At 44.9% G+C, this 72,089-nt stretch overlaps 1 protein-coding gene across 1 annotated transcript; it reads right to left on the reverse strand.

The window, feature by feature from the left end:
- Positions 1–711: 711 nt before the first annotated feature.
- On the reverse strand, positions 712–48,043 carry RXRG (retinoid X receptor gamma). The gene is made up of 10 exons (XM_054980739.1): positions 47,968–48,043; positions 26,145–26,401; positions 23,054–23,198; positions 20,308–20,487; positions 15,248–15,414; positions 13,902–14,031; positions 7,343–7,475; positions 6,392–6,483; positions 5,684–5,789; positions 712–879 (listed from the first exon to the last, which is right to left on the reverse strand). The coding sequence occupies exons 1-10, from the start codon at positions 48,014–48,016 to the stop codon at positions 732–734; spliced, it is 1,407 nt and encodes a 468-aa protein (XP_054836714.1). The 5' UTR covers positions 48,017–48,043; the 3' UTR covers positions 712–731.
- Positions 48,044–72,089: the final 24,046 nt, after the last annotated feature.

Here is a 72,089-nt window from a genome sequence, read left to right on the forward strand (position 1 = left end):
TCTTGTCTTCTCATAATGTGGCCAAAGTACGATAGCCTTAGTCTTCTCATTTTAACTTCTAGGGAGAATTCAGGCTTGATCTGATCTAGTACCCACTTATTTGACTTTTTGGCTATCCATGGTATCCGCAAAACTCTCCTCCAGCACCACATATCAAATGAATCGATTTTCTTCCTGTTAGCTTTCTTCACTGTCCAACTTTCACATCCATAGAAAACGGAGGAGAAGAGAACAATATTGTAAGCCGCTTTGGGTCCCCTTAGGGGAGAAAGGAGGGGTATAAATGAAGTAAACTACATAAACAGTTTAGCTACGTGTAGCTGCATTCATGTGAACGATTTGCCACTCTTCTTTACCCTGCACTAGAAACATCTAAGAAGGAACTCCACAGCTACAACAGTAACTTCCACACCAACCATTTAGGTATTATTTTATTTGTTTTTATTGTAAGTGAAAAAATAATTTAAACTCCATTATTTGTCCTTGTGGCAAGGTTGACAAGCTAAAGGTTGCTGTGCCATGCCTAGCTGCCAGTTAAGAGGTAAACCAGGAAGTGTACAGCAGTTCAAAAATGCCACATCTACAAATTTGTAGAAGTTTCCCTATCCCGAAGGACAAGGGAACGGGCATGAATGGAGTGGGACCCCACCATCCTCCACAGAAATCACTGTCATCTTTTCCCCTCCTCCCCCCACTCAATCCTTCAATCCTTCGGGCCTGCTGGTAAGAATTCAAGTGATCTGCAGAGGTGTTTCCAGCATCTCCATGAGAAACGTGTCGATGGGGGTGTCCCCAATCAGCTTGAAGAAAAAGAGGTGCTCCAGGCACTTCAGCCCAATGGATCGCAGGGCAGGAAGCCTCAGGAGGAGCTTCGCAAATCTGAAGGAACAAGAGAGGCAGGGAAGCCTGCAGTTAATGGCTATGAGAAACATCCAGGTGTATATCATTAAGACCACAAAGACAGATCAAGATGGGGAGCTGTGTTAGAGGCAAGCTACAAGAGATGAATTACATGAGGAGGAGCACGTGAAGGGAGTCACAATGTTGGCCAGGAAGCTGAGTTTTAAAAGAGATCAGAAAGCTCTGTCAATTTCCCTTCTCTACCAAGCCAGGGAGATTACTGCTCAGAGGATTTGTTAATTTCTTCTTTGCCTTTGGAAGGCTCTGTCAGTTTCACCTCCCCTTCTAGGAGGCAAAGAGGAAATTAACAAACCCTCTGAGCAGCCTTCTTCCTGGATCTGTAAAGAGGGGAGATTGACAAAGCCCATCTGATCTCTTTTAAAACTCAGCTTCTCGGCTAACATTGCAACGCCCTTCATGTTCTCTTCCTTGTGTAATTCGTCTCTTGTAGCTTAGCTCTTAGTCTGCCTGTAGCAGGAGAAAAGAACAAGAGTCCAGCAGCACCTATAAGACTTAACAAAATTTGTGGTAGGGTATGAGCTTTTGTGAGCCACTGGTCACTTCTTCAGATACAGCTAGAATGTGAGTCCAACTGTCCTTATATCTTGGAGAGGGGAGTGATTACAGAGGCCAAATGATAATAGCCGGTGAATGACAAAGGCAAATGTGATTGAATAGGGTGGGTTATGCAGAGGGGTGGTGGATGATTTCTGATTTCTTCACACCCACCACCCCTTTGCATGCCACACCCTATCCAAACACGCCTGCTATTGTCATTCAGCATATGAAATCACTCCCCTCTCCAAGACAGAAGGACAGATGGATTCGCATTCTAGCTGCATCTGAAAGCTGTGGCTCACGAAAGCTCATACCCTACCACAAATTTTGTTAGTCTTATAGGTGCTACTGGACTCTTGCACTTTTCTAAGACCACAAAGAGAGACCACCAACAGTGGCTTTGGGCCAGGCTTCAGGTTGCCAACAGGCATGGAGAAAAACATCTTATCCCTTTGGGACCCTAAAGTAGCTTACACAGTTCTCTTCACCCGCATTTAATCCTCACAACAACCCTGTAAGGTAGGTATGCAGAGTATGTGTGACTGGTCCAAGGTCACCCAGCAAGCTTCCATAGCAGAGTGGGGATTCAAACCTGTCATTTCCCAGACCCTTATCTGTGTCTAATAACACCTTAAAGAGCAACTTGATATCCAAGGTATGAAGTTTCAAGAGTCAACGCTCCCTTCATCAGATACCTGGTATCTGACAAAGGAAGGTTTGACTCTCGAAAGCTCGTACTGTGGAAATCTAGTTGGCCTTAAAGGTGCTATTGGACACAGATCTTGCTGTTCAACTGCAGTCCCACACCCCACCCAGCGGAAACAGATCCTAGCCCAATATTCTGAGCTAAAAACCTTGCAGATAAAGAAAGCGGAAACTGAAAGTGAGTGTGTGATGGGGGTGAGTGGGGTTTGAGGTATATCTATGGAACTTTTTTTGTAATTTTTGTTCATGCAGTATTGTTTATTCTACACATTTCTGCCCTGCTTGCTGATTTAAAACCTTCCAAAGGATTCACAATGCATAAGAATAGTGTACTAAAAATGTTTTTAAAATACAATTGTCGTCAAATGCAGAATGTCAAATTATAGCCAGCATCAAGAGGAGGAAATTTTTAAAAATCATTCCATCAAATGCTTTCTAGAGGTCCTCAGCATTCTTTTTTTAAAAAGAACCCGGCAGCAAAGGTAACAAACTGCGAATGTTGGTACATTGCAGCATTTTAACTGTTCTGTGTCCTTTTTGTGTTTCTCTTCTTACATTTATTTCCTATGAAAATCTTTGAGACTTCACTCAGAAAGTTGTGGGGGGAGGGTGGCAGGTCTACAGCTGTATTTTGCGGGCATCTTTGGGCTGTATCTTATTCGAAAATCTATGTTAGAAACAGACATTTGGGATTTTTCTTTAAAAAAACCCAGTGCCTAAATCCACCAAAACAATGCTTCAAAAGCGGAAGGTGGTCAAAGTTATAAAGGAAGTACAACTTTTAAATAACTTTCTTAAAGGACAGAATGGCTTTTTTCACTTGTTGCATTTCTGCATATTGGCCAGCAGAGGGAAGCAGTGCACTACAATAGATACTGCAAGCAAGCTCTGCAGTTTTTTTCCAAAGTGAATTCTTCATTCTGTAGAACTTCCTTTCTTCAAGCTTCAATAGTGCTTTAAACCGAGAGGTAGGGATAAAAAGGAGAGCGCTCAACAGGATTCAAACTCACCACCTTTGACTAAACGATTATGGGACACAGAAGTCGCTCCTTTCAAATTATTCTTGGAGTGCGGATATTTCCGTTCCCTTCCAGTGCTCTCTCATAACAAAAAAAAGGCACTTCCACCATGCTGAGAAGTCATGGCAGAAGTTCACATTCCTAAGCAGCCTTATAACTGGCACATGTCCTCCTCCACCATGGATAAAACCAGGGCTTTTTTTCAGCTGGAACGCGGTGGAAGGGAGTTCTGGCACCTCTTGAAAATGGTCACATGGCCGGTGGCCCCGCCCCCTGATCTCCAGACAGAGGGGGGTTTAGATCGCCCTCCGTGCTGCTGGGGCGCAGAGGGCAATCTAAACTCCCCTCTGTCTGGAGATCAGGGGGCGGGGCCACCGGCCCATGTGACCATTTTCGCCGAAGGCAACTTAAACTCCCCCCTTGTTCCAGCTGACCGAAAGTGCCATCGTTGTGCAGTCCTGAGTTCCACCACTGAGTTCCACCACCTCTTTTCCCAGAAAAAAAAGCCCCGGATAAAACAAAACTAAATTCAAACCTGCCATGTGTTCAGGAGGAGGAAATGTGCAGTTCCCACCCTGGACACAGAATCTGTCATATGCTCCAGACATCCCACTGTGAGCCAGTCTAACACAGTGGGCAGAAGACCTTTCTTCCAACCTCGCTGGAGGACCTTGGGCCATTCCCACTCTTGCCTCCCTGACAGGGATGAACTGAGGACAAATGGAATGGGCTATTCCTCTCCTCCTACAAAGAGGCAGCAAACATCTGGATGCCAGTATCAGGAGGCAACCTCCGGGGAAGGCCTCAGCCTCTCCTCTATGCCCCATTTGCTTGCCCTCCTCACGGGCAACTCATTGGCCGGTATGAAACAGGATGCTGGCGAGAGGGACAACCAGTCTGATTCAGCAGGGCAGCTCTTAGGCTCTTATGTTAAACTAGGGTTCAAATGTTGTGTTTGGGATGGGGGGGGGAGTAGATCCTGGCTGTGATAGGAGAGAAAAGTTTGGTGACAGCTAGTTTGGTGTAGTGGTTAAGAGCGCGGGACTCTAATCTAGAGAGCCGGGTTTGATTCCCCACTCCTCCACATGAAGCCAGCTGGGTGGCCTTGGGGTAGTCACGGCTCTCTGGAGCTCTCTCAGCCCCACCCACCTCACAGGGTGTTTTGTTGTGGGGATAATAATGACATACTTTGTAAACTGCTCTGAGTGGGTGTTAAGTCATCCTGAAGGGAGGTATATAAATCGAAATTATTATTATTATTAAAACTGTTCGTCACCGTGATTATCCCCCCTTTTCACGACCTCAAGGCAAAAAGGCTTCCCACAGAGGCCCAGACCAGATTGCTTCAGTTACTACGGCCAATGGACTTTGGCTCATCGTTGCCTCTTCAGCTCTATGTATGCTTCTGCTCCGGCTAAGCCAAAAGGAATAACATACCACTACAGTGATCTGTATTTGGTGTAGTGGTTAAGAGCGGCCAGGTCCGGCACCACTGTTGAGCCATGAGGCGGGAGCCACGGGGCTGGAGGGGGTGCCGGAGGGGCCCCAGGGGGCAGAGGCGTGCGTCCCACGCCACCGCCGGCCAGCCCCGCACCACCACCACCCGCCGCTGCCTGCCCCCAGGCGGGTGCAGCAGACATGGGCCAGGAACGATAGGCAGCCGGGGCGGCATGCAGCCGGCCTCCTCGCTCCGCCCCAGCCACCCGCCAGTGGCACTGCGTGATGACGTCATCACATGATGATGTCATCACGCAGTCCGGGGCTGCGCATGCGCTCCAGCGCCAGAAACCCTGGCGCCGGGGCTGAGAGCGGCAGGACTCTAATATGGAGAATCGAATTTGATTCCCCACTCCTCCACTTGCAGCCAGTTGGGTGACCTTGGGCTAGTCACAGCTCTCTTAGAATTCTCTTAGCATCACCTGCCTCACAGGGTGATTATTTTTGTGGGGATAATAATGACGTACTTTGTAAACTGCTCTGAGTGGGTATTAAGGTGTCCTGAAGGGTAGTATATAAATCGAATGTTGTTATTATTTTCCAATACGTTACAGTGGTGCACAGTCTATCTTCCCTCCACACTTTCTGAAGTTTTTACTTTTATAAATGCATCTTTCTAATAGATGTACACTCCAATACATCTGATAAAGTGAGCTCTGGCTTACAGAAAGAAAGAGATCGGGCGTAGTGCAGTGGTTAGAGTGTTCTACCAGGATCAGTGAGACCCCGTTCAAATCCTTATCTTGTCATGGAAGCTTGCTATGTGATCTTGGGCTAGCCACCTACTCTCAGCCTAACCTACCTCACAGGGCTTTTGTGAGGATAAAAGGGAGAGGAAGAGAATGATATAAGGTGTTTTGGGTCCCTGCAGAGGGAAACGGCAGGGCATCAATGAAATAAATGCATAAAAATACAAGTTGTTAGACTCTGAAGTGCCACTTCTTGTTTAATTTTGCTGGTACAGACTGGCCCGGTTACACCCCTCATAGCCTGTTCCTGTTTACCTTCCAGGTTGTTCAGGATACTTCTGTTTGGTGTATGCCTCCAGAGCAGCATACACTTTCTCCCGTAGCAATTCTACTTCTGCTGGGCTGGACAGTCCTTTGGCATCTGGGGAGAGAAGAATAAAATTCTATGCTCATCTGCAGGCTGCAGAGTCAAGAGGGGGAAAGGGTTACAATCACCAAATCATGCAATCATATTTATAAGCACTAGAGGGCAGTATCACCCTAGACATTCATGCACATGAGGGGGATTACACCTGAAAACCAGTGAGACTGCGAAGAGGGCTGGCCTAGACCATGACACACCTCTGGCAGCCCTCACCTTTCCCTTCCAACAATATCCAGGTAAACCCTCACCCCACCACATTCAGCACCTTTGTCCTCCTGCCCCTCCTGATGTTGTTTGGCTCTCTCTCCTCCAGCGGTGAGCAAATCTCCCTCCCTTTTCACCCCAGCCTCTGTTCTTCCCTCCCTGTCGCTGCCTCCTGCTGTATCCTGGTTGTCCAAATGCCTCCCAGCAACCACCAGCAGCAACAGCCTGGCTCATGAACGAAGACAGCACCCAGAAACCAGTGGAAAACAGCCTTGACAGCAGAACCAGCAGCCAGGGGTCAGCCTGGAAGGCACTGTTCAGAGTCCCAGACAGTTCTTGCAGTGGGCCCAGGGCTGCTCAATGAAGAGGTTATTTTTTTCCTGGGCATCAGCTACCTGGATTGAACAGGACGATGGCTCGGAGGCAGCCCAGCTCAGATTTGTCCATCTGCATGTCTTTCATTTTGGACACAAGCTCAGTGAGAACTCTGAATGGATAGGAGAAAGAGAGAGGGAAAAAACTGAGACACAAAGGTTTTATAGCGTGTAATCCGCCTTGAGCCTCAGAGTCTCTCTACACAAGGTGCCTGGGCACATTTAATCAAGTGTCAGGAGACGTAATCTTAGCTGGGAAGCGTAATTTTGAAAGACAGAGCCAGCGTAGATCACTTTGGAGGGGACAGATTTTCTGACAGCCCACCATTGCCTCTGGTGTGCCAGACTGTCTCCCCTTCCAGAGCTTTTACTCTGTCACCATCCCTGCTTAAAACTTTGAATTAACTGAGACTCGGCAGGGCAAAGGCTCCGGAAGGGGAGATGCCAGAAGGCTATGAGGGAATCTGTCCCCTCCAAAGTGATCTCTGCCAGCTCTGTCTTTTGAAACTACACTTCCCGGCGAACATTGCGTCTCCTAACACATGAAGAACATGTGCCAGATATCTTGTGTAGAGAGACTCTCAATGAAAAAGGTGGGCTTTAAAAAGAGTAAATAAAATAAAATATAAGACCCAAGAGCTGCAGCAAACTGAGATCTTGAGTGTGAAAGGCAAGACCGAGGGCCTAAAGACATGCTATGTACGAACGCTTGCAAGACTTAGAGCAATTTTTAAAGTGCAAAGCTTTTTAAAATGGCATTTAGAGCAGAGAAACTGGAAAGAAGACATTTCACTTCCCGTCCATCAATTCACCCCAAATCACATTCCTTTCATACCCCCCACCCCAACATACAGGATTCCAAAAACTTGTTTGCCCAAGTTCAGGTTTTTATTCCACCCAATACAACCAGAATTAATTTAGGAGAGGAATTCATGAAGTTAAAGACAAGGATTTTTTTTAAAAAAATCATACCTGTCGAAAATGGAGCCCACCCCAGCACTGTGGGCGCTGCTCCGGTGTACGTGTAAACCCGTGGCCAACAGGATGCCATCCTGCACAGAGACCGAGCGATGGGAGAAAGAGGCAATCAGAAGTTCATTCCAACCTGAAAAGAGAAGATAGGAGGGATCAGGACTGCTGAGAGCCCCGGAAAAACGTTTTCTTTGGGGAATTTGTACATTTCAAGAAAGGCAAAATTTGGAAGGAGAGGAAGAACGACGGAAGGGTGAAGATAGTTTCAGGTGGGCCGCCATGTTGGTCTGCTGTAGGAGAGCAAGATTCAGATCCAGTAGCACCTTAAAGACCAACTAGATCTCCATGGACCTCAGTAGGATTTATTTCTCCTCCCTTTCAGAACGGCCGAACACAAGGATAATTCTCTCATCGTAACCCCCTTAGCTGGAAAAGCTAGCAAGTGTTCCTTCATTGCAGGGGACACTTGATATGAGTTCAGGTCAAGCAAATGGGGGCAATTAAGGATTTCTAGGGATGCATCTAGCTGTTGCTGGAGCCCACAGACTGAAGCTGCCAAATAGAACCCACAGGTATCGTGTTTGCTACTGCCTTACTTTCTCATGAGAGCAAACTGACTGCTTCCCAAAGGAATCCTAGCCTTGGAAGCAAAATATGAATTTCCTAGGGGGACATTCTAAAAGACCTTCCTTTTTAAAAAAAAAAAAAAAAAGATCAATTAACTTGAACTGGACCAAATTACACGTGTTGTAGTGTGTCAGCTTCTGAGTGACACAGAAATCTTTATCAGTTTGAATCAAAACTACTCTCTCCAAGCTAGCAGTATGAGTTCTTGCATTACAATTGTTCAGGAATGGGTGTTTTCAGGAACGGGTGGCTCCTCAGAGTGCATTTTAATTGGCAGAGATGGAAAGGGTGCCAAATGTGACAGGAAATATAAGTGCCGGTGATTTCAGTTACCCCAATTTGTAAGTTTTCATGAAAACAAGAGAGAAGGAGATGACGTGGGAAGGGAGGCAGACAGAGGCTCTTAGCTTCCTTGCGTCTGCTTCAAAGTGCGTGTTTCCCCCACAAGTGGGATAAAACGCCGTAACAGTTTGGTTGTATCGATCTAGGAAGTTTGATACGCAGAAAATTTAGCAAGTGACATTTTGTCCATCACATTGTTGTCTTTGCAAGAGCAACTTCGTTTGCTGAATTTTTACCAGTCATGCAACCGTTTGAGGTACATGAGCTCTGCCCGGGGTGTGAGGACCCTGCGGTGACTAGACACACTTAGAAGGGTGTGACAACATTTAGGATTGCGTTGTCAGGATGAGGCTAGGTTAATAATAACTACTGAACCTATCGAGACCACATTATAAGAAGTGCGGGCGTTGGAGCAACAGCTATTTCCCACTTGACTTAGGGCACGACGATCTCCTTCTCATTGTGGCTCCGAGATGCAGAAAAGAAATCAACTGTGTTCAAACCGTGACAGGTCCTTGCTGCTATACTGCCTCCGGAGCACAAGCCCCAGCCCAATCCCACCCCAACCAAATCTCAATTGTATCCGTTTCTCCCTAGCTGTTTCCTGAACGGACGGCAGATGGCACCAGTGCATGACTTTACATACAGCGCTGGAAGACGGACGCCACCTAGTGGCTGCTGTTTATCAGTGATTTCATCTCATGTCTGGCAGTAATCTTTAAAGGTCTGGCTTTGTATGGAGGGGTGTGTGCCTTCTCACCCATTCATTAACCAAGAGACGATTGCATGCAAAGGAAACAGTGCAATTGGCCCTGCCCATGTGATGCCAGATTGTCAAACACTATATCAGCAGCATGGCTTAGGGTTGCAGGTCAATTTCTATAGGCCTTGAAAGCTACTGTGCATTCTGCTTAAAGGGCAGGGGGTTGTGGGCAGGGCGGGGGGACCCAGCAGCATTGTAGGACGGAAAGGAGATCCCCTACTAGGTTTTATATTTCAGTTGGATGCTTCCATTTACATGCCTTCTTCGCAGAGGACCGGAGATGCAACCTGACCATGGGTTGGATCCAGCCAACCTCTTCATTCAATCACACCCAATTTCCCTGCTTGCTACAGCCCCTGCCCTGTATTGCTTTTGTTCATGCAGGTCCCATGACCCCCCAGGAGAGACTTCTGGATCCAATCCAATGGCTCTGCCAGTATCATTTTCTTTATGCTCACCTCCTTGAGCATACACATGCCATTTGCAAAAGATCTTAAGAATATAGCCTGAAAACTATCTTCCCCCTCTCCTTATTTGGTTTTTTTAAAAACATTTATTCTGACAGAGTTCTGGAGAACTCAAAAGTATGCATCCTGTTTTGTGCTGTTTGGGTTGGTTAAAAGAAAATGCACTGCAAGGGGGGTGGGGTTTGCTTTGGACAAGTGCAGCTATAAAAATAATACAGAAAACAGGGAGAATGGGCAGTTGTGCCTTTTCACACATTATTCAGTGTCCAACCTGGGTGTCCTATTGAAAGTACTTTTGACAGTCAATCCCAGCTCCCTAACAAATGAAAGTTCATGAGATGTGAATTTGCAAACACCAACTTGCTTCCCATCTGTTGTTCATGCATCCAAATTCCAGGTGTTAAACTTTTAAAAAACCCACAAAAGTCATGCAATACCTTTTTATAAAACAATATGCAAGCTTTCAAGTCCCACAGAATTCTTCAGCAGGGTAGATATTCAGTACAAAACAAAAAGGAAGGGTATGACCAATGTAACATAGGAGCCCCTAACTTGTAGAACTGTGAACTAGCATTGAATTGGCAAACTAGCAAAGCAATCCAGAACAGAGTTTCTCCAGTCAGAACCCATTAAAAGCTAGTGAGTTTAGACTGGAGTAACTCTGCAAAGGTTTGCACTGTTAAGTTGGATAACATCGTGTTGAGAGCAAAACAATTTTCAGGATCCAAACAAAGTCTCCTGGGTTTGATGATCTAACTAAATACATAAAATAAAATGGCCATACTCCTATTGAGAATTTAAAAACCAAATCCTAATTAAAAGATATTACATGACTCTTCTTTTTGGAATTCTTCTGTGGATCAACAACACAGCTAACTACATTTGTTACGATTAAAAGACAAATAGTGCAATCCTAAGAAGAGTTACTCCAGTCTAAGCCCTTTGAAATCAGTAGACTTAGATGAAAGTAACTCTGCTTAGGATTGCGCTGATGTGAATCAGCTCTCAGTGTAGCCCCAGATGATCAGAGCGCTCAGCATTAAATACAGCTGTCAAAGTGTACAGCAGAAGGATATTGTTTGGATGCCAATTTCAATTCTCCCACCTGAATTCTCTTGGATAAGGAAAAAGTCCCAGTATTGACAAAACTAGTATACCCGGGGGAAGAAAACTAGGCCAGTTTGGTGTGGTGGTTAAGAACACGGGACTCTAATCTGGAGAGCCGGGTTTGATCCCCCACTCCTCCGCTTGAAGCCAGCTGGGTGACCTTGGGCTAGTCACGGTTTTCTGGAGCTCTCTCAGCCCCACCCACCTCACTGTTTCCACACGGCTTACCTTATTCTGCAAAATAGCAAAATCTCGCATGAAATCTCGCAAGAAGACACTGTTATCGTGTCTTCTCGCGCGATAACAGCGTCTTCTCGTGAGATTTCGTGCAAGATTTCGCTATTTTGCAGAATAAGGTAAGCCATGTGGAAACGGCTAGGGTGTTTTGTTTTGTTGGGATAATAATGACATACTTGGTAAACTGCTCTAAGTGGGCATTAATTTGTCCTGAAGGGCAGTATATAAATTGAATGTTGTTGTTGTTAGGCCAAAATCCATCTTAAAGTGCTTTAAATCACTCTGGGAGTTCCCCCCATAAAATGAACACTGCAACCACTCACAAGTGAGGTTGTTCCTTTTTAAAATGCTGCCACATCCTTCTCCACCTAGCGCAAACACCCCTGATGCTCACCAGTAATGGCTTGCAATCAGACTCAGATATAACCCCTTAAATTTCAAATCTTCCTACAAGGAATGTAACATTACTTGTGGTCAATTATAAGACTGCTGCTTCATTTTCATTTTCACTTGTTTTGTAAATGGAACCTAATATTCTTCCAACATTTCCTGTGCGATAGGAAATGGAGTTAGTACTTTTCCTTTTTATTAACTTTTTTAAATGATTTATTTGAATGGAGGCTGTGCAGTTCCTTGCTCCAGGACTGGCCATCTGGACGTGAGGGCAGGAAACTCTGGTAAATTTCAGTGTTGCCTTTTAAGCAAGTTGAAGGTGTGCTCCCATTTTCTTCCTTCTGAAGGAAACAGAGGTCAGCTCAACTGGGTCTTTACCGAAGCTTCTCTTTCTTCCCCTCTGCCACTCAACCTTCCCTCCCTTGCTAGCCCTCCACTAGGGCCTAAGTACCATCTCCAAACCACAGACATGGGGGAGTTCTGTCTTCCAGCCATTTTAAAAACTTAATTGTCCGATATCTTGTCAGATATCGGAAGCTATAACAACCTAACAAGAATCGGAGGTGCTAATATGTATATATGAAATGAATATATTTAATAAAGTGCGAAGTGCCAAAAACAATTTCGTGTGTGACAATGTCATAAATACATAAATAACCTTATAAATATATCATAAATACAATTTATCTGTAACTATTTATACACAGATAACAGACCAAATAATTCATATCAAGTCCATATGCAGTCTAAGCACAATAAACCAACCGGTGCAGAGTCCAATAATACAAATTGCCAAGTGTGATATTGGATAGAATACGGGTCTAAGCCAGCAGTTTTTTCATTCCCCGTTTATTCCTCGAACTTCCTCATGGGCAATAAATTATGAATCGTTTTCAACCACACCTATTCACATCACTCAGTTGGTGCAAAATGACGGAGCAATGACGGAGCAATACTGTCATTTTGCACCAACTGAGTGTCCTGAAGGGTAGTATATAAATCGAATGTTGTTATTATTTTCCAATACGTTACAGTGGTGCACAGTCTATCTTCCCTCCACACTTTCTGAAGTTTTTACTTTTATAAATGCATCTTTCTAATAGATGTACACTCCAATACATCTGATAAAGTGAGCTCTGGCTTACAGAAAGAAAGAGATCGGGCGTAGTGCAGTGGTTAGAGTGTTCTACCAGGATCAGTGAGACCCCGTTCAAATCCTTATCTTGTCATGGAAGCTTGCTATGTGATCTTGGGCTAGCCACCTACTCTCAGCCTAACCTACCTCACAGGGCTTTTGTGAGGATAAAAGGGAGAGGAAGAGAATGATATAAGGTGTTTTGGGTCCCTGCAGGGGGAAACGGCAGGGCATCAATGAAATAAATGCATAAAAATACAAGTTGTTAGACTCTGAAGTGCCACTTCTTGTTTAATTTTGCTGGTACAGACTGGCCCGGTTACACCCCTCATAGCCTGTTCCTGTTTACCTTCCAGGTTGTTCAGGATACTTCTGTTTGGTGTATGCCTCCAGAGCAGCATACACTTTCTCCCGTAGCAATTCTACTTCTGCTGGGCAATGACGGAGCAATACTGTCATTTTGCACCAACTGAGTCACATCACTCAGTTGGTGCAAAATGACGGAGCAATGACGGAGCAATACTGTCATTTTGCACCAACTGAGTGATGTGAATAGGTGTGGTTGAAAACGATTCATAATTTATTGCCCATGAGGAAGTTCGAGGAACGAAACGGGGAATGAAAAAACTGCTGGCTTAGACCCGTATTCTATCCAATATCACACTTGGCAATTTGTATTATTGGACTCTGCACCGGTTGGTTTATTGTGCTTAGACTGCATATGGACTTGATATGAATTATTTGGTCTGTTCTCTGTGTATAGATTGTTACAGAGAAATTGTATTTATGATATATTTATAAGGTTATTTATGACATTGTCACACACGAATTGTTTTTGGCACTTTGCACTTTATTAAATATATTCATTTCATATATACATATTAGCACCTCCGATTCTTGTTAGGTTGTTACAGCGTGTATTTCGGAGGTTTCCCAGAGTTTTTGAGATATCGGAAGCTAAGCAGGGTCAGTACTTGGATGAGAGACCACCAGGGAATACTCTGCAGAGGAAGGCAATGGCAAACCACCTCTGCTTCTCACTTGCCTTGAAAGCCCCAGCGGAGGTCGCCGTAGATCAGTTGTGACTTGACGGCACTTTACACACACACGGGTTGAACTATATTAGCAATGTCTACCAATTTCCCCCTTCCTATTGCACCCCTCCTCATGTCATTCCTCAGGGTCCCCTATCCCCCAGGAGCAGCATTTTATGGAGATCAGTAGTGAGGAGGCAAAGAAGTTCAATTCCACTATCGAGGCAATCAGGTATCACAAAGCCAATCAGATCTGCCAACCTGATAACATCACAAAACCCAGTCACAGTGACTTGTTTCAGCTCAGCCTTAGTTTTTTTTTAAAAAAAAAAACCACGAGGCATCATTCAGACGGGCAATGCTTTGATGTGTCGTTTCTTCTCTTAAGGTGAACTGGTTCCGAGTCCTTGAGCGCATTCGTACAACATCAAAGCAGGAGAGACAAGGGCTGTACCTGCACGGAGAAGGATGACTTGGTCTTCCAGTGTCAGGTCGGAGAAGTGGGGGATCCGCTTGGCCCATTCCACCAAGGTGAATAGCTGCTTATCAGCAGCGTGGCATATATTAGTGACAGGATCGTTGGTCTGAGAAAGGAATGAGAAGTTCGTGTCAGTCCAACTAGTAATCGCTTCCTTCCCACACAGACTTGGTTCCCGGATATTACCATGCAACATCCCCATTAAAATAGCTGGAGATCTAAAGAAAGGAGTCGTAACTAGGGTTGCCAGCCTCCAGGTAGTGGCTGGAGATTTCCCAGAATTACAACTGTTCTCCAGGCCACAGAGATCAGTTCACCTGGAGAAAATGGCTACTTTGCGGGGGGGGGGGGGTGGATTCTATGGAATTATGCAATGCCAAGGTCCTTTCTCTCCCCAAACCCCACTTTCTGCAGGTTTCACACCCCAGATCTCCAGGAATTTCCCAACTTGGAGCTGGCAACCCTAGTCATAACACTTGCTTTTCCAGAAACACTTCTGACATCCAGCTTGTAGCATTTCACAGAACAGATAAAACAGAACTGTTCAGGAGGGCATTTTCATAGAGGGACTAGGGATGGAGCAAAGCAGAATTCTACGTGAGGGCATGTTATAAGCCTGGGCCTAGTGAGGCCTAGTGGTTCTGGGGAAGCCTGCACTAAAGTGACTGCAGAGCTTACATTTTCCAGGTCCCCTTTGGCCCCTGTGATTGGGTAAGAGGGGATTCTGAGAGGGAAATTGCACCAATAGGAAAATAAGGAGATGGTGCCTGAGAGAAGGGATAGTGTTAGGGTGTTACAGTTTTGTTTGTTCACCAACCTTTACTATTCTCTTTACTTCACAACTTGTACCAGAGTGGTGGCATCCTATAGAGAGCTTCCCTGGGCCTGAGCCCAGAGCAATTTCTAAGTTGGTAAATAAGGTTTCAATTTTAAGTGCCAAATTGTTCAGCACTAGCTGTATTTTTCTTCCCCTTTTTGCTGCATGGATTACTGGATGTTTTAGACAGTTCAGCATCTTCCAGTAGTGAATTCGAGTCTATGCGATACAGGATTATGTTTCTGTTTCATGCTTCTTTGACTTGTGTGACGTAGCTGATTCCATCAGTATGTCAACTGAGAGATGCTGCTTTAACCTTTGCCCTGAAACTCTAGGCAGCAGGTGCCTGTTCTACACTATATTTGAATTATTTCATCACCTTTGACCCTGCTGTTGACAACTTCGGGTATGTAAATGTGGGGGACAAGGTGGGTGCTAGCATCCTCCCCTCAAGTGGCAGGTGACCTCTATAAAGCACAAAGTCCCATCTCAAACTGCCACCTACTGAGTTGTCGACGCTCGTGTCGCTGTAAGGTTCGGTTTTGGGTTCCACGGCCATTTCAGCTTCCAAAATCCTCTCCACAGGCATGTCTTCACTGCCACCACCACTGCTGGTTGATTCTGCTTCATTCTCACTCCTCTCTCTGCTCCTCTGCCTCTCCTCTTGAACAGCTGGAGTAAGGAAAAAAATCACCATGTTTTATCCTAAACTTGACATTTCTGGTTCTGTATCTCTGAAAAAAACCCTTTTCCTTATTTTTTCTTCCTCATCTTGTTGAGACATATCCCTTACTCCAGGGATCACCAACATGGTGCCTGCTGATGTGTTTCTTGCTTATTCTAGAGTATACCTTGCCTCTGAGCAAAGAGCCAGTCCTGGCTTTCCTCCTCTTCATTGGAGCAGGAGCTGCTTCAGAAGAGCCCAGGAGGCATCATTTTTATGTCATGGATGTCATGTGGATGTCACATGACATCCATGGACGTCATATGATATCCATTTAGCAACAGCTGCTTCCATCATTGGAGGATCCTTGGCTTAGAACCTCCTACATTTTTCTGGAGTCTCCCAATGTTTCGTGAATGGACCAAAATCCTATGGCAGCCCATTTTGTTATAGCTCTCCCTTACCTCTTCTTAAAATTCCAAATATGTCCACAGATTTAACTGGAATGGGGCCACCTACTTTACTCCTTTCTTCCCCTCCCATGTTCCAGGCTTCCACCATGTCTGTAACAGACTCGTCAGGGATTTTTTACTGGGAAAAGAGGTGGCGGAACTCTCAAGAGGGAAATGAGGAAGAAACACATGGGATTCTTTGAAATCATATTATTTTCAAGCACTATTGCCGAGTATTTTCAAGAGGTGCTGGAACTACACACACGTTCCCCCTGAAAAAAAGCCCTGTGTCTGATCATCTGTCTGTAACAGACTCTTCCTTCTTGGTCTTCAAATAGTTCTTTTGCAAAGGTTTTCTTGGCTTACGGCAATCAGTACACTAAAATACTTCCCCCCCTAAAATTATGGAACTTGAACAAATTTGCACCCTTTGGCTGATTTTACACAAATGTATTATTATGGGTTATTTATGGAAGAGGATGAGAAACTATGCATGTCACTGAAGCCCCACTCCAACAACTAAGAATTCTGCAGCTCCCCGCCCTGCCCCTGAAATTGAAACACCCACCGCCCTCATGATTTTGAGCATAACCAAGAGGGCTAGAAACTTGCTTTTCTTCTTGAACAGAAAGTTAAGACTCTCACTCTGTGCTTTTCCTTTTTTCCTGCAGAGTAATGGCATATACACTGCTCCAAACAGAGGTGGATTTTCTATGATTTTTGGCTTGCTGTTAATGTCATCTGAACAGTCACATGTTTTTTTTTAAAAAAGAGGTTTCACCTGAATTTTCTATTTGCATTCTCATTGGGAGGGGGGCTGAACTATCATGGTCAGAGCTAACAGAAACTTTAATAGAGTGCTGGTTAAGAGCATAAGGTGGAAGCCCCCTCTTCAAAATGCAATTAAACCTATTCTCTTGCAATCCTTGACTCAGCATTGACCTGAGAAGACTTCTCAAACAAATAAGGAGACTCTACAAGAGCCAAGAAGCCCCTTGTGGTCTCAACTACATGTGCAGCTTCCTGAGCCCAAGGGAAGACCCTCTGCCTTCTCTACCGTAGCAGGCTCCCATTCACAAGCCAGTAGACACATCACTAACAATGAGGGTACATCCCAATCCCAGAATTATTCCTGCTGCCCTCTGCAGACCCTGTACCTTTCCTCCAGTTGTCCAGGTAGAGAATGGAATGCTTCATGTCTCTCACAGGAAGATAACAATATGGCCCACCTTATAAGAACTGATGTAAATCTCCGTAAGTATATGTAACTCTTTTTGAGCAGTCAGGGAAAATACTATGGAAATACTTAGTATATAGGAGATTGTCACTTCTTCAGAAATGTTTCTGCATCTCCATAACAGGGTTGCTATTGTTAATTCCACTTTAGTCAGTTTCTAATCAACTCCTTTTTAAACAAAGAGATATTTGAAGAAAGGAGGGCAGGAAGGGAGGTTCTGCAACATTTCAGAATTTCACTCTGTAGAAGCTCAGAGGCAGGCAATATCTTCCCAAGCCTTCCTGTCTTCCTGCTAAAGCACAACCCTGGGGTGTATTACATGAAACAGCTGCAAAGGCTGAAGTTACAAAAGGGCTCCTTGATTTTGCTTTGAAGAGAAATGAAAGAGAAATCCTGCTCTTAAAAGAGAAAAAGGAAACCGTTTTCTTTATCTAAAAAAGTGAATTTCAGAAAAAGAAATTCCCCACTCTGTAACAACCCCACTTGCCAATAATCAACAGCAAGCCACTTGGGCAAAGAGTTGCTTTGCAAAAAAACTTCCCAGGCTGGAACAACTTTTAGTAATGTGGGGTGGAGAGGTCCCCGTCTCTTTAGAACCATGCTAGAGATAATGTGACAACAGCAGCCCCAAGCGACTGAACACGGGGCCCGTCCATATCATGAAGAAAAGGGAAGAAGTCTTTTAAAAGCTAAAACATGAGAACAGAGAAATCTCTTGTTCAGGGTCAACCCCCCTCACAGCCCATCTTTCTAGGTGCTCTTCTAAACAGGACCCTAGTCCTAGAAGGGACTCTAGCTGAAGCACCGTGGTGGTGGGATGGAGGGCTCTCCTTGCTCGCTCATCACTTTCATTTTTCAGAACTGACAGCTAGACTCTCATTTTCTACAATTCCATGGATTTTTTATGTGAAAATTCCTGGCCTTGCTGCCGTCTAGCTTCACCCTTAAAGAAATGAAATTCCTCAGACGAAGAGGGAGATATCAAGTAAAGTAATCTCAGCCCTCTCTCAGTGGTACTTGAGAGCTTCCCCAATTTATGCCTGTGGTTTCAACTCAGATGCCAAACATTTCCATTGTTTCCAAAGGCCAAGCCAAGGATGATGTTGGAGATTGGTGAGCAGATCCCCCCCTCCAATGTCTAGCTTAGTCTTACAAGCAGCTACAGGGGGAGGGAGAGAAGAGGAAGCTGCACATAGTGGGAGTTAACTCCTTCCCTTGCACTATTTCTTTAGTTGAAACTGGCTCTTCTTAAGTGCTAATATGGCTGCAAGGGGAACTTTCTCTGTCTTTTTTCATTTTGGGATTAATAGCAATCAGGACAGTGAAATGCTGGATGAAAGAGTTAATAACTCCTTCATTAGTGTTGTGGCCCTAATCCCCTCCCTCCTTCCCCCTGCCCCTTGTTATTGTTAAGGCTTAACATGAGGGTGTCTGCAGTACAAACTTACATACAGTAACTCCAATATAAGCCTGTTGCTTTCAGTGGCCTAACCTGGAGAAACTCTGTACAGAATGGTATCTTACTATATAAAAGGCTAACTGTGTTCCTGACAACTCACTTCCTACCCTGATGTGCCTCCAGAGGGTGCTGCCATGAAGGAAGCCCAGATGAGACTGCCTGTCCCTCCAGAGAGCGCACCCTGGCGGGAAGCCCAGGCATGGAGCAGGCAACAATGCCCCCCCCCTGCTTTCACCCAGCTGCAATCAGAAGCGGAGAAGGTGGCAATGCCACCCCCCCTCACCCAGCTGGGAACTGGAGTGGAGAAGGTGGCAATGCCGCCCCCCCCAGCTTTACCCATCTGGGATCAGAAGCAGAACAGGTGGCAATGCCAGCACACACACCTTTCACTCAGCTGGGAACAGGAGCAGAGCAGGTGGCAATGCCCGCCTCCTGCCTTCACCTAGCTGGGATCAGAAGCAGAGCAGGTGGAAATGCACGCCCCCACCTTCACCCAGCTGGGATCAGGAGCAGAGCAGGTGGCAATGCCCGCTCCAACTTCAACCCACCAGAATCAGGCACGGAGTACGGAGGCAATGCCCGCTCCCCCCTTCAGCCCATCAGGATCAGACATGGAGCAGGCAGCAATGCCCGCCCCCCTTCACCCAGCCGGGCAGAACAGGTGGCAATGCCAGCACCCCCTCTTCACTCAGCTGGGATCAGGAGTGGAGCAGCCGGCAATGCCTGCCCCCTTCACCCAGCTGGGATCAGAAGCGGAGCAGGTAGAAATGCCCGCCCCCACCTTTACCCAGCTGGGATCAGGACGGAGTGGAGCAGTTGGCAATGCCGGCCCCCCTTCACCCAGCTGGGATCAGGAGCCGAGCAGCTGGCAATGCCGGCCCCCCTTCACCCAGCTGGGATCAGGAGCAGAGCAGCCGGCAATGCCTGCCCCCTGCCTTCACCCAGCTGGGATCAGGAGCAGAGCAGCCGGCAATGCCGCCCCCCCTTTCACCCAGCTGGGATCAGGAAGGGAGCAGGTGGCAATGCCCGCTCCAACTTCAACCCACCAGAATCAGGCATGGAGTAAGGTGGCAATTGGAGCATTGGAGCAACAGTATGTTTTTAAGGAAAGCAGCACAACTCTTCAGTGTGACAGCAAGTTGGAATGAGTCCCCATGTCCCAACTCATGGCAGATGTAACATCTGGTTTGGTCTTCAGTTAAAAGCTGGGAAAGAGCTCAGCAACAACCTCAGCTTAACTAACCCCAATTAATAGTTGTCTGTGTCTTCTACGTTTCTTCTTTTTTGACCCATTCTAAAAGCATCTATTCTTATGGTGAGAAAGGTTTGGTGATGTCATCACCAGCCCATCTTCAGATAAACCCTTTGGGCTTATCCCAGAAGTTCAAGAAAATCCTGAACAGGTGACTTTTTTAAAAAACTGGGCAACGTACTTGAGAAAAGAACTTTGTGCTCCATGGAGCCCTGCGTGGAATAAGAGTTTTAGTTTTACTACTTGTATTTTGCTCCCTCCTGCCAGCAGCAGAACTCAAAAATCACATTGCCAATGAGCAAGGGAATAGGCTGGTTGTTTTTCTGAGTGTTTTCCAATCCCAAAAACTACAGGTGAACTCGCTCCCAACCAACACAGGTTCCATTTGATTCGGTGCAGTGCTCGATCAAAAAAGGGAGGGATTCTGAGTCAGTATTTGCCCAGACAATTCTGACAGATCCAGCCAAGGACAGATGCGTGTACCTCCCCACAGAGATGTACCTTCTCTCTTCATGCCCATTGCCAAGCATTTCTGATAGCGGCAATACTGGCAGCGATTCCGCTGGCGCTTGTCGATCAGGCAGTCTTTGTTATCGCGGCAAGTGTACAGAAGGTCCTTCCGGATGGTCCGCTTGAAAAAGCCTTTACATCCTTCACAGCTGTACACCCCATAATGCTTTCCTTGGAGCAAGAGAGCAGGCAGAACATATCAATAGATGTTTGATTTGGAGATCAGAGCAAACCAGAATTGGGGCGAGAGTGACCTTTTTGTTTTGAGAAACCCTCAGTCCAAAGATGATGCCAGACTTTTGATGCAGCGTCACAGAAACTGCTATGTTCAACATATATCAAAAACCAAGACCAAGACTGGAGGCATACAACTGGGTTTTAGCAGGGGCAGACTACAAGGCCAAAGTGGTACAGGAGAAGGTTGACTGGCAGGAGGGCTGACTGGTATTGGCAATGGCAGACAACGTGCCCAGGGTTGGGGGCCACCCTGGATGAGGGGAAGCCAGCGCTTTTGATGTTGCAAATGCGATGCATTTCTCTATCCCACCTCTCCAATGGCTTGGGGTGGCTTTCAAAATTCATAGCACACAAATAAAAAGAGTGAATTTTTAGTTATTTTGCCAATGCACCCCTAGCACTGGGGCGAATGAAACCCTCTAAATATTGACACTGAAACCCAGAGTTGCATTCCAAAACAATAGTGTAATATTGCAGCAGAAAGACTGCTTACTCCCATATGAACCTTCACAACCACTTTAGTCATCTTCAGAGGTCCTGCTTTGGAGTGCCCTGTCATCTAAGGCTAGGCAGGTGGCAACCTGAGAAAGGGCCTTCTTGATGGTGGCACCAAAATAATGAAATTCCCTCCTCAGGGAGATTCATTTTTCTCCCTCTATCAATGTCTTTCATCAGCAGGTGAAGATTTTTTTGCATGGTTGGCTGTCCCCTTATTTATTCTTATTAGCCTTCCCCTAGGGTTTCCAGCTCCAGTCTGGGAAATTCCTGGAGATTTGGGGTGGTGGAGCCTGGAGAGGGTAGGGTTTGGGGAGGAGAGGGACACAACAGGGCATGATGCCACAGAGCCCACTCCCCAACTCACCATTTTCTCCAAGGGATCTGAACTCTATGGCCTGGAGATCAGTTGTAAATATTCCAGGAGATCTCCAGCCAACCATCTGGAGGCTGGCCTCATCTATTTTTTAAGCTTCATTTAATTTATTTAATCTTTTAATGGTTTGTAGCCTTAGGGACCTTGATTTGGGTGGAAAGGCAGAATAGAAAAGTTTTAAATAAATAAATATGGTCCACTGAAAGACTAACAATATGAAGGATGACTTAGAACAACTTTAATATGAACACCAACGAACATCCTGTACAGCAGTCGCTACACTAGAACTATGGTCATGTGATAGGGTTGCCAGGTCCCTTCACTCTCCCAGCAGGAGATTGGGATGCTGGCTCCTACCTTCCATATCTCCCTTCGCGTGCGCTCCCGGCTGGCGTGATGATGTCACTTAATCACATGGGTCAAAGGGCGGACCGGGAGTGCTCCTGCACTCGCCCAAGGGCTGAATCTCGCCCCCCTGCAGGGCCTGATTCAGCTGAAACAGGGATGCTGTGGGGCATGGGAGCACGCCGCTGCTGGGTGGGGGAGTGCGCCACGCCACCCGGGGATGCACTGCACCACCAGGGGGTGCCCCTGGGGAGGCCCCCCCTGCTGACCAGGTAAGTGGGCACGGGGGGAGGGGAGCTGACGGCAGGGGATCCCCCGCCCCCAGCGGGGGAATGGTAAGCCTATCATGTGATCATATGGCACGTGACCAGCCTAACAGGGTTTTTGTGAGGATAAAATGGAGGAGAGGAGATCGATGTAAGCCACTTTGGGTCCTGATCATGGGACCCTCAAGATGGCGGACTCTCCTCCACGCTGTTAAGGAGAGATTTGTTATTTTGTTTTCTTTTGCTTGATACTTACTGAGACAGGTCTTTTAGATCTGCATTGAGTGCTTCCCCTGGTGGAGGGAGTTATTTTGTTAGCTTGGGGAGTGGTGAGACTGGACTTTTGCCCAAGTAACGCTATCAGATCTGTTAATTAGGAGAACTCTCCTTACGATTCACCAGAGACAGTTTTATCCAATTATTAAGAACTTATATTGGACTAAACAATTCTAACTCTCCCCCTGGCTCTGAGAATGAAGAAAACAAAAAGTGGAGTGAGAAAAAGGAATAGAAATAATTCTGACCCTGATACATCCCCGCCCCCCCAGCCTTAAAGCATCGAAACAGCTGTGAATAGATGGCTTTTTAGACTTTGTAATACCGTTAAATGTAAGGAAATGTCTCTTGATGATTGATTGAATTAAGACAGAGAGCATGAGAGAAGACTGACCTGCAATGAGATTTTCAAGTTTTCCTGTTTTAGGACTAGCTAATATTAAAGTGCCCCACAGTATATTATGTTGATGTGAAGGACTTCTGGAACTGAGCACGGAAGAGAAGTTGGTATTTTAATGTAGCCATGCATATAACTGGAGCAGCGCTTGGGAAATGCTTCAAAAATAGGGTATGGAAAAGGAACAAGGTGTGTGGATATGGAAAGGAAGTCATAAGGAGCAAGGCATACCACAAGCATGATAAAGACGGAAAAATCTTCACGGCATTGCTTCCTCGGATATCATTTGCCCTGCTTATACTCTGGACTCTATTTGCAGCCAACAGTGAAAGCTGGCTTTGGTACCTGATGACCTGTCCCCACAGATTGCACAGATGTGCTTGGTCAGGGATCCTGGGCTTGTGGATGCATAATTCACGGCTCCCATCCCTGGTAGGTTTGGCAGCGGTTTCAGATCTTCAGAGCTGCTGATAGCATTCATGACGTTAAGCTGAAGATAGAAGAGGGAGACAGGACAGGGTGAGTACAACACAAGTTAGAGCAGATATTACAACTGTGTTCCAAAGATTTCAGACAGAGTTCAAGGTCCCCATCCTGCTTGGGTCTGCAAAGGCAAATATTGGCCATTTCCACATCCTCACAGTAGGAAGAACTCCTGTGCCCACTGTGTCCGATGGCTAAGGAACTCCATGCAATTCGCGATAGCTCGGGATCTCCACCCAATAGGCTACGGGCCCGCCAGCAATTAACTTTGCTCGTTTCGTCAAATCTTCATCACAGTCAATATTTCATATAGCTAATACACCCAAAAAGCGGACTGTATGCCCTGCCTATATCTCTCAATCAAACTTCAAACCCGTATATTTCCGGTGTATGGTTTGGGTGGAGATCCCGAGCCTTCACGAATTGCGTGGAGTTCCTTAGCCATTGGACACAGTGGGCACAGGAGTTCTTCCTACTGTGAGGATTATGCCTATCATTGGAAAATTGTTTATCTACAACTGTAGAACATTAATGGACTATTGCATCTTTATTGTCTAAAGAAAGACTTTATAGTGAAAGTACGGGACTGAAAATATTCTGCAAGTACTTTGGCGATTGGATAGCCTTCTTGTACTGATTATATAGTATTTTTGTATTTGCACTGTCACCACTAAATGAGTTTGTATACACCTGGTAGTGTTGTATTAGGTTCCTAGGGGGCAGCCCCCATTGCATAGTTGTAGTGATTTTGGAGCCTCTCCTTGCTGTTTTTGTTCTGCAATATAAAAACGAAAATGGAAACAAACAGAGGAAGGGAAGAAATGTTTCTGAATACAAGGCAGGTCATCTTCTCTGCTAGCAGATCTTCCACTCATCTCTAGATTAGGACCCCGTAGGCTAAGAGCCAGAGGTCAAAGGCCCTTTGGCTAGCTAGCAGCCCAGGGCTCATGCCCTGTTGCAGAGGAGAAACAAACCCAACCAAGTCTTATTCAGCTTTGACTAGTCACTCATTTGTCATTTGCTGAAGTTTGATCACTCCTTGCTGACTTTGAGCTTCCTTTTCTTCTCCAGATTTCTCTGTACTCCTAACACACTTACTTGGAAGTAAGTGAACTCAATGACAGGCATAGAACCAGGTTGGAGAGGACCGCCCCCCCCCCCCGGACAAAGTTGAGGATGGAGAGAACTGTTGTCTCCTTAAATATCTGTGGAGTTTGGCTCCTGCATGTTAAGCTCTGATGTGTTCTATCTGGGACAGATGCTTGAACCCAAATCCATTAGCAGACTGCCTGCACATCCCCCAAGGATCAGCTGTCTCATCCCATTAGCAGGAAAGCAAGTGAAGCGCACGCCTCAGAGCTGCCCAACATGACAGCCTGGCACTGCTTGCGTGCTCTGAAGGGCCATTTTGTGATGCACTCTGATGCTGGACAATAACAATTCAAAGGTGTAGAGAGTTCTCTTTCAAAGACCCTTTCATCAGAAGGTCTACTACAACCATGCAGTACCACAATTCACAAAAGCATTATTTAGACTCCCAAAATCCTTGCTTTGTGGGGATAAAATGTGGAGGGTGCCATGTAAAGTGTCCTGAGCACTTTGGAAGAGGCAGAGGATAAAAATGGATAGACTGAATGAAATACAGGTCGAGAGCCAGTTTGGTGAAGTGGTTAAGAGTGTGGGACTCTAATCTGGAGAGCCAGGTTTGATTCCCCACTCCTTCACTTGAAGCCAACTGGGTGACCCTGGGTTGGTTACAGCTCTCTCAGAGCTCTCTCAGCCCCTCTCACTTCACAGGGTGTTTCGTTGTGGGGATAATATAACATATTTTGTAAACCGCTCTGAGTGGGCATTAAGTTGTCCTGAAGGGCAGTATATAAATTGAATGTTATTAGTATTATTATTATTATACACCAGCATATTATTATTATACCCCGGCATATCGTTTACGAAACACCATGAAAACGCCATCATCACTGCCTGCCTCTGTTTTGGAAATGGGTGATGTCAGAAATCGCACGAGGAAGCTGGCAGCGTTGTGTGAGTATCGTGCTGTTTTTAGACCATGGGGGAATGGTCCTTGACTGCATGTTTGATGTTCTGCCAGTTTCCTTGCCTGAGGAAGGTATGGAAACACCAAAACGTGGGAGTCAACCGGAAGCCCTATCTTCACTATTACCTGTGTTTTGAATATTGTGTAGACTCATTCTTGTGGACTTTTCCCCTAAGAGGGTTTTTTTTGATATTATATTAACCTTTGTATCTTAGTGCTGACTGACACGTATAGTCCATTAAAAGTTACCAGGGGTCATTTTGTAGAAAAAGCTGGAGGAACTAATTAGCATAACTCATTAGCGTATGCCACGCCCCTTGCCATCACCTGAAGTGTGTCATTAGCATAACTGATTTGCATATGCCACACACCCCTGACATCACCTATCCTGGCTGTTTTGGACCCAATCCTGGCCATTCGGTGCCGAAATTCGGCCCAAAATGGCAAAAAGGGGGTGAAAATGGCTGAAAAGGGGCCCAAAATGTTCAGGATTGGGCCGCTGCTGAGCGGGAGAGTGATCCACCACCCATCAGAGGCCTGATCCGGCTGTTTCGGCTCCAATCCAGGCCAAAGTGGACCCAAAATGGCTGAGAGTCAGGTGGGTGGGGCCACCTGTCATGTGACCTCTTTGGGGAACTGCCGGAACTGTGTTCCTGTGTGTTCCCCATCAAAATGAGCCCTGAGAGTTACCAATATACTACAAAGAATATTTTCAACATGATTTTATGCCTAATTGTTTGTATTTGGGTAGTGCTGCATTCCACAGTGGTTTTCTTTCTTAGCTCACAGTTTACACTGTGATTCCTCTGATATTATAGTTGTGAAGGCAAGGCAAGTGGTCACAAAATATCAATAACAAATCAGCTTACTATACCGATCCATCAAGAAGGATGTACCTACCTGAGGGCTAGTATGGGCAGTAAAATGTATGCCTTGCGGTGAGGACAAAGGAACTGACTGAGATCCAACAGAAGATGTGATGACTCTGTACTGAGAGCCCGTGGTATGGCCAGACCCTATAGAGTTCATTGGGGAGGAGAGCGTCCTCGAAGCATTGAGGGGAGACTCGAGGGAGTTGGGATGACCATCTATGGAGTTCATTGTGGGAGGGGCCGGAGCCAGATTTGCAGGAGTTGAATTGGTGTGAACTGGAGAATCTGAAAGGAAAGAAGGGAAGTGATTTAGCAAAGCGGGAACGGGTACCAGCATTTTTGTTTTTGTTATGTGCTTCCAAATTCCTTCAACAATACAAAGCCCAGGGATGGTGCTGGAGAATTTTGCTTCTTTGAGATGAGAAAGCATGAGAGATTTTGGGGTGCCTTTGGTCCTGTAGGTGTCACCCTGCACATGGGCAAAATCAACAGCAGCTTTCTCTGTGGTGACCCCTACCCTGTGGAACAGCCTGCCTGAGGCGGTCAGGAGACACCCCCCCCCCCCACTCTCCTGGTGCAAAACCGAATTAATCAAAAAGGCTTCTTGGTCAGATAGGAGGGCTGTATTGTAGGGAGGGGATCTCAGATGATCTGCTAATGACTTAGGAACCATAGACTTTACCACTATGTTGTACTGGATTCCTGCTAATTCTCTGTCTTTGTGAACTTGTATCTATTTACCCTATGGTATTGTTTATGGAAATGTTCTTGATATTGACTGTACTAATTTCACACTGTGTAATCCGCCTTGAGTCTCAGTGAGAAAGGTGGAATATAAATGACATAAATAAAAATAAATAATAATAAATACATATGCAGGCAGTGCATACAGGAAGCAAGCTGGCAGCACAACCACTAATCCTACGTTAAGATGCCCAATGAGTGAGAGATGCACCCAATTGCTTCCAACTCTGGCTCAAACTCACAGCTTTCTTCATCTTCCTATGCGCTGAAGTCAATACCCTAAGGAGTTGCCTCTCTGGGATGTTTCCTGTTTTTATACAATGCAGCCAAGTTGAAGACAGGTGAGAGGGGGAAGACACTTCTTAACTTTCCCCACTCATGCAATTTTTATCCAAAAAATCGCCCACCAATTCTGTCTTTACAGTTTTGGGGATAGAGGAAAGATACAGAAAATTGAGTACTGCATTGTGTTTTATTATTGCTATTATTATTATTAATGATGATGTGATGATGATGATATTTCTAATCCGGTCTTACCACGAACAGGCTCAGACCAGAATACAACATATATAAAATACATAAACATGTTAATTTAAAACCAGATAAAAACATCAATAAACATAACAATAGCATTTCTAAAAGACAGTGGCACACATAATGCACAATCCAAACAGCAATCCATGGGGCCGGATGGCCAACTACTAGATGTTAACAGAACGGGGGATAAACCACCATCACCACCCCAAGGCAGGAGACCAGTTTCACGGTGCATCTTCCTCAGCGACCATATGCCTGGCAGAACATTTCTGTCTTACAGGCCTGACGGAAAGATAAAAATTCTGGCTGGGCCTGGGTCTCCACAGACAGAGAGTTCCACCAGGTGGGAGCCAGGTAGGATTGCCATCCTCCAGGTGGCAGCTGCAGATCTCCTGGAATTGCAACTGATCTCCTGACTACAGAAATCAGTTCACCTGGAGAAAATGGCTGTGTTTCAGAAGGTAGACTCTATGACATTATACATCACTGAGGTTACTGCCATCCCCAAACTCTGCCCTCCCCTGGCTCCACGCCCCCCCCCCCAAAACTCCAGGAATTTCCCAATCTTAACCTAGCAACACTAGAGCTAGGGCCGAGAAGCCCTGGTCCCGGTTGAGGCAAGGCAGACCTCTTTGGGGCCAGGAACCACCAAGCGATGTTTGTCCGTTGAACAGCGTGTCCTTTGGGGAACATAGGGCGAGAGTCAGCCTCGTATATATGCTGGTCCCATTCCACTAAGGGCTTTAAAAGTTAAGGCCAAGGTTAAGATTAAGGTCAAGACTTTGTAAAAGTGTTTCAAAAAAGAATCATGGAACTCTATATGTAGCACACAGATTTAAAAAAAAAATTGGGCAGAATGATTGTGATATTATTATTATTGACAAAAAATCAAGTGGGTTTACAAGTGATATACGTGTGGAGACGTGAATTTGGGGGGGGTTTTTTGTTAAATATCTTGTCTATACTTTTATTCTGTCACACACAGTGCTCATATACAGTTTCAGTACCTGCACACATACAGATTCTTCACACATACAGATGACCTTCACAATTCTGTTTCGCTTCACTCCTGTAGCCCTTCCCATCAGCAGCCCCGCCTGTTCCAACAATTTTTTCAAACTCCTGAGTAATGTTCCATAAAATCTAATCAGTCAAGCTGATGACCTGGGATGTCCCATTTCAATATACATTAGTCAATAACTGTGGAAGTTTCAGCAAGCACAGGAGGGATTTACCTCAGGTTCTGTTTGTTTGGTCAGGTGTTCTGATCTGATTTTATATTCTGAAGATGCCAACACTTGCTAAGAGAGGCTTCTGCTGCTCCTTGAATTTTTTCCAGTCAGATAATTTGTTGTCCTTCCCACGCCACCCCAAACCTTCAGTATTTTTTCCTAGCTTTAAATAAATATGAACAGCAAAAAGCAGTGATATCACAGCCCATGGTCTCTTGGAGACGTCAACATGTCTTCTCGATTAGTATGGAATGGCCTGCCCATCTGAAAGCTGTTTTGCAGTTATTTTTGTGAGACCTAGGACTTACGCTACCCTATCTCAAGAGGGTTCCATCTCCACAGATAAGGTTGCTAGCCTCCAGGTGAATCCTGGAGATGTCCCAGACTTATAACTGGTTTCCAGATTACAGGAATCATTTCCTCTGGGAAAAAATGGCTGCCTTGGATGGTGGACTCAATGGCATTATACCCCACTGAGATCCCTCCTCTCCCCCAAACTCCATCTTCCCCAGGCTCCACCCCCAAATCACGAGGAATTTCACAACCCAGAGTCGGCAACCATAAAGACCGCCGCTGCAAATAGGAATAAATCTTCATTGTGCACCCTTCAGTAGAAAGACCAGCTGCTGCTCAGAAACCACATCTTTAAAATTCACTCCTTGTGTGATAGATTTTTCCATCCACGGAAGCTATAAGCGCACAGTGGTTTACCTGAATGACTGGGCTATGTCTGGACACTGTTTTCTTATAGAACTCAAAAGCATACAAAAACGACCCGCAATCTTTCATACAATTATACCCCATACTCTTAGACGCACTGCAGCTCTCAGGATGGCTCACATGAAAACATTACCACAGAGATGACAATTGATTAAAAACAAAGCTGTCGTAAAAATAATGAAAATACTGACATTTAATCAGGAAAAAAATGAAAGCAGGTGGCTGAAAATAAATATTAAAATGAGTGACAGTTTCATATGAGTGTGACAGTAATTGGGGCAGAAGTAAAAGCAGGTAACACAAGGAAGGATGTGATGTACACACACATGTTATGTTACATTATGTTATACACACATGATGAGTACAACATAACTTAATGATCAACGTCTGTGGGAAAACCAGTTCATTTTATCCCACTTAAAGAGTGCCAGGTGGCTGGATGTGGGGACGCCATTCCACGCCCAGGGTACCACAATAAAAAGATCCAGTCTCACTTTTTCCTGTCTTACTTTAAGTGGTGGTGGGTTAAGTAGGTGGATTAGAACCCAAGAACACAATCACTAGACCAGCTCATATGGGAACAGATGGTCCTTTAGGCAACCAGTTCCTAAACAATCTAGGGCTTTAACTTCCTTAAGGTGCAAAGGAAGAACAAGACTCTTGTAAGTCCACCAGATGCTCCCATCACTCTCTGGCAACATGCATCAACTGTAAAGGCTGACTGGAATGTTCTTGTCTGCCTCTTTTGGGTGGGTAGTCCTGTGAGCCTGATCTTATCAGATCTCAGAAGCTAAGCAGGGTTGGCCTTGGTTAGTAATGGGATGGGAGACCTCCACTGAAGACCAGGGTTGCAAAGCCAGGCAATGGCAAACCACCTCTGTTAGTCTCTTGCCATGAAAACCCCACCAGGGGTTACCATAAGCCATTTATAACTTGAGGGCAGGATTTCCCCCCACAATGTCTCTCCCCAATCTTTGGCGCAGGTGGGACAGGAGTGAGCTTGCCATTGGATTTTGCCTGAAGTAAAATCTGAAGCAAGTTTCGTGGGAAGTCTCCTTAGGCAAAACATTTAAGGAACTGAGAGGAGCCTAAACTATTTCAGTCAAACCATCAAGGAGGACATTCAGTGTAAGTCCCACTGAAGAACTGAGTATGCCATATCCTCCCCCTTTTGGGAAAAAAAATGGCTTGCCAGATGAACATACCATTCCCATTTCACAAAACAGTATTTTTGTCTGGCCCTGCACTGCCGAGGTAAGATTGCTTTGGAGAAAGGTCAGTGCTCGCCATCCACAATTGCATTGTCTCTGTGTTGGCAAGTGAGGCCGCTTTTTCTATTTCCCCCTGCCCCTCGCTATTTATTGAGCACATTGTTTCCGGTGACAGAGTCTGTTATTGTACCTGAAGTCTCAGTCAAATCTGATTCGAGGAGAAGATGCACAGTAAAAGATAAGCAAAGGTCAGCTTTCTGAATTACATTAAAGACATTTGTCAGCGTCAAAGAAGGCTGGTTTCTCCTGTGATCAACCCGTTTCAGATTTAATTCTGCTCAAGGCAGGTGGTGGTGGGGAGTTCTTTGCCTATCTTTCTCTAGATCCATTTTCCCAGTAGACTCATAATGCAAAAGAGTCAACCACACTTTCTCTAGCCTGATTTTAACAGTTGGACCTGGTATAGGAAACGAGTGATTCCGCACGAATGGTTTTCCCTGCTTCAGCTTCTAAATGACCTCGATTTTTTCTTGTGTTTCCACACGTGGGAAGGCAATCCTAGCAGCAGATTCGAAGTCACTGCACGTTTTGTCTGGTTTTTTTCCATCCTGCTTTCCCCCAACTTATTTGTCCATGCGCAGCAGATTAGGGATTTTAATCATGCGGAATTCTTTATCCAATGTTCTCCCCACCCTTGCCCTTTTCTCTCGCCCTTCGAATCAACTTAATTTGATTGGCCAATCATGTTTTCTAAGCTACACCCACTACCCTTTCCCTTCCCCTCTTTTTAAAAAAAAAATGTAAAAAAACATTGCAACATTTCTACAAATCTATGCAGAAACATATCCTGTGTCACATGACAACAGCTGACCAATAACGGGTCCATTTTACAACACGCCAAATTTGTTACTTGTTGCTCGCTGACAGCTGACAGCTTCTGAGGTAGAGTGAAAGTGTGATGGAGGGACTTCAGCGTTCAACTAGTGGTCTAGGCATTTCATGGAGGGAGAAAGAGACCGTCCTCAACACAACACCTATCACTAAACCACACTGCTCACGAAGAAAGCGGGAAAGATAGACGCGGGGTCATTGGTAACAATTTTCCCTCCAAATGTTAATAGCCAATACTCTTCCACAATATCGGCGGGAAGTGCTCTGTCCTATCCAATATGTTTATTTGATGCAACTTTATGTGTAGCAATGGTTTTTTGTGAGAATTTTTTTTCTAATGTGTTGGTTTGATGCAACGATTATGTGTAGCAATGTTTTTTTTGGGTGGGGGGAAATAAAAAAAAAATGAAGATGTGCATCATTTGACACTTCCCCCGGAAAAAGCAATGAGGAATTGATTTTTATCCTGTCAAAAATTCCGCATGATGGACTTTGAGCCGATGAAATGTGCGAAACAAAAGCCTAATGTGGAATCGGGGAGAAGTGGATTCGTAGGACTCCACCGCGGTATGACTGCTCAGAAAGTCCGATCAAAATTGATCATGTGGAATCCCCCATGATTGCCACATAAAGGCAGTTCTCATTGGTACTCTGTGACCTCTGTGCAGCCTCCCATTATGAAGTTATTTGTGCACACCAGTCTACCCAATGTGGATTGGATGATCCCCCACCCATCCCTTTTCAGTCCCTCTCTTCAGAGGGGGCGTGAGACATTAATATCAGAACTGCAAATGTTATGAACTGCACTGACTGCCAGCTAATTTCCAAGATGCGAGTTTTGATTGCTTGAAGTGATAAACAGTCTACTGCTAAGAGCCAAGCTACAAGTGACGCCTGATACAGGTTGGACACTTGTCATCTTCCCTCAAGTTTTGATGGGAAATGTAGGCATCCTGGTCTTGCAGCTGTAATGGAGAGCCAAGCCCCTCCCTATTATTTTCTTCTCTGACGTTGCTCTGCCCAAGACCTGTTTTTGAGGGGTGGTGTCTTTGTTGTGTATTGCCCCAGTTTTGTGGAATTCCTTCTACAGAGATCCTGCTGAATTATTTGTTTGTTTGTTTGTTTATGTCATTTATAGTCTGCCTTTCTCACCGAGACCCAAGGCGGATTACATATTGTCAGGGGTCATTTCGTAGATAAAGAGCTGGAGGAACTCCATTAGCATAACTAATTAGCATATCTCATTAGCATATGCCACGCCTCTTGCCATCACTGGAAGTGTGTCACTAGTATAACTGATTTGCATATGCTACACCCCCTGACATCACCTATTCTGGCTGTTTTGGACCCAATCCTGGCAATTCAGCGCTGAAATTGGGCCCAAAATGGCAAAAAGGGGCTAAAAATGGCTGAAAAGGGGCCCAAAATGGTCAGGATCAGGCCGCTGCTGAGCGGGAGAGTGATCCATCACCCGTCAGAGGCCCAATCCAGGCGGAAATGGGCCCAAAATGGGTGAGTCAGGTGGGCGGGGCCACCTGACATGTGACCTCTTTTGGGAACTGCCAGAACTGCGTTCCTGTGCCTTCCCCCTCAAAATGAGCCCTGCATATTGTGAGCTTAGTACAATCGATATCAAAGACATTTCCATAAAAAATGCCATAGGGTAAATAGTACAAGTTTACAGAGATATAGCATTAGCAAGAATCCAATACAGAGTTGAAGAAATGTTCAAACAGAGCATAAGCAATTCTAGGACTGATATTAGACAACATATAACTACCCAGTAGGATCATACTTAAGGCGACAGGTAGTACATAGGAGCACATACTTAAAGCAACATAGTGGTGAAGTTTATGGTCCCTAACTTCTTAGTGAAGCATCTGAAACCCCCTCCCTACAATACAGCCCACCTATCTGAGTAAAAAACCTTTTGAATAATTCAGTTTTGCATTGTTTGGGGAAGGCCAGGAGAGTGGGGGCTCTCCTGGCCTCCTCAGGCGGCCTGATAGGGGGAGAGGCAGTCCCGTAGATATGCCGGACCAAGGCCCTGAAGAGCCTTGTATGTGATAGCTATTACTTTGAACTGTGCACAGTAACTGATAGGTAGCCAATGGAGTGACTGCAGGATGGGAGTGAGATTCATGCTCCTTTTCACGCTTGATAACAGATGAGCCACAACATTTTGTACCAAGTGAAGTCTCCTAGTTAACTTAGACAAGAGGCCCATGTATAGTACATTACAATAGTCGAGTCTTGATGTTACCATAGCATGGATCCCAGTGGCCAGGTCGAAGTAGGAAGCTATCTTCCAGGCTAGAGAGAGGTTGTAGGAAGCATTTTATATGGCTGCCTTCACTTGCTTTTCTAGTAGCAGTGCTGGATCCAGTATAACCCCTACGCCTCTGCCCCCACAATTCTTATTTACCAGTTTAAAATACTTTCCAAATGCCTCCTTGACAGATCTCCCTTTAGTTTGTCCGGTTTCAGCCTAATTGTCCAGAATTAGGAAAAATGTGTGTAACACAGAGGAACATTCCTCTGCATTAGGTGTGGGTCTGTAGTTCAGTGAAAGAGCATCTGCTTGGCATCCAGAATGCACTAGGTTCAATCCCCAGCATCTCCACTTAAAACAATATCAGATAGAAGGTGATGCTAAAGACCTCTGCCTAAGACCCTGGAGCACCGCTGCCAATTAGAGTGAACAATACTGTCTTGAATAATGTTGGAAGAGGTATGCCTGGACAGTGGGGGGCACTATTTTTTCCTTTACATTAGAAGCCAACTGTGTATTTCTATGCCTCTATTTAGCCAATCTGGATGCTTCTGGCTACCTCCTCCTCTTTCTGTGCCCTTTTGTTCTCTCTCTCCTGCTGGTCTTGCACGAAGCAAGAAGCTTTCTGCAGAGCCCTCCTGGGCAAGCTTGCAAGAGGACACCCATACTTCCAGTCACATGCAGCCAGATTAGCTGGCCAGTTGTAATAGTAAGTCGTGTTGTTTAGATTAGGTTTCTATATTTTCTTCTGCTACTGCAAAAGTGCAACTGAATGTGAATCAACTTCAATAAAAGTAAGCTTTATCTGTCGCCATATGCTGGTTTGTTTGTTTTAATTTTATTTAAAATGTTTGTATCCTGCCTTATTTCTTTAATCTCAAGGCAGATAAAAACAGTACAACAATCCATCAACAAGATATTCCAATATTGGGATTTTAAACGTATCAATAAAATAAAAGTATCGGGGTGGGGGGGGGGGGAGATACTCCCCTGAATGCTCTGTGAAATAAAACCATTTTACATGCCTTCCTGAATGCAGAGAGTAAAGGTGCCTTCTGTATCCACCCTGGTAATTCATTCCAATGAACTAGGGTTGCTGTTTTGGACTCTATGGCAGTATATACAATATGCTGGTTTGGAGACTGTTTCACTACCCGTAAGTTATAACCCTGCAACTTTGCTGCATCAACTTAACAAATATCCCGACTCTGCAACTTTGCTACATTAACAAATATCCCCAATAGATAAAATCAGGGCTTTTTTCCAGCTGGAATGCAGTGGAATGGAGTTCCAGAACCTCTTGAAAATGGTCATATGGCTGGCGGCCCCGCCCCCTGGTGGGCCCTGCCCACCAGCCATGTGACCATTTTCTCCGGGAGCGATTTAAACTTTTAAAAACTCCCCCCTTGTTCCAGCTACCCAAAGTGATGTCATTGGCCCTGGGAGCATGCATGCATTTTGCACGCACGTATGTGGTACTAAGGGCACCACCTCCCGCCAAGAGTTGCCCCCTGTGCTGGCAACCCACTGAGTTCCACCACCTCTTTTCCCAGAAAAAAGGCCCTGGATAAAATAAGGCAACTTTATGTGTTCATTGATTTTTTTCCTCCTTCATAATCAGAGACAAACTCTGATAATTATTAAGTAGCCACCCCTCAGGTTTATTGTTGATCCCGTTTAAAGAGTAAGTCTCTGGAAATGCTATGAGATATGCTTAGAATTAGAGGATATTGTGTGAACGTTCCCCTTAAAGGTTCTCTTTCCCTGTTCTTTCCCTGTGGGAAGAAAATCCCAGCGTGGAAGCAGCCTCAGTTATCTTATAAAAGTGAGCATGCTTGCCAGCTCTGGCTTGGGAAATTCCTGGAGATTTGGGGGGTGGAGCCTGGGAAGAGTGGTGTTATAATGTCATAGTCCACCCTCCAAAGCAGCCATTTTCTCTGGGAGAACTGAACTCTGTAGCCTAGCCTGGCGGTCAGTATAATTCAGGGAGACCTCCAGCCCCCACCTTGAGGTTGACAACCCTCTCCCTCGAACAGTTTCACATAAAATGATCGAGGAGGTAGATTTCTCCCTATAGGTTTGATTTTCCAGCTTGTAAAAGATTCCCTCTCCACTTCCCTCTCCTATGGCTGCTATTAGCACAATTCCTTCAACCTTTTAGCCCAGGGCTCCCTCTCAAAGGTGTTTTCTGCTAGCAAACAGAGCAGAACATAAGACTGTTCTAATCGACTCCTTCTAAGAGACAGATTTAGGTGAACTTAAGGAGCTTTTCGTAGTTCTTGACTCATCCCATATTACATGAACTGATGGTGGATATTTGAAAAACAAACAGTGCGATCCTAAGGAGAGTTACTCCAGTCTAAGACCAGGGCTTAGAATGGGGTATCTCTGCTTAGGATGGCATTAAAAAGGATGTAGGGGAGAGTATTTGAGATTATAAAGCCCCATGTTGTAGTTTTCACTTTGCACCCTGATTTATGCCTCTTTCTCTCTCATTGGCATATATTGACGAGGATCCACAAATGAATTTATATACAGAATAGGCAGGGTGGACTTTCCCCCCTTTTAATATCCAGAGTCTTGTTTGCTTCTTGTTACATTAATTTTCACATTCATATCATTTTATTTTGATTTCTCTGGGAAACGCATTCCTGGCCATAGTTTATTTTGTTTTCCATCCAACTTGGATGAAGTTTTCAGGCATTGTACGTTTTACCAAAGGTACTCCGGCTGCCAGATTTCAGACAGAGGAAGGAAATCCTCTCTGTTTTAAGGTCAGGTTATGACCAGGAAAAAATGCTTCATAGAATAATTATTGTACAACCTTATACTGATTTTAGTTTCCAAAGGTCTTTGATTGGGGCTATCAGAAGGGAACCCTTCTGTCCTCCCTGACTTCATTGCAGTTCAGATTGCCAAGAAACATTTTTATTGGGTTTTGGATTAAGTTCTCATTCCTGAAAATCTATTTGAGAGCCAATTTTTGACAGACAAGTAGGATCAGAGTATAGCAAACAAAGTATTATTCACAGTGCAAGAGAGGGCTCACTTTAGGTATCTAATAATTACAATATATTTTGCATTAACCCCATTTTTTAGAAACAGGTACTGGAGCGCAAGGGTCAAGCTTTGAGAAATGTAAATATATTCTATAGCAACAGTCTTGTGGTGGGAAGTTGCCACTGTCTTTAAACCTAAGTATAAGGGTGCTTAATTTGCATCAGCATTTAGTTATCTGTTTCAAGACAATATATGTATAGCTGATGAAAACAAAACATTGTTTTTAGCCAAGTCTGATTATACCTAGGCTACTTGAAGGAGAGGCTATACTATACTGTTCCTGCTCACCATGACCATAGGTAGCCAGATTGTAGGGTAGTGGTTAGAAAGTTGGACTAGGATCTGGGAGACACAAGTTCGTAATCCCACACACTCGCATCCTGACCCACCTGACAAGGTTGCTGTGAGGATAAAATGGGAGAAGAAGAAATCTGAGTAAGAAATCTTAGGTCACCATCAGAGAGAAAGGTGGAGTATAATAAAGGAAATAAAATAAAAGTGTGTCTATCTCTGGGCTGGAGGAAGCAGAGGAGAAAAACAAGTCCTTTCAAATGTCTATTGACTTGAGACTGCTGAATTGTTGGTTCCAACACAAAAGGGTACCTCTTCAAGCTAAAAACTGTTATAGGTACCTTAAATGACAATACAATATCTAAATGCCCAGGAGAGAGTGGATTTAATACTTTAATTTAATACTTTTTTTTCCCTAATATTGAAATGAGGGCCCTGACCTGGATAGGCCAGGATAGCCTGATCTCATCAGATCTCAGAAGTTAGTATTCCTCCAACGAAGACCAGGGCTACAGAGGCAGGCAATGGCAAACCACTTCCGTTAGTCTCTTGCCATGAAAACCCCACCAGGGGTTGCCATAAGTCAACTCTGACTTGAGGGCCAGATTTCATTTTCATTGAAATGAGGGGGGCAGAACTCAACCTGGGGAAGAGTTGTAACAAATAGGACAGGGGTGCCAATCAGTTTCCTAGTCCCATTTTGCCAGTTAACTGATCAACTATTTAATATTGATCATGGTAAAACGCAGCATTCTAATCATTTGCTTCGTGGACTGTCCTGTCTGGATGGACAAATCCAGGAGATGAAGGATTATAATACCATAAGAAACAATAACATGTGGACCCAGCCAGAGTTAGAGTTACCAAACTCAAGGTGGTGCCTGGAGTTCACCACAAATTACAACTGGTCTCCAGAGACTATAGAGATCAGTTCCCCTGGAGGAGGTATCACCTTTGGAGAGCTGACTCTATGGTATACCATAGAGTTTAGAAGAAACAGAAGTCCTAGAGTGATTTCACTCACATCTCTACTGAGCTCCCTTTCCAGGAATTTCCCAAACTTACCCCCTCTCTCCAGGAATTTCCCAAACCAGCATTGGCAACTATAGCAGATGCTAAAGCATGGTGGCTACATATCTTCTCTTTGCATTATAGGATAGCAATGGAGAGCTACATATACATAGTAGTGGTGAATGCATCTGTAGTGCAGTTCATTGTAAAGGTTTAGGTCTGATGAACCCAGATGGGCTGCTTAGTGCAGCTTCATGTATTGGTATGAAAACTATAGATGTGGCTGGCACCATTTTACAGGCTGCATTCAAAGACACTACCTATGTAGGGTCTTGTAGCTAAGCCCAGAGTAGTGCCCAAGATTATTGTTCTCATTCAAATGATTGCCTGCCAGATGCCCAAGGCAGTCCTCAGACAATGCAACATTTGTGTGGAAACTTCCTCCCAAGATAGGTAAGTCTCTAGATTCTACCATCTCCCAGCAGATGAAGAAGTATTTCCTTCATGGAAGAAAAATGTTCTGCACACACACAGAGTCATCCAATATCGATTTGCAGAGCATGTGTAAAACAAAGTGTGGCAACCCTACACCAATTACAAGTGCCCAGGAGCTGGGATTACTCACTTTAGCAGATTGCCTGCCAGAACAGACAACCTCATACCCTTACTCAATAGAGCTGCAGGAGGAAAAATGGGGGGAGGAATGTTGGCACAAACATCATGACATCACTTCCAGTTGATTGCCAAGAAGTTATGTCACATAACCCATGATGATCTAGGAATTTTTCCAATCTCTATGATAAATGGAATTTTTAGAGCACCACAGACAGACCCTGTGACCTCACTTCCAGCTACTCAACTAGAAGTGCCACCACCACATTCACGAGGCTCACGCTCCCCAGCCTCTGCCCCAAAATGCTCCCAAGTATTGCCAGCAGAAAGCTGGTAACCCTAGGGACTACCATTGTGTTCATTACATTTGCTGGGGGCAGGAGCTTCCATGTAATTCGGCACCGTACTCTGCAAAGCTTCTGGAAGAACCTTCTAGAAAGGTGGTGGTCTACCTTTCTTGTCTCAGAACCCACCTTTACCCTCCCCCCACCCCTTAGAGTTGCATAGGACCCATCAAGCCACAAGCATGCAACATCACAGTCACGTGGCAGGAAGTACTGAGACATCATGTCCACAGAAGGCACAAAGCTACAAGCTCATGAATCAATGCCAGGGCTGAAGGCAGTGTCTATAGACACACAAGCACACAAAATGCCTGAGAAGGAAAGTGTCCCAAAGCAGGAAAAAGGCCAATCAATTTAGCTGTTCTGAATTCCCACAAAGAATCCTGGTAATTGTCAATCTGGGAGGATCCCCATTATATACTTAAACGGTTTGTTAGAATTCATAGATGCCATTGGAAGTATATTTTAAGTCCTGCTGCTAAGTGTACATGTGTGAAAGGCAATTCTAATCGATTGTGATTGTTGTCTTCTTATTCTGAAGTTGTTGGTATTTGAGGTGTTAATTGCTAAGGCAATGCAACAAAGCTTATGATGAATCTACTGTTGGAAGAGGAGGGTCCAGCACTGTCCCTCTCCTCGGGTTTCAGAGGGGGACAAACCAAAGAAAGATAGAGAGGTCAGGGCACTCTGTTTACTGCTCTGACTATTCTTTAATATGCAGATTGCTATTCTCAGGATTTCCTGACTTCCTCTCACTCCTCCTCTTCCTGGCTTTGTTCCAGGCAACACCTCTCTCCTTCTCCTCCCTCCATCTTGGCAGCATGGATGCAGGACTTGCCCTGCCATCCATGCCCATCCTTAGAGTAGATAGTTAGGATCTGTCTCTCCTCCTTTCCTATCAGAGTATGGAATTCCTGCAATTAAGAACTCTTATTTCCTTTCTAAATATAAACCAAGTGTATGATTTATTATTTTCATTCCTGCACATACACCAGCCAGCAGAACGAGCTCACACCACCCCCTATAATCACACTTCCTATGCCACACGATAGACTCTGCTAACGGCCCAAATATGGAATCCTTAGCTTTCTGGGGCCTACATAACGATTTATTTATCGCCTACTTACACTGGACTTCTAAATCAGCAAGTGGCCATGTTTCATTTCAACCTTCTTCAATGCTACTGTGCAACTTTGCTGATTCCTTTCCCACCAGGAGCAGTGGTTGCCTGACAGAATCCTCAATATCCTGGCCATGTCAGCCACTGCAGAGCAATGCTTCCCACTGCTGGGGGCACGGAGAACTCTGTTGGAGATCCTTAGCCTCCTTTGCAGAGCCCCCCAAGGAAAATGGAATGACGGTTATATGGGACTATAAAGTAGACACCTAGGATGTTCCAAGGCTGGGCAGCATTGAGTCCCATGCCCTACAAACACTGCCGTAACTGTGCCCATTACTGCTTTTAATTTTTTTAAAAAACACTTAAAAATGAAATTCAGAATAGAAACTTTTAAAATTCTATTTTCAGTGCATTCTTTCTCTCTCTCCATTTATATGTCCTCAAACAGTGACATACAAATAATGGGATGGTAGATTTTCCATGCCGTATAGTTCTTTTTTCCATGTTAAATTCATAGAATCATAGGGTTGGAAGGGACCTCCATGGTCATCTAGTCCAACTCCCTGCACAATGCAGGAAATTCACAATAACCTTCCCACCACACACACACACAGAGTGAACCCTGCTCCATGTCCAGAAGATGGCAAAACATTATCAGGATCCCTAGCCGGCCTGGGGAATATTGCTACCTGACCCCAAGATGATAATCAGCATTACCCTGGGCATGTAAGAAGGGGCCACGAGAACTAAGCACTGATGTAACCCTTCCCTCTCATGATCTGCCTAGGTTCACAGAATCTGCATTGCTGTCAGGTGGCCATCTAGCCTCTGCTTAAAAACCTCCAAAGAAGGACAGCCCTTCTTACATCCTTTTGTCTGTTGTTACTTCTCTTCAACTCCCCTATGCCTAGTGTAAGAACATACTTGTCGTGATAAAACTTACAGTTTAGATATAGTCCTTTCCAGTGTTAAGGACTCGGTAATTTGTGGATTAGCCTTACAATCACACCACCTCTGTTAGTTGTAAAGACTGCTGTATAAGAGGTCTTGGTTGCTGTTCATATTAAAGTTGTTTCAAGCCATTCTCCTCATAGTCTTTGTCGGTGGGTCTCAGAAATACTACAACTCCAAGGAGGCCTGATCTTCAGATAACAATGTTATCTCGGGCTTGAACAGAAGCCCTGCTCGGCAGCAGCAATCCAGAGGGACCGAAATCTCAGTTATTCCAGAAGGCTCCAGTACACATGACATTTAAAAATGGGCCATGGTGGTCCCTGTACCTGTCAGGCAGGTAATGCAACCTGACAGATGATTCTGCTTACCACGCTGCATCGTTACAGAAGGGAGGAGAAAGCACATTCCCTTGTTAAATCAAGACTGGTTTCATCTCCTATCTTGCATTTCAAGAGGGGCAAAATCATAAGTCTTCGTCTGGCCCCAAGAGTGCTTTCTTTATACGCACAATGGAAACTTCATGTGTGTGTTGCACTAGGCAATGATGATCAGGAAAAGCCCCTTCCTCCAGCTAAACGGTCACTTTGGCAGGGTTAACTTGGAACAGAAGACAGTATTAAACTGCAAAACTGAGCAGATCTACTGGGCAGGGTTAGCCTTGCTGCACCGGAACAACCTGCCGTTCGCTTTATATTATATTATGATCAGCATCAGAAACTTGCGGAGAATGTTGAACTGGCAGGTTTTAGAGGTTATGAAATCCTGTGGGAAATGCATTTTTTTAAAAATCCCTCACTCCCAGATTTTACATCTCTAGGCAGTACTGCCACAAAACAACTTTTTCTGAAAAGACGGCAGATACAGTCAGGGCTTTTTTTCAGCTGGAACGTGGTGGAATGGAGTTCCGGAACCTCTTGAAAATGGTCACATGGCTGGTGGCCCTGCCCCCTGATCTCCGGACAGGGGAGTTTAGATCACCCTCTGCGCCACTGGAGCTGTGCGGAGGGCAATCTAAACTCCCCTCTGTCTGGAGATCAGGGGCGGTGCTACTGACCATGTGACCATTTTCGCCAAGGGCAATTTAAACTTTTAAAAACTCCCCTCTTGTTCCAGCTGACCCAAAGTGATGTCATTGGCCTTGGGAGCATGCGTTCACTTTGCGTGTGCACATGTAGTACCAGGGGCACCACCTCCCACCAAGAGTTGCCCCCTGTGCTGGCAACCCACTGAGTTCCACCACTTCTTTTCCTAGAAAAAAAAGCCCTGGATACAGTTATGCGTGAGGCACCAATTAACAGCAAAATAGTCCTTACTGTTAAACAGCCAGTATTGTGCAGAATTCCTTACTTGCACAGACATCTCCTAGTCATTCTAATAATGGTAAAGCAACCTGACAAGGAAAATCTCCCAGGCAGCCATCGGTGAAACAATGATATAGCAAAGCCAAGGATGCATATTCATTATGCAAAAGGTGCTGCATCAAGTTCGTTTGGTAGCAAGGAGGGGAACCCCAGCAGACTCCTTCATAGCACAGGCAATGAAAGAAAGTGCTCAGACAGGTGAACCAGTCCAGGTTTCTGTAGTGGCAAAGATGTGTCTGTGTCAGAATGCCTATGGCGAGGAGCCATCGCCAATTCCAGCTGTGGAGCACATGTACCAGTACAACACAGGCAGCATCAAAACATGTGCCGGTTGTATAGATAGTGAGAAGACATCTTACAGTGCAATCCTAAACCAATTTACCCTTCTAAATCCACTGACTTCAATGAGACTTAGAACAGTTTAACTCTGTTTAGGATTGCACTGTTGGAGCACCTTTTTTTAAAAAAAAAAAAGAAATGTGAAACTATTAACACTCACTCAGCACCTAGAGTGAAAACTACTACTGGGACAGATCATGATCCCTTCAGTTCAATAAAACTAGTATAGCAAACACTAAATGTGTACTTAAGGTCTATATTACATCATGGACTCCTTTCAAATAACAAAACATTTGAGCAGTAGTGGTGGAAAAGACTAAGAGCCACCCAGTCATGCACGCAGATTAACACTTTCTCATGCGCTTCCACATCCAGTTACCAGCTTGTTCAAGCATGTGGGGAAAAGGTATTAATGTAAAAACAGTAAAACCAATTTTTTAAAAATAATCAGTACAACTTTGCTTCCGCGCTAGTGCTTTTGTCTGGAATTGCCAGATGAAGCAAAGGAGGCAGCCAGCAGCCCGCAAACGGTGCATATGAACATGTACGCATGCACGCACGCACACACCTCTCTCTCAGCATCAGGGATGGGGTGAGGGAGTACTTTCAGTATACAAGTATTTAACTACTCCTTTGCACAGCATTCCAAGAAAAGCATGCCCAGAAGCCGGTTGCCTGCTGCCACCTCCTTCCCTTGCCACAGCCATAACAGCACCAGGCTTCATAGCCCAGAATTTGGGGTTACCAGCATTGGAGGACTTCAGGTCCCCTTTGGTATGCTCAGTTGGGCACTTCCTCAGCAGCTTGGGCCTTTTTCTGCCAGCAGCCTGTCCTGCTCCACCCATCCTCGTGCCTCCATTGTATGGGACAGCAGGCATCCCTGGCTCTATCCCCTCTTCCTTTCAGAAGATTCTGTTCAGATCAGACCAGTGGTCCAACCATTCCCGCATCCTGTATCACACAGTGGCTTGCCAGTTGCCCTAGAAGGCCAACAAAGAGCTGAACCACACGATACGAATTACACGCAAATGACACGAAAACATACACGTGTTCCAACGTTGTTTTCAACTACATGCACCAGGACTGCAGGACCTCCATCGAACCCGTGTTCGTGGTGGCCTGGGTTTTCTCCATGTACCTCCAAGATATCCCATCATGCATCTCCACTTTGCACAGATAGGAAGCAGAAGATATAGGAAATAAGGATGCTCTGCATTGCTGACTTACTGATCGTGACTGTGTACACGCGCCATCGCGGCTACACTGGAGCAGAAAATTTTGAATGCATGCCTGGACCAGGACACGTGCTCATCGATAGAATGCTGGACACGGGCATTTGGGGTAAGACAGGACTCCTGACACTTGCTCGGTCTTGTGTAATTCGTATCATGTGGTTCAACTCAAATACGGCAAAATGGCCAAGGTGTCCCCCTGATGTTGCCTTCTAGCTCTGGCATTCAGAGCTTTTACTGGCTCTTCTCAGAGGCAGCCTCCTTTACACTTGAAAAATCTTAACACTTGGTGCCATCAGCTCCTCTCCCCCACAAAACCAAGCATAGAGGTGGTGGTAGTGGTAGTAGAGAGTGCCCTCAAGTCACAGATGACTTACGACGACCCCTGGTGTGGTTTTCATGGCAAGAGACTAACAGGTGGTTTGCCATTGCCTGCGTCTGCAACCCTGGTCTTTGTGGGAGGTCTCCCATCCAATTACTAACCAAGGCCAACCCCACTTAGCTTCTGAGATCAAACTTACCTGGGCTATCCAGGTCAGGGCAAGCACAGAGGATTAGCGAATAAAGCATTTCCTGCGAATTGCTATCTCTTTTCCTGGAAGGCCGTATGTGCCTTCCAGTGCCGCATGACAAGCCAAATTTCATGAAGGGAACCTTCTCTCATCACGACATTTATGAGTCAAGGAAACATTTACAGGCTGAATTCCAGTTGCTTGTGACTTAGGTTGCCAGCCTCCAGGTGGGATCTGGAGTTCTCCCTGAATTTCAACAGATCTCCAGACAACAGAAATAAGTTCCCCTGGAGAAAATGGCTGCTTTGGAGGGTGGTCTGTATGGCATTTTGCCCTGCTGAGGTTCCTCCCCTCCTCAAAATCAACTTTTGCCAGGTTCCACCCCCCAAATCTCCAGAAATTGCTCAGTTTGGAGTTGGCAACCCTAAGGGCCCTGCCACCAAAAAAAAAAAAAAGAAATCAACAACTCTAGTACGCTAAGAATATCCATAATCATAGCATAGTCTTTTGTTGGGCTGGCAAGGGGGAGAAATTACTGAATTGAACAGCTGTCTAGTTGCTGGTAGGGTTGCCAGGTCCAAGTTGGGAAATTCCTGGAGATTTGGGGGATGGAGCCTGGAGAGAGTGGGGTTTAGGAGGGGAGAGGCATCAGTGAGATATAATGCCATAGAGTTCACCCTTCAGAACAGTCATTTTCTCCAGGGGAACTGGTTTCTGTTGCCTGGAGATTAGTTGTAATTCCAGGAGATCTCCAGCTACCACCTGGAGGCTGGCAACCCTAGTTGCTGGTTATCTGTTTTGTTAACCTGAGATCATTGTATTGTCGAAGGCTTTCACGGCCGGAGAACGATGGTTGTTGTGGGTTTTCCGGGCTGTATTGCCGTGGTCTTGGCATTGTAGTTCCTGACGTTTCGCCAGCAGCTGTGGCTGGCATCTTCAGAGATGTAGCACCAAAAGACAGAGATCTCTCAGTGTCACAGGACTGTGACACTGAGAGATCTCTGTCTTTTGGTGCTACATCTCTGAAGATGCCAGCCACAGCTGCTGGCGAAACGTCAGGAACTACAATGCCAAGACCACGGCAATACAGCCCGGAAAACCCACAACAACCAACCTGAGATCAATTGATCAATGCTCAGTTACATCATGTCTTCCAGAATCAAGAATATGGTGACTTTAGGGAGCATGTACTGACATGCACGCACACACCAGATGAAAGTATTTTGCTTGCCCTTTTCATTGCTTCCAGCATTGATTCAGGTAACTGTGCACTCCTTGGCTTACCCATTTGCTTGTCTATTAAAAACATGAGTTATCACTACATATGCAGCCCTTCCAATTCGAGATGCTCAAACACCCTCTGCTTCTGCTCACATTCTACTCACCAGTGGCAAGCAAAGGCTTGATTTTTCATCAAGCAGTTCAACTGTCCATGAGCAGCTCACGCCTGTTTGTCAGGTTACTTTCCATGTGTTCAGACAGCACACAACACAGTGCTCACAGCAGCATTTCACACATGCATGTTCTCACACAGCCTGACAGGAGTCCTGGTTTCCCCACACAGAGAGACCTGTAACCTCACCATGTTCTGCAGCCAGTTATTTAAATGAAGAATAAGCAAAGCCATCAGTCACCCAGTAATTATAGTGGGTTTTTTAAATGTCTTACCATTTGGTATTAATCTAAGACAATGTATTTTGCACATGCACATTTTCACACAGCCTCCCAAGTCATAGTTCTCTCCCCCTGCATCATGTAATTACCTGACCCAACCATCCATGATCCTAGAGGAAAATCCACCCATTGCAAAAGCAGCTGCAATGCAGAAGGACATGAAACTCCACCACCAGATACCAGACAGCTGCAAAGCGATTCAGCAGCTGCTTGAGCCAGAGGGTCCAAGGCTGAGCTCAGGAATGATCACGGTGGTCATAAGTGGTATGCTTGCCTTCTAAACACATTCACCCCAAAGCTTGAGGCACCTCTATCCATGTGTGGTGTAACAATGCCATGGGTTGTGGTCATCTTGATGTTATGGGGATAAAGAAGGAAAGAGGGTTTGTGGAATGACAATTCAGGGTCAGGAACTACAATGCCAAGACCACGGCTATACAGCCTGGAAAATCCACAACAACCATCAATTCAGGGTTGCCAGCTCCACCTTGGGAAATCCCTGGAGATTTGGGAGTAATGCCAGGGAAGGGAGTTGAGCAGGGATGCAATGTCATAGAGTTCACCATCTGGAGCTGTCATTTCCTCCAGGTGAACTGATTTATTTAGTCTGGAGATCAGCTGTAATTCCAGAAGAACTCAAGGGCAGACCTGGAGGTTGGCAACCCCATGCAGCTCCAGGTCTTTTTCCGCACAGGTACCCAAGACTCAGCACATACATGAACCTGAATCTTCAGTGTCCTGATTAATGCTTCTAATGAAATCCCAAGTAAAGTGAAACCCTTCTAAGCAAAATTCTCTTCAACGGAAGGGTGTAATTTTGCTTAGGACGGCAGTGTTACTTACCCGTTCACTCATGTATATTTCCCAAGGTGAGCCAGCTACTCGCAAATGTAGCACATTCTACGTCTAAGCCAAACAAGCTTAAGAAGACATCCTCACTTGCTCTCAAAATAGTTTCCGGCCTAGTTCTCACCCACAGCACCACTCAATGCCTTGACCATTTCAGACTGCAAGTAGGGGACTCACGCGGATGAAAATTCTGTCTCGTACATAATATCCCTGCCCACAGAACAGTCTTTTCCCTGATACGTTTTCTATGTGCACATATTTGGAGTATGAAAGCGCATTCAACCCCATGAGCTCACACACAGTCTAAAGCGTCAATAATACCAAGATTTACTATCTGGGCGCATCAAGTACAATCCTAAAAACATTTTCCTGGAGTAAGCCCTGTGGAACACAACTGGACTTACTTCTGAGTAAATCTGCATAGGATTGCATCCCTGCGTGAGTAACTGTGAAGAATGTAAGGTGACAGGGATAAAGAGGAAAGGCCGTTCTTAGGATATGATTTGGACGAGATAATCCATTTTATCCCTGTAATTCTGATAAAAGTCTGTTCATTAGAGGCACCATGTGTGAGAAGAGGGTGCAACAGAATTCTGTTACATGGACTACACAAACTCACAATATATAAAATCTGCCAGTTTAACTAATGCCTCAGTACAAAGTTTAAAGAAAACTCAAAGCTGCTCTGATACAGTAAAAAACATGGAGTTTCTTCCTAATTAGAAAACTGTCTCTGTTTTAAGAGGTACAGCAACTTCCTTCTTGTTTCCTAAACGAGACCAGAATGCTTTTCTCTGTTTGTATCTTTTTCTTCTGCGCCCAGGCTGTTGAATCGCTCTTTGTATCTAAAACCAGAAAGCTGAAACCGCCCGTGGAAATACTTACTGCCAAAGCCTGTGGGAAACTTGATGAAGTGTGGATAATTCCCATACATGTTTAATCTTCAGTGCATCTCTTCCTTTGGAATTGCAACGATGTCTTCAACTCCAAAAACAGTGAAAAATATTCAGAGCTGGCTGGCAACCTTGGGGCGAGGAAAGCTCTCTCCTGAAATTCAGTGGCAGCTGCCTGTCGAAGCGAAGCTGCAATGTTGCCAAAGGAGGTTCTCTCCAACTCCTGCTCACCCTCAAGGCTTCAGTGACTGCTCTCCCATTCCGTTCTGGGCAGGGCTTTTCCTCTCCCCCCACCCCTCCTCTCTATGCACTTGTTTTGTGTCCAAGCACCAGCTTAATCCATCAGCCGCACAACCAATCGATGCTTCACAGCCCTGGTATAGGTCACAAATCAAAAGCAGGGAGAAATAAATTGGGAGGAGAGGGAAAGGGGATTATTTGAAGTATGTACTAATCAAAAATCAATGCTTGTTCAAAGTAATTAATTGAGAGGGTGACATATGGTAACATACACATGCAGCCAGCCATTGATCTCAGAGAATAATCAGATATTATCAGGCCAAAGTTTTGTCTGATGTAAATTCTTAAGTTTCCAGCTACTCTATGCTTGCTACCTGGCAGAGCTCCTATGCCTTTAACAACCATGACAGGCAGAAATTTAACAGCTTTTTCTTTCTCTACGCCTCCATTTGGGAAAGGGCCATCTGTTGAATATCAACCTGCTTTGGAGGTGTTAAAGGTACAAGAGTGCTACTGAAATAAAAGGAGGCAACTTTAGGAGAGATTGAATTTCATCATTATTTCCTCCTTGTATTTCACTGACAAGAAGTTACACAGAACTCATAAACCAGGCAGAGCACAAATTAGGGGCTTAGATCCAGACAAGATGTTTCTGTGGGTGTAAGCATTTCTGCCTGCAGAATATGCTTTTACCTCCTATCCCATGGCATCCCCAAATGCCCCCTGAAATCCTGTTCCCAGGAATCTCCTCTTCCCAGGAGCAGGTCGAAGGTGAGGAGCTGCGGGCTGCTGAAAGAACAGGGAGGCAGGAAAATTATGGTCTGTGGGCAGAAATCTTTGCATTCTGCAATTGCTAGTCCGGATCCAATCCAGGGATTGATTGTATCAGCCTTGCTTCTGTTGATCTAGAAGTATACAACAAGCATTCAAGCTACACAGATCTCTGAACTGGGCAAGATAGGAAGACGAGCCCTTTTCACCTAGAGCGAGCACAGGATTAATTATTAATATTAGGAATTCAGTGATATTGCTGGCGGCCAAAGCATCATATTAAAAGTTTGGGGACTTGCTTTAATTTGCTAAATGTTTTGTGCGGAGCTTTTACTTGTTAACTTTTACCATGTTTTATGTTTTATTTTGTTTGTTATCGTATTTTATGTCGAGCAAGTTCACTGAAGAGATTGTATAGCAATTCTCTAATTAAGTAAATCAAAATAAGTAAGTTTTGAGAGCCTGGGAGACACCTAAGGTACTTGGAAGAAAATCCCATTTTAGCAAAAGGGGCTTACTACCAGAAAAGTGATCTTTGGATTGCATCCCTCATTTCTCAGTGTTAGGGCAGTATATGCCTCAGGTCATTAAAAACCATCTATGTTTAGTACATAGCCTTGCTCTCTCTGGCACGGTTTGCTAAGAATGCAACTTTGCAACCGGTAGGTTCTGCCTAGCAAGACTGGTGCACTGCAGAATGTGCTCGTGATCTGACTTCCTCCCTACATTCCCCTGGCTGTTATAACAAAGAGGACTCCAATGGTGGGGTGGAGGAAGAAATACTGCCATCCCAGGCAGAGTTACTCCAGTCTAAGTCCATTGACTTCGATAGTCTTAGGCTGGAGTAACTCTGCTTAGGACTGCACTGAAAGTGTATTAAATGGGGCAGGATGAGATGCATTCTGCCCTATGGCCTCAACAACTTCCAGCTCTGAGACCTGTATAGTGGTTAGAATGTCAGACTAAGATCTAGGAAATTCAAATCCCCACTCTGATATGGAAGCTGGGTGGGGGACCTTAGACCAGCCTCTTTTTCAGCCTACCCTCTCTTGTAGGGTTGTTGTGAGAAAAAAGTGGAGAAGGGGAGAATGTTGTAAGCCACTTCGGGTCCCTTTTGGGAAGAAAAGTGGGGTATAAATGAAGTAAATAAATGTATATAATGTAGATTGCATGTTAGACAACCAAATAAAGGGTTTTGTAGAACTTATCTCTTCAGTTTATCTGCATATTTATACTCTGCTTTTCTCCCCAAAGTGGGGACCCGAAGAAACAGAGCTGGAAGAGACCCCCAAGTGGCATCTAGTCCAGCCCCCTGCACAATGCAGAAAATTCACAGCTATCACCCCCACCTCACCTCTCCCAGTGACCCATGGCAGATTGGCCAGGGGTCCTGGAAGATTTTTCCTCCATGGCTGAAGGAAAGCAAAATCTTCCAGGATCCCTGGCCAATCTGGCCTGGAGAAAAAGCAGCTTGTAGCATCATTCTTTCCTCCTCCGTTTTATTCTCACAACAACTTTGTGAGGTAGTTTAAGCTTAGACAGAGTGACTGGCCCAAGGTCACCCACCGAGTTTGTTTGTTTGTTTGTATTCTGCCCTCCCCACACAAGCAGGCTCAGTTTCCACAGCAGAGTGGGGGGGTTCAATTCTGGGAGCCCAGATTCTAGTCAGGACGGAGCTGTAACCACCAGCTCTCAAAATCTTGCAAGCTTATTAAATTGATCGAATTATGAAAAATGATCTTCATGTCATCCTGTGTTGTATGTTGTATGAACATTGCTGAGTGCTCTGTGGACAGGGAAAGACAGTCTCTGCTTTATTGGGCATGTTTGAAAAGGCACTTTATCCTCCATTATATAATAGTTTTAAAAACCAGCCAGAAGAATGCAGAGTTCCACTCACAGAATGAAACTATTCACAGCGCTCCACGATTGTATACCCTGCTGTTAGAGGCTTATAAATAAACAGAGACAAGTGGGAAAAGCCATTTGAATTCTCTCCAATGGCTTGGCAATGTTTTGTTTCCGAAGAGCAGAGAGAGGTGATAGGTGTAACCAGGGCTTTTTTTCTGGGAAAACAGGTGGTGGAACTCAGTGGGCTGCCCTCGGAGAAAATGGACACATGGCCGATGGCCCCACCCCCTTATCTCCAGACAGAGGGGAGTTTAAATTGCCCTCCGCGCTGCAGCAGTGCAGAGGGCAATCTAAACTCCCCTCTGTCTGGAGATCAGGGGGCGGGGCCACCGGCCATGTGATCACTTTCAAGAGGTGCCAGAACTCCGTTCCACTGCATTCCCACTGAAAAAAAGCCCTGGGTGTAACTGTCAAGGGTGAGAAGCTGAGGCTGATCAGAATATACAAAGAACATCCTTAGCATGATCTAGCAGTTTCACCATCATGGTAATCCAAGAGAACATCAGAGATTTAAAGGGCTAACATTTGCGAACTGCCGATAGTAGATCCTCAACATAAAATTCCATGGAATTCTCTCACATGGCAGCATGGTGTAATGGTTATAGGGGGAGGATCTGGGAGGCTCAGGTTCAAATTTCCCCTCAGCCGCTGAAGTTTGCTGGGTAACCTTGAGAAACGCATTCTCTTTCTGCCTAACTTTCTTCACAGGGTTGCTGTGAGGAGAAAATGGGAACCGGAAAACCATGTATCCAGCCATGAACTCCTCGGAGGGATAGTGGCATAAAAAGGTACTAAATAAAATAATAATGGCAAGATCAGCCAAAGAATAATGAGTTATTGCAGCCAAGATCAATAGATAGTCTCCTCTGTGTCCCACCAATCACTGTCAGTCAACATGCAGGATACTAACTAAGCAGATGCTAACCTAGATCTACTACAGATAGGCACTACATAATCCACTTACTTTCTTGGGGCCTCAGCATCTGTAATGAGCTCAGACGTGCCCCACCCCCACTCTTTCCTTGGTCGAATCAGGTATGATCAACAATTGTCCTTTACATCCCTCTTCCAATAAAAATTATTCAAACCCCTTGATATTTATTTAAAAGATTAAAGGTGGCCAACATTAAAATACATAAGAGCATTCTTCCTTTCATTATAGTGTTTTTGGGTCAATTTTTATTGAATTGGCCCTTGTGCCAGGTCGCAGCATTGTTGTTGTTGTCGTTGTCATTTATTTATTTATTTATTTATTTATTTATTTATTTATTTATTTATTTATTTATTTATGTCCCGCCCTCCCCACAAGCGGGCTCAGGGCGGGTGACAACAGAAGATAAAATATACAAGATAAAATCACAATCAATTAACACAGCTTTCCAATAAAACACCTGCTCACCATATAAAAACAATATCGCATCTGACGGAGGTGGAGGTGCGGCTTAACCATGCATGGTTGCTAATATATGGGGGGAGGGTAGATGGTCAATACGCCCTACAGACATAGAGGAGACCAGGTGAGAGGCTCATTTGGTGGAAAACCCTGATGGCCTTAACCATACGCCTGGCAGAACATCTCCATCTTACAGACCCGCCTGAAGGAGACAAGATCTTAGTGGGCTAGGGTGTCCTCAGACAGAGAGTTCCACCAGGTCGGGGCCAGGACCGAAAAGGCCCTGGCCCTGAATGATGTCATCTGCCTGGGACACAGGCACACATGGACCTGCCTCCTGGCCTACATTCGTCTGTTTTCTCTCCCTTTCCCCTGCCAGCCAGAGGAGTGGTGGGAGGGGGGCAGTGGCTGGGAGGTGGAGTATCTCGTGCTCCCAGCAGGGTCTGGCAACTCTGCCAGGCCACTGGCCCACCATGACTTCCCCTGGTGGTTTTAATGGCCAATCCACCCTGGAAGGAAGACTTCTCAATGCAACCAGGCTGTTTGAAGTGAATAAAAGAAAGGCAAGGAAGAAGGGCATTGAAAATTTCTCCAGTCACAGTCAACACCAGGGCGGCAGAGAGAGCTGGCATTAGGATAAGTTGTATTTCTATTTAAGTAATACTAATCATGTTTCAGTTTGCTTATGTTGGGTGCAAATTAGTATATGCAAATTTTGTTCTCCTTTTTTGGACAGTTACCAACTTCCGAGTGGGGTCTCCTCAAATTAGAAGCGATCTCAAGAATAGAGAGATCTTATTCCCCAGAACTGAAGTCCCCGATATGGTGTCCATTGGCTATGCATTTTTTTAAAATGCTGCTTCGGCAGCAGCTGCCACCACAACATTGTGATCTTCACTGTGTAAGGAAGGGGCGAAGAGAGGAGAAGAAGATGGAGGTGTTCCAGAACATTCACCATGAAACTGGAATCTAGTACAGGAACTACTTCATTCAAACCTCTCTCACAATGCCCAAATAAACAACACTTACGGTGAAATGCTTAGGATTTCACTGTTTGTGTGTCAGAATAGTACTTGAGAGACTCGTGTTCAGATCCCTGCTCTTCCATGAAGCTCGCTGGATGACACTGAGCCCATCTCAGCCTAACTTACAGGGCTGTTGTGAAGATAAAATGGAGGGAAAACAGTGTAGGCTACACTGAGCTCCTTGAAGGAAGAGCAGGATAAAAAAGTTACTAAAAATTAATGCGATCTTTTTGAGAGTTTGTTTATTCACTACATTTATATCCCTCCTTTCTGCCCAGTGAGAGCCACCAAGGTAGCTGACAATTAAAACAAGCATAATAAAATACACCACAATACTTATTAAAACCCAGAGTTAAAAATACCTATATTAAAAACAAGACAACATGTTAAAATGTAAGGAAGGAAGGAGAGATTATGGAGAGAATGCCAGACCCAAAAAAAGTCTTCATCCACTAGGGAAGGAAGACCGCGACTGAAGAGGAGGACAGACAAGTATCACTGGGGAAGGAGTTCTGTAATTTTGGTGTCATAACCAAGAAGGCCCTCTCTTGGGTCGCTGCCTATCTTGAGTTGCTCTGAACTTAACAATGGTAAGAGGAAAACTCTTCTTGTGGTCTTGGGACCAGGTAAACATCTATATTAAGTAAATATCCTAATGGGTCTTCCAAATCAGTATAGCTAAAACTCGCATTGTAAAACACTTCTCTCCCTCCCCTCTGCTTTCTATGCATGGCCAACTAAATTGGCCAAGTTATGGTTTGCATTTTCCATAACAAAAGTTTAATCCATTGCAGAGAAAGCACAACCCACATCCACTGCAAATTGAGATAAGGGGCCACAGAGAAAGGATGTTAAGTCCGGTTGGGTCTTGTGTTGATATTTTTGTTTTTATGGAGTTTCATTTCAAGGCAACCTACTTCCTTCCACTTAATGTGTTCAGGGCTTGGGTGTTAAAGAGATACCTGCTGGAAACACATTAATGAAATTAACACCGGACACCCCAGGAGCTAATTCCATTACCCAGTGCAGCGCGTTAAACCAATGAGATCCCAAGAACACCTGTAAATAGAGACAGTGTCTTCTCCCAGAACACCCATCTGTTCAAGCACATCCTGACTTCAGAAGAACTATTTCGGTTTTGCTCTCCCCTGTGCAGGCCCAGCTAAAATCTCATCAATAAAACAATAACCTAGAGAGATGCTGGGAAATTCCTGCCTTGCACAATGCATCAAGGCATCCCCAGACACAGAGATAATTCAGAAGCTATTTACACCTGGGGAGACCTTTGGTTGCCATACTAATCCCCTACTCAATCCTTGGGCACTAATGAGTCATGTCGTTGAGATGTCTTATACTTAAGAACCTCCTGCAGATTTGCCCAGTTGTGAGTACAGTTATCGCTTCTTCCCAACAAATTACCTCTATGATCGGATATAGGGGACGGGGGGAAGAAGGGTGTTTCTAACAAGTTCAGTGCGGGGAGCAGGACAGAGAAAGTTTGCCTTGTTCTTTGGCACTACTGCTATATAATATTCACAAAGCATTTGTACACAAGAACTATTGATGCTTGCATGCTTTCATCCGTCTTAAGTGGTAGCAACAATTAAGAGCCACAATTTTTTTTCTGGCTCTGGGCAGTGCCTTTAATAAATACCAGGCATTTAGGAAGTAAAACTTTTCCTGGCATGGAAATCTGTGGTGGCCTCCACCTTATGAAGTGGCCTGCCTGAGGTCAGGATAGCTCTGAATCCACACTCACTGGCACAGCGCTAAACAGGCAGAGTGAGAGCGTGTTTGTGGCGCGTTTTATGATGTCATCGCACCACAAGAGTTGCATCATGGGGCGATGATGTCATAAAACACACCAGAAAGATGCTCTCACTCCATCTGTTTAGCGCTGTGCCGGTAAGTGTGGATTCAGCCTTATTCTCCCGGCTTTCTGCAAACTATGCAAGACTGAATTATTCAGAAGGGCTTTCCACTTAGATTATAGGGCTGTGTCATAAGAAATAGCTAAAAGAGATAGCTCGGTAAGGAACAGAGACTGTAGACCAAGCTTTTGGGTACTGTGTCGTGATCTAGATACACTCCTAGTTCAATGTTCCTAAAGATGTCACATTAATTACTTACAGAAAGGTTTTGTCTGTGCATTCGGTTTTGTGCTAGCTTTCAAATTTTGTGACTACCATACTCTGTTGTATTTGTTTTCATTGAATGTCCCAACTGTTGATCATATTGTATTGTTGCTCTGTGATTGTCATAGCTATTGGTTATATTGTATTCACTTGTAGTACCTTGGCTCTCAGTGAGAATGGCGGACTATAAATAAATAAAGAACAACAATAATAAGGTGACAAGGACAGCTTAAGCAGCTGTTTATCAATCTGCTGTTAAAAGTACAAGAGAAGAGGCCGATGAAGTTGTGGCAGCCCTAGCCAATGGAAACTGGGTTTGTGCAAATTCAGGCTTGCTTAATTGAATAGCAGGGATGTTCAATCAACCGCTGGTCTGCTTGTACCAATTTTTCAACTGTTCGTTCATTAATCCATTCGTGGCTGTTCGACAGGGTTGCTTCACCATATTACTTTGTAAGCGTGCAGTACGGCTCTACTGGCTTTTCACATATGCACATTCTTATACAGTCTGGTTGAGTTCAACTTCCCCCGTGCTGTGTTGTTTAGATATGCATGTTTATAGACGTAACGGTTGTTCTAGGATGTCTATCAGGCCTATGTAACTTTTTATATGCTTTTCAAGGCTGAATGTTTTCTATGAAGTTCATTTTGTTACATACGGTTTCTTGTTCAGAGTCACTGGATAAATTTTGATATTTTCATTGCTTGTGGGCGTTGGTTTTTGTTGCCCTTCATGTAGTTTCACACTCTTTCCCAGGTTTCCTTTATTCACCACGGCTAGTAGCCATAGATATACCGGACCTGTCCTCCGCTTGCTAGGGGTTTTTTTCCAGTTCTGTGTGAAGGATGCTTGTCCAGGAAAGGGTCTGAGCTACTCCAGAGACTCCAACATTTCCCTCCCCCCTTGCAGAGCAGAAAATAAAAAGGAGGGGAGGAGGCCACTAGCATACTGAACTATATCCTGAGGCAGAAAATGCATTCAGAGCCAGGCAGGGAAAATTGAGTCAATTACATGCTTTCTGTGCTGCAGAGCTGCCGACAATCCCATCTTTTGTGAGAGTCAAAGAATCACCCCCTATGTGTTTCACTGACTCTTCCTTGCCAGAGTGGAAAGGTCACGAAGAAGCATGTAATGGAAAGACGTGTAGCAAACTTTTCCCTGGGAGGAGAAGGAAGAGGGGGAAATCGCCAGAAGAGACCTCTGCAAAAGGACCTCTGCTTGGCTTTCAGAGGGAGCTGTATGCTGGGAGAGTCACACGGGGGTTACCCAGGGCTTTTTTTCAGCTGGAACGTGGTGGAACGGAGTTCCGGCACCTCTTGAAAATGGTCACATGGCCGGCGGCCCCGCCCCCTGATCTCCAGACAGAGGGGAGTTTAGATCACCCTCCGTGCTGCTGGGGCGCAAAGGGCAATCTAAACTCCCCTCTGTCTGGAGATCAGGGGGTGGGGCCACCGGCCATGTGACCATTTTCTCCAAGGGCGATTTAAACTTTAAAAAACTCCCCCCTTGTTCCAGCTGACCCAAAGTGACATCATTGTGTGGTCCACCACTGAGTTCCACCACCCCTTTACCCAGAAAAAAAGCCCTGGGGTTACCAACCTCCAGGTGGAGTCTGGGATTCTTCTGAGATTTCAACTGATCTCCAAACTATAGAGATCAGTTCCCCTGAAGGAAATGGCAGCCTGTGATGGCGAACTCTACAGCATCACATCTCGATGAGCTCCCTCTCTTCTCCAAAATCCACCCTCTCCAGACACCATCCTCTAATCTCCAGGAATTTCCCAGGGTGGCATTGGCAGCCCTACCCTTGTGGCATGAATGTGGGAAGCTGCAATTCACAGGCAGATTAAATACAATGACCAATGTTCACATATGGAACTGCCATACACTGTTCTAGCCCCAATGTGAAATAGATATGATGTGGGGTTTTTTTTGAGGGGCGGGGGGTCATTCATCTGACCTTTGTTAATATACATTCACCATTTATAAGTGTATGTCAGGAACTACAATGCCAAGACCATGGCCATACAGCCCGGAAAATCGACATCAACTAACATTTATAAGTGTGTTTGCATTTATGAATGCCTTCATCACACAGTATTTAAAATCAACTATGGCTGCACCCACACTTTATTATGGGTATTATGCTATCATTGCTCTATATCAAGGTTCCCCAGCATGGCACCCATAGGCAATATGGTGCCTACCAGGATTTCCATTGGTGCCCTCTCAGCTTTTCAGAAAATGAGTGGGACAATTGTAAGGCAGGGCTTGTTTTGGGCTGCCCTCATTCAAATGAAAGGGTTTTTCAGGAGGATTGATAAGCATTTGGGTTTATCAGTGACTGGATCAAGGTAAGGTAAAAGATAAAGGTAGTCCCCTGTGCAAGCACTGATTCATTACTGACCCATGGGGGGACGTCACATCACGACATTTTCTTGGCAGACTTTTTGTTACGGGGTGGTTTGCCATTGCCTTCCCCAGTCATCTACACATCCCCCCAGGAAACTGGGTACTCATTTTACCGACCTTGGAAGGATGGAAGGCTGAGTCACCCTTGACTCAACCTTGACTATGTGAACCCGGCTTCTGCCAGGATTGAACTCAGGTCGTGAGCAGAGCTTGGGCTGCAGTGCTGCAGCTTACCACTCTGCGCCACAGGGCTATTCCAGGTAAAGGTAGTCCCCTATGCAAGCATCGAGTCATTACTGACTCATGGGGGGATGTTGCATCATGATGTCCCCCCGTGAGTCAAGGTACACTTCCTTTTATTTAAAAAATATTTTTTAATTTTATTAATGAGATTAAAAGGCCAACAAAGGGACAGAGAAAAGAAAAATGAAAGAAAAAGAAATAGAGAGAAAAAGAAACACAAATTAATGAAAGGAAAAACAAAGAAAAATCATTCATATTTCATTTTCCATTTTCCTCTTCAACACCTGTTACATCTTTATACACATTGTACTTGTAGTTTTAATACCTCTAAAATTTACCTTTTCAATATTGCCCCCTTGTATTTATTTTTCCCAAGTTTATCTTCTTAGAAATCAAATCCACAAATCATCAATTCATTTTTTCTTACATCACACCGAAAAGTCAATAAGGGGTTTCCAATTAACCATGAAAATAGACAGTGTTTTATCTCTGATCAGAGCTGTAAGATTAACCATCTCTGCTAACTCCATAATTTTAACAATCCAGTCATCCATTGAAGGCAATACTGTACTTTTCCATTTTTTCGCGTATAAAAGCCTAGCTGCCATTTTCATATGCAGAAATAGAATACCATGCTTGTTTTCCAACTGTTTATCCATTAGTCCCAACAAACAGGCTTCTGATTTAAATTGTATATTGAGCTTCAAATTTTTCTGTATCATCATATGAATTTGTGACCAAATTTTTTTTGCTTTAAGACAAGTCCACCAAAGGCAATAAAACGTTCCTTCATATTGTCCAACATTTGTCTGACATACCTTTACTTATTTTTGCTAATTTATCAGGACACTTAAACCACTGATACATCATTTTGTAAAAAATTTCTTTTAGTGTGGAACTCAAAGTGAATTTAAGCCCCTTTACCCACATATTTTCCCACTGGTCCATTTGTATACTATACCCAAAAGTTTTAGCCCATTTTACCATACAGTCTTTCACACATTCTTCTTCCTTTTCAAATTTCAACAAAAGTTTGTACGATGGTTGTTGTGGGTTTTCCGGGCTGTATCGCCGTGGTCTTGGCATTGTAGTTCCTGATGTTTCGCCAGCAGCTGTGGCTGGCATCTTCAGAGGTGTAGCACCAGAGGTGTAGTTTGGTGCTACACCTCTGAAGATGCCAGCCTCAGCTGCTGGCGAAACGTCAGGAACTACAATGCCAAGACCACAGCAATACAGCCCGGAAAACCCACAACAACCATCGTTCTCCGGCTGTGAAAGCCTTCGACAATACAAAAGTTTGTACGTTTTGGAAATAACACGTTCATCATTTGTACAATGCTCTTTTTCAAACACTGTCTTATCGTAGTCAAACTTTTTATCTTATTTAAACCTTTCTAGTAATTGTGCATAGAAGAACCATTGATATTTATAGCCTTTAACTATTAGTTTTCCCTTGTCTTCAATTTAGTCTCCTTGTGAAAACTCTAATAATTCTCCATACATCAACCGTCTCTGTCTAGTTGTCATTTCGCCTCTATAAAAAGCTTCCTGTGTTGAAATCCAAAGTGGTGTCTTCTGTGATAGTCTCAGTTTATATTTATTCCAAATTCTCAAGATGGCTCTCCTAATATAATGATTTTTAAAGTCTATTTTATCATACCACAAATAAGCATGCCATCCATATCTCAGGTTATCATGACCTTCCGTTGTCAAGAGCCTCTCATTTCTCAAAAGCACCCATTCCTTCATCCGCATTAGACTTGAGGCAGCGAAATACAACTTCAAGTCCAGTAAACCTAAGCCATCTCTTTCCTTTGCATCTTGTAAAATTTTATATTTAACTCTTGTTTTTTTCCCTTGCCATATAAATGTTGATATATCCTTTTGCCACTGTTTAAATGGTACTTCTGAAGATAAAACAGGTATTGTCTTGAACAAAAATAGCATCCTAGGTAAAACATTCATCTTAATAACATATTCTCCCCAAAAGGACAACTGTACTTTATCCCATCTTAATATATCCTTTTGAATTTCTTTCCATGTCTTAACATATTTATTTTGAAATAGCATACAATTCATCCCGTCAGCGTGATTCCTAAATATTTTACGTTTTTTTCAACCTTGGACCTGTTATTCTCATCAGTTCTTCCTGGCTTTTAGTATCCATATTTTTCGTTAACATATTTGTTTTCTGTTCATTTATTTTGAAACCTGCCAGAGTATCAAACTCTATCAACTTCTCCATCAATATTTCAATTCCCTCTGGGTTTTCCAGGATTAAAACTAAATCATCTGCGAATGCTCTTAATTTGTATGACTCTTTTTTAATTTTTACTCCTCTAATCCTTCCCTCCTGTCTAATGTCTCTATTAAGACCTCCAACACCCAAATAAAAAGAAGTGGTGACAATGGACATCCTTGACATGTTTGTATCTCACATGGTTTAGTTCATTCTCCATTAACAGTAATTTTAGCAGTCTGTGAAGTGTAAATTGATTTCACCCATTTTATAAAATTCTCCCCCAAGTTCATCTTTTCAAAAACTTGGAACAGGAAAATCCAGTTCAATTCATCAGAGGTCTTGGCTGTTTTCACATGCGCCCCAGGAGATCACGCAAACTCACAGCATGAAGTGTCTTCCTAGCATGATCTCCCGGCATGATCCCCTTTAATGGCCCGATAACGTCAGAAAAAGAGCCATTGAACGGGATCGTGCTGAGAAATTGCGCTAGGAAGACACTTTTATGGCATGAGCTTTGCGCGATCTTCTGGATGCCTGGCTGTGTGAAAACAGCCCTTCTCTGCATCCAAGAAAATTAGAGCTGCTTGTTTTTCATTGCATTTATCCAAGTATTCCACTATATCCAATAGAGTTCTAACATTGTCTTTCAACTGTCTTTTGGGCAAAAAAATCACTTCATGAATAAAGTCATTGAGAACATGCACTGCTGCTGTTGCTGCTGCCAAGGGAGCTTCTTCCATCAAGGGCTGGGCTTTCCATCTGCCCGGCCCCGCCCCTTGCTGCTCCAGCCTACAAAGGCTGTTGTTGCCAGAGGTCTGCCTGCACTGCTGCTGTTGCCGCTACATCCAATGTCTACATCCAATGAACATGCTAGTATGTAGTGTCAGACATGGGGTCAAATGAGCAAGGCTGGAGCATAGGGACCATGTACCACACATCATCTCCTATTCCCCACCCCCAGTACATGCAATTTAAGAATTAAATTGCAATTAAAGAAACTCCTATTGGATGGTTGTAGCAGCCTGAAGACAACACTCACTGGAAAAGAAAATATTGCTAGGAAAAGTTGAAGGCAGTAGGAGAAGAGGAAGACCCAACATGAGATAAATTAAGTCAATAAAGGAAGCCATGGCCTTCACTTTGTAAGATCTGAGCATGGCCATTAATGATAGGTCATTAATTCATAGGTTTGCCATAAGTCAGAAGCAACTTGACAACATATAACACACACATTGGGTGCTTTGGAAAAATAGATCAGGCAGTGAGGCAGCCTGGGACAAAGTATTTGCATTTCAAACCCTATTAATGTTGATTCAGCCAGGCAAAATGGCCAAGGCTAGAACAGAGAGTAGAGCTATGCAGCTCCCCCTTCCAGCAGGATGAGCGCACCTCTTTGTTAATTGATGCTTGATCAATGACATTGATTAATAGATGATGGAGGAGCAACATGTCTACCATATCTTCATGGAGAAAGAAGAAATGTGTTTTCTGGTCAACAAAGACTGTCAGAAATGCTTCTGAATTCCATCTCCTCCTCCCTGTCCCCCTCCCTTCCATATCCACTTCAACCTGAACAATTTCTTCTTTCTAGAGCAGATCTATGGAGAAGACAGACTCTCACCTGAAATCGAGCAACCCTCCACACATACCTTAACAGGTATGTGGGCTACCTTAAGCAGGGCCAGCGCCAGGGTTTCTGGCACCTGAGGCTGGGGGCAGCTTCAAGCCTGCCCTCCGCCCCCTACTGCACCAGCCTTGGGACTGAGGCTGCCAGGCCTGCCGCCCAGCCCCCCAGGGAGTCGCAAGCTGTATGCCGAGGAAGAGCCACCCGCCCGAGCCTTTTCCAGCAGCGCTCCAGCGCCCAGGCTGGACAACAAGATCTTTCTTTGGGTCTTTCTTTGGGTCTTTCTTTAGATCTTTCTATGGGGAGATGAAGCGGCTGGTGCAGGGTGAGCGAGAGGGAGCGAGGGCGCCATGGTTCTTTGCAGAGCGGGACCCCTGCTTCAGAGGAGGTGGAGGCTGGGCCGGGGGCGGCATGCAGGGGAGGCCTGCTTCTGCCCCCTCGCACCCGAACTGCAGGGTGGCGGGTGGCTGGGCAGGAGAGCTGGGAGTCCGCCTGCTCAAACTGCCCTGTGCTGCCACGGGTGGCTGCGGAGGTGCATGTTCATCCTCCCAGCCCTCCTGGTCCGTTGCTCTGTGCATGGGTGGCTGAGCGGTGTGCCCCTGGCGCCCCCTCCAGTGCCTCAGCACCTGTGGCACCTGCCTCACCACCTCAATGGTGTCACTGGCCCTGACCTTAAGCACCAGCAGGAAATGACTTTAATATTCAGTGTACAGATTCCATCAAAAGTCACTGCACATTTCTGCAAGGTCAATGCTCATCAGGGTCGATGGCTCCAGGCCCCTTGCCTCTCCAGTTCTTCTTATATTTGCAGCTCTCTTTCTGCAGTAGACACTGCTAGTGATAGCCATGGTTTAAAGATATCCATTGATGCTGGGGCTAGGACTAGGGAGCAGCAAAGTGCAAAAGGCTGACTGTAGTCTGTGCACAGAAAGAGTTTTTCTCTCTCATATTATCACTGAGAAGCAAGGAACACCCTGCTCGTGAAGCATCTTTTCATTTCCCTCTGAAACGCATTCTTTTCTTGGAACTATAACTGTATGAGGGAGAATTATATCCAGCATCCATTTGGCTAGAATTTATTTACTTGCCACGAGATCCTGGAGGAGTACATAATGCTTGTCTTTACGATTAGTTACTGAACTTTCGTAAAGAAGACTCATGCAGAAATGTGGTATTTACCAGCCTCATTTCAGACTTGGGACTTGGGTATTCTTTCACTCACTGAAATTCAGTGAACGAAATCACGAGGATTATTCTGTTCCTTCCTTCATGATGGATTTTATTGTGATTTGTCTGATAGTGGCTCATTTCAGACATCACCCCAAAGCATGGCTGAGGAAGAATTTATTACAATATTTCAATTACCAGCCACCCAAAATAAAGTGTGATGCACCAAATGTGAAAGGTCTGCATCTCAACTGACAAACCATGGGGACTGGAGTACTGAGTAAACATTAGGCGTCTCTCTACATGAGACATCTGACTCGTGAAGAACATGTGCCAGGAGATGCAATGGTAGCTAGGAAGGATAGTTTTAAAAGACAGCGCTGGTGGCTGAGCAAAGACTTTCCTATACACTGGAGCTGTGTGAAGGGGCTGTGAAATGCCAGAAGGGAAACTGCAGCCCATTATAACTTCTCCCAAGTCCAAGCTTGGCTCTGGAAGGCAGGTCCAGCTCATTTCCATTCCTTGCTGCCCTCTGGTTGGGATTCCACACAATTTTAGACTGGAGAGGTGAAATTGACAGACTTTTGCATCTCCCTACACTTGATGAGCATGTACCGAGGCGTTTCATGTAAAGTGATACTTAGTAGTATAGTATGAATGCATTGTTTGAGTAACATAATAGAACGAGTGCAGGGCTTTTTTTCAGGTGGAATGCAGTGGAATGGAGTTCCAGCACCTCTTGAAAATGGTCACATGGTTGGTGGCCCCACCCCCTGATCTCCAGATAGAGGGTAGTTTATATCGCCTTCCACACTGCTGGCGACATGGAGGGCAATCTAAACTCTCCTCTGTCTGGAGATCAGGGCCACTGGCCATGTGACCATTTTCACCAAGGGTGATTTAAACTTTAAAAAACTCCCCCCCCCCGCCCCGTTCCAGCTGACCCAAAGTGATGTCATTGCGCGGTCCCGGGAATGTGCACACACTTTGCGCACACGCATGTGGTACCAGGGGAACCACCTCCCGCCAGGAGTTGCCCCCTGTGCTGGCAACCCACTGAGTTCCACCACCTCTTTTCCCAGAAAAAAAGCCCTGAACAAGTGTAACTACTTCCTCGTACATTGGAGGAGGAGTTAGTCATGTGGATGCTCAGGTGTCTGGTGTACAGAGAGCAGTAACAAGCCATGAATTGCTGGTACCTCTGAAAGTTCAAATGTGCCATATGTTTTAAGTTATATATTGGATCCTGTGGCAGATTTCTCTTTGCAAAACAGCCCCAGATCATGCAGAAGCACCCAAATTACTCCTCGCTGCCTGCTTGCACTGTGAAAGTGATTTTATCTCTATTAGTTTTTCTGCATGAGCAAGACTTAGCGCAAAGTATTTCATCAGATATAATTTCACAAACAAATGAAAGGAGATCATATAAGCCATTGTTATTTCGTTAAAATACACATAAGTTTTGTGCGTTTCTGCAGATGTGGCCCTATTTCTTGAGAATGCAGGACTGCACTAAGTACATTTTCCTTTCCGCTTATGCATTTCAGGACCCAAGTCTGTGGCTAGCACAAACCATGATTTGGTACTATGTCATAACTGAGTCATTATTATACTTTATTTAACCATATTTAACCATTTTGGAAAGATTGACACATTACACAGACCTAACCCCTCCTATACTTGTCCACTCAGGGTCCTGTTGGTCAGATGTGTGCTGTCATTTCCAGGCTTGGAACTTATTTCTCTGGCATACATAGGCCCAATTTAGATTAGGATCACAGCTCATGAGAGTAACCCTTTCCCCTCATGCAGTTTTCCTGAGCGAAGGGTCAAATGGAGATTAGGGATACCCAAACACCTGCCGGTTCAGTTCACCCTCTCTTTATCAATGCAAACAAGGAGCCAATTGTCTGTTGTTCAGTTCACTCTTCACCAGCAGTTCAGGCCTGTTTGTCAAGTTACTTTTCAGCTATTCAATCAGTACAGTGCAGCACAGAGCAACTGGGGGCATTTCACACATGTACATTCTCACAGAGGCCAATGGCTGTCCTACTTTCCCCCTTCCCCTCCCTCACAGGTAGGGTTGGTAGGCCAAGCTTGCTGTTAATGTCGTTCTGTTAGCAATGCTATTTTATGCATCCATGTTTTCACACAGGCTCGTGCGAGATGTAGTTCCCCCTTCACATCTTTTAATGCCATCATCCAACCAGCCATGGCCCAAGGCTGGATCAATCTTGCCTTCTGCATAGATGCAAAAGCCCTCACAAAATAAATGGAACTCCTCCACCACAAGGAAAGGAAACTCCACTGCCTCAGCTACTGCAGAGGTGCAAAGGTTTTCAACAATTATTTGAAATGGTCAACTGGTAGGTGAATAGATTGGATGTTCAGCTCACAGGTGATTGCAGGTACATTTGACTACCAGCAGACTTTTGTAGCATCTCTATTTGATAGGTAAGCCATACGATATCCTGTCTTAAGATGGGATATTTTAGACTTCACAATTCAGAATTTCAAATATTTATTTCATATTCCAAAGGAAAGTATTTCCTCTAAGCACCCATTCTCCCACCCTCTGCAAGGAGCTATAAGTAAGGAAAGTCAATGGCTGCAATCAATAGGCAAGTGGCTGTGAGGTGGACCGTGACTGAAAGACAATGTGCAGATCAGGAAGTGTCCAGTTTTAGAGAGGACTGTGAAGGAAATGGATATTGGCAGAAATGACAAAGCCATTATATCATCCCTCACTGTGCAGCAAAGGAAGTATCTGGGCTCTTCTGCACCAGAAGTACCACTGGGCTGCAATGATAACTCATATGGTACTTGGAAAGGCCACCAAAGAAAATTGTATGAACTCTGGTGTATGGGGCTTCTATGAACTCAAAGTTATGACAGATGCCTCCAGTTATGAAATACAGATCTCTGGAAATTCTATGGAAGTGACACAGGATAGCTCTAGGAATCACCAAGAACTCTATGGTAAACACATAGATTCTGGTAATTCTAAAGCCACCTTTTATTACTTTCAGGTTGTACCTGGAAGTGATGTACTGGTGGCCAATGTCACTGTTTTTTATTTTATTTTTCTCCCTCTGACACTTAGAACGGTGGTGTGTAATGAGGGATGGGTGGCAAGCCTGTTTTGACTGAAGAAGCCAGGGATTTAACCTGAGACTGTCTGTATGCAAAGTACTTGTACTTGTAAGCTTGGTACTTATATGCAAAGTACCACTGAGCCACAGCCCCTGAGTATGGAAATGAATGAGAGCTGCCAGGGCCAGCCCGCCCACTGAGCCAGGCCGGCAGCCTCCTCAGGCGCTAAGGCACCAGAGGGGGCGCCGGCCCGGGGCGGGGGGGGGTGCGCTACAGAGCTCAATTGTCCTGTGCTGCTGTGCCTGGCCCGCAGCTGCTGCGTCTAACCAGGAGTGCATGCTGGCAGCGGCAGCGTGGGGCAGCTGAACAGGCAGCCTCCCATTCAGTTGCTCTGTGGGCCAGGCACAGCCAGCGACCAGGGCAGCCAGCTGCACGTGGCCCGCAGAGCAACTGAACGGGAGGGCTGGAAGGCCCCCCCATGCGCACACCAGCCCTGCATGATGATGTCACATGCAGAGACATCATTATGCGGTCTGGTGCGTGTGCGCGAGCATGCAACAGCAGCCTTAAGCTGCCTCAGGCACCAGCGACGCTGGAGCCGGTCCTGGGAGCTGCATAGTACTAGAGTAGAAATATAGGTTTGTGGGGCTTCCACTTCTGGAGTAAGTTGGGCCCTGGATGAATTCCATGTCCCAGGGAGCCTAAATTTGCCCCCCCCCCTCGTCCAGTTCTATATTCTTCTGCATTAATTCCAATGAAATGATTCCAGGAGGGGGGGCATGAAGTATCCACAAATGTAAGAATTTGCTATCTAATGCTTTCATGATCCCACCAGGGCTTGGGGAAACAATAGCTGCTGATTGCCCAACTGCCTCCTAAACTATTTGCTAATGTTTTCTCTACCCTTAAAAGCCCCTTGTGGTTAAGGAGATTGCAACCTTCACAGAGTCTGTTTACAGTCTATAAGTGGCCCATAGACTGAGTCTTTTTTGGAGAGCAGAATCTTGCCTGGGTCAGAACGCTATTAAAAAAAATAATACAAGCTTGCTCCATTCTTGGTAAAAAACCATTTTCTGGCCTTGCCTGGAGTGTTTTTGCTTGCTTCCTGCAGTATCTCCCTATAGTTGCTCTATACGGAACAGTAATTGAAGCTGTGCTGTTAAAAGCATTCATATGTCAAGAAGCTCTGGTTTCAAAACAGTGCTTTCATTGGAGATGGGGGACTTTGAAAGCATCACATTCCAAAAGGTCATTTCACAGAGTGGGTGGGGGAGCAGGGAGGAAATCGGTTGCTATGGGAACCCAAGAACTCGAAGACCTAGTCGCTTCTCACCAAAGTGAAAATCCTGCTTTAAGGTAGAGGCAAAGACCACGGAGCTCAAGCAACTGGCTCTTATGCCTTTATCCACACTGATGAAATGGTTCAGGTTTTACACATAAGAGATCACAGCACTTCCACCCGCCGCTTGTAATCAGGGTTAGACCATGACTCAATGGTAGAGCATGTGCTTTGCAGGCAGAAGGTTCTAGTTCACCCCTCACCCCCAGCATCTCCAGGCAAAAGTATCAGGTAGGACGTGAGGTAAAAGTTGTCTGCCTGATACCCTGGAGAGCTCCTGCTAGCCAGCATAGGCAAGACTGACCTTGATAGACCAAGGCTCTGACTCAGGGTCAAAACACACAAGATGCACGGGCGAGTGTTGGATCCTGCAAGGATCCCTGGGAATTGTAGTTTTAAAAAAACAGCCGCTCGATGTGAATCTCAGCTCAACTGGGGAGAATCACAACTGGAGGGACTTTCTCACACACTCTCTCTCAGGAGCTCAGGATGGGGGTGGGGGGAGGTTGGGAACGACGTAACAAGAGATAGGAAAAAAGCCAAGGTGTTTTGCGAGCGAGCAAGAAACCAGTCCCTCCCATTCTACTTCTCCTGGCAGGGTCCTGTTATATCCTTCCCCCCTCCCCCTGCCCTGTCTCTGACCTCCTGAAGGAAAACCAGCTGCTTGGATTTTTGAAAGAGTGAATTTCTCTAGTTGAGGAGCTGTTCTTTGCAAGAAAATCCACTTCACTCGGTTTTCCTCCAGTTGCTTGGAGAGGGGAGGGTGAGACTACCACTCCCAGGAATGCTTCCGGGACAAATCAAGTGCTCTTCATGTGTAATTCATCTTGTGTGTTTCTACTCTCAGAATCTCTCTACACAAGACATCTTACACAGGCATGCTCAAGTGAAAGATCTTACACTTGTTCTTCCATTATGGATATACATGCACTGCTAGGGAGACAGAGTACACCTGAATATAAAACCACACAGAAAGTAAATCACTTGAGCATCCCCATGTAAGATAGCTTGTGTAGAGAGACTCTCAGTATCAAGCAGTTTAATGTTCATGTAAATAGGTCTGCAAGGTCCCTGTATGGAGATGGTACCAGTGTGTCCACATTCCCGAAGGAACCATGTGAGGCCCCAGATAGCTACCACTCCTCCCGTCCCATCCCACCACTGTTCCATGGACTACTACGAGCAATAGAATCCTCATGTTTCCTCAACTTTCAAATATACAAGATTCAAGTAGACAGTTTTTCGGAAGGGAACACTAAGCTGCGTTTGGGGTACATGATGAAAGGATTTCCCTGTGGTAGAAGGAAACTCTTCTCTGTTTTTTTAGTAACCCTTCTCCTCTTTTTAGGTTTGGGATTTTGCTGCAAACCGGGGTGTCCCTCCAGCTTTGCATAAAGATCTCTTTTCTATGTGCTTAGCCCCCAGTTTATGGATATAATGATCCACATCTGGGGCCACATGGAGACCTTAGATACAATGATATTCTTTTTCTTGCTCTCCTTTACTTGTGGCAGTTCTACTCCAATTTCTGAGGAGCCTAGAAAAGCTCAATGATAAAATTTTTTCACTTGATCTTATATGTGCAGCCAGAATTCTTTGAATTTTTTAAAATGAAAACACAGGTGGGCTTCAGGTGGGTGGCTGTGATAGTCTTTAGTAGTAGAACAAAATGTGAGTCCTGTAGAGGCTTAAAGACCAACTAAATTTTTCAGGGTATAAGCTTTCATGAGTCAAAGCTCACTGCATCAAAGTCACTTGTGTAATTATTTGATGTATGTACGTATACCCCCTGCTCTTTTCTGAGCTTTTCCTTTTCCCCTGTTGTACCGAATACATATTTCTCTACACAGGGCTGTCTTGTTAGGACAGATTCACACATGACGAACTCCACTAGTTTGTGTTCTGAGAGTTCCATGCTTCTCAGAGCCAAGCTACACGTGACGAATGACACTTGCCTGGCAAGTGAACAGACTCACGTGTATTCCTCCCTGTTCACTTGCCATTCACTTGCACTCCACTTGATCAAGTGGAGCACAAGTGAATGGCAAGTGAACAGGGAGGAATACACATGCGTCTGTTCATTTGCCAGGCAAGTGTCATTCGTCACTTGTAGCTTGGCTCTCAGCATGTTGGGAGAGGAGGCTTAGAGCATTCCCCAATGTGAAACTGCCCCAGGGAGATGCTATTTGTGTGTTAGAGAAACTTGAGAGTAGCCCTGGTAAGTTTCCTCAGTATGGCAAATAGCAGCTCCCTGGAATCATTTCAGGCTGGGGAAATGGTGAGTGGGGAAGACTTAAGTCTTCTCCACATGTGCTCTACAGTCCCAATCTGAATCAGGCGGTGCCTGCCTGAGAATTAAGTTCCAAACATGGAATTGCCTTTTCTCAGCATGTATCTGATCAGAAGTCCTTGTGCAGCCACTTTGTAATGTGTAAATCAGCCCTTAGGGAGGAAGGATTCATTAGCAATTGTCCTGGGGGGGTCAGATAGTATAGTGGATCTCAGGTAGAGTGGCTCTAAGATTTTACCACAGAGGTTCTGGTGATTCCTAGAGCTACCTTTAAAAGTTGTGCCTTCAGTGATGTTGCTGTATTTATTTTTCTCAGTCAGACAGCATAGGGAATCACAGGTAGAGTAGCTCTATGGTTTTACAACAGAGGTTCTGGTAATTCCTAGAGCTACCTTTAAAAGTTGTGCCTTATTTATTTTATTTTTCTTCCACCACCACTCCAAGCAGTGGGGGTGATGGGGCCTGCTGCCGAGAGGCCTCTCACCACAGCAGGAGGCTTGGAAAGCTTCGTTTTTCTGGAGTCAGAACACGGTATCTGGAAGCCATAATTAGCTGACCTACATTCCCAGCTTTCCTTCGCTTCTAAGTTCTAACTCTTGTAGATCCAAAGATAAGAAGCAAAATGCAAAGGCAGTATCCTCCTACATTGTTTAGTGAAAAATAAGCCTGCTCCCACATTCCATTTTTCTAGCCAATGGGAGAATGCACAGCTACGATTGACATGCCGGCTGTCTCTTTTCCCATCAAGCCTAACTGTTGTCCAAGAAGCAAGTGGAAGTAACTCCTTGTATAAGCAAATGATCCAATAGAACCATGTGCCACCAAACCTTCCACAACTCTAGTTGGTAATTGTAAGGAACAGAGCAACCTTTATATGATGCAGCGTGTGTATAATTAGCACACTATTTACATAATATGTAAACTAGTTTGTCTGGATTGGGGGAACTGAAATATGGTCACGTAACTGTGAGGAGAGAATGGTTCACAAGGTGACAACATAAGATCCTAAATGATACTCAGAAGTATTTTATGTACGCCTCTCTGTGTGTGTATACCTAGTTGTTCTCTTTCCTTCTCCTTGCCGTATTCCTTCAGAGGGACTCTGAAATAAAAGAATTTCTAGTTTATGCTATGATTGCTAAACAACATGGTGAGCTGTGTGAGAAGACCCCACCATAGTTCTTCAATTTTCAGGTGACTACGTTGAGAAAGAACAAACTAGTTGTTGTGGATTTTCCGAGCTGTATCGCCATGGTTTTGGCATTGTAGTTCCTGACGTTTCGCCAGCAGCTGTGACTGGCATCTTCAGAGGTGTAGCACTGAAAGACAGAGATCTCTCAGTGTCACAGTGTGGAAAAGAAGTTCTTCCCTTTTCTTCATGATATGGACGGGCCCCGTGTTCAGTCGCTTGGGGCTGCTGTTGTCACATTATCTCTAGCATGGTTCTGAAGAGACGGGGACCTCTCCACCCCATATTACTAAAAGCTGCTCCAACCTGGGAAGTTTTTATGCAAAGCTTTGCCCAAGTGGCTTGCTGTTGATTGTTGGCAAGTAGGGTCGTTACGGAGTTGTGGATTTTCCAGGCTGTATCACCATGGTCTTGGCATTGTAGTTCCTGACGTTTCACCAGCAGCTGTGACTGGCATCTCACAGAGATCTCTCAGTGTCAAACTGCGGAGAAGATGTTAGATAATATTAGCATATCAAGCACCAATCCATATGCAAAAGAACCTCCTCAGGATACAGTGAAGCATTAGCATTCCACACCCTGGGAAATTCTAACAGGATGACGCAACCCAAACCCACCTTCCTGAGTAGATATAAATTACCTGCTAACATCTTCTCCACAGTTTGACACTGAGAGATCTCTGTCTTTCGGTGCTACACCTCTGAAGATGCCAGTCACAGCTGCTGGCAAAACGTCAGGAACTACAATGCCAAGACCATGGCGATACAGCCCAGAAAATCCACAACAACCATCGTTCTCCCGCCATGAAAGCCTTCAACAATATAAAGGACAAACTTTCCTCCTGGTTCATGTCCCTTCCACAGCTTTGCTGAGGTCACCACATCAAGCGACCAATTGTCAGGAAGAAAACAATTTGTTCTCTTGACAATGCTGGGATTACAAGGAGGATTGTAGAAAGTGAGTTTCATACACATCACCAGGGGTGTTCATGGAATAGTGGGAATTCATGAAGCTGCCCGATTCTGAGTCAGACTTCTGA

This window comes from Eublepharis macularius, chromosome 5 (assembly GCF_028583425.1).
Source record: "Eublepharis macularius isolate TG4126 chromosome 5, MPM_Emac_v1.0, whole genome shotgun sequence".
Lineage (NCBI taxonomy): Eukaryota > Metazoa > Chordata > Lepidosauria > Squamata > Eublepharidae > Eublepharis > Eublepharis macularius.

Bases quoted from the DNA above. Each gene is read 5' to 3' on its own strand.
- RXRG (XM_054980739.1), bottom strand. From the start codon at position 48,016: ATGTATGGGAATTATCCACACTTCATCAAGTTTCCCACAGGCTTTGGC. The intron at 23,199-26,144 runs GTAGGTACATCC...TTCTATCTTCAG, and splicing joins CTGCCCATACTAGCCCTCAG to CTTAACGTCATGAATGCTAT. The intron at 880-5,683 runs GTAAACAGGAAC...TTGTTCCTTCAG, and splicing joins TATCCTGAACAACCTGGAAG to ATTTGCGAAGCTCCTCCTGA.